The 71,141-nt window shown below is 40.1% G+C and overlaps 3 protein-coding genes across 6 annotated transcripts in view; 1 reads left to right on the forward strand and 2 right to left on the reverse strand.

Annotated features, from left to right (window-relative positions):
• Window positions 1-7,440, reverse strand: part of LIPI (lipase I) — a 16,209-nt gene extending 8,769 nt beyond the window's left edge. Inside the window, exons 1-5 of the mRNA XM_064643966.1 lie at window positions 7,248-7,440; window positions 3,874-4,250; window positions 2,175-2,283; window positions 1,398-1,499; window positions 277-366 (exon numbers count right to left, since the gene is read on the reverse strand). Of these exons, the coding sequence (XP_064500036.1) occupies window positions 277-366; window positions 1,398-1,499; window positions 2,175-2,283; window positions 3,874-4,250; window positions 7,248-7,296 (727 nt within the window). The 5' untranslated portion in view covers window positions 7,297-7,440. The remainder of the gene's footprint in view (window positions 1-276; window positions 367-1,397; window positions 1,500-2,174; window positions 2,284-3,873; window positions 4,251-7,247) is intronic.
• A 4,702-nt stretch (window positions 7,441-12,142) lies between these two features.
• On the forward strand, window positions 12,143-44,616 carry LOC135409010 (multidrug resistance-associated protein 1-like). Of its 2 annotated transcripts, XM_064643967.1 has the most exons (28): window positions 12,143-12,263; window positions 13,516-13,577; window positions 16,100-16,241; window positions 17,186-17,343; window positions 18,371-18,548; window positions 20,049-20,303; window positions 21,729-21,794; window positions 22,398-22,535; window positions 24,358-24,504; window positions 25,632-25,716; window positions 25,832-25,898; window positions 27,512-27,638; window positions 28,210-28,386; window positions 28,916-29,083; window positions 30,174-30,360; window positions 31,928-31,997; window positions 32,878-32,938; window positions 34,087-34,306; window positions 34,791-34,945; window positions 36,226-36,381; window positions 37,299-37,498; window positions 38,317-38,443; window positions 39,160-39,261; window positions 40,139-40,282; window positions 40,910-41,068; window positions 42,143-42,309; window positions 43,325-43,519; window positions 43,966-44,616. In XM_064643967.1, the coding sequence occupies exons 1-28, from the start codon at window positions 12,201-12,203 to the stop codon at window positions 44,075-44,077; spliced, it is 3,888 nt and encodes a 1,295-aa protein (XP_064500037.1). In that variant the 5' UTR covers window positions 12,143-12,200; the 3' UTR covers window positions 44,078-44,616. The 2 variants fall into 2 exon arrangements, with proteins under 2 accessions (XP_064500037.1, XP_064500038.1); XM_064643968.1 differs by lacking the exon at window positions 13,516-13,577 and having other exon boundaries at window positions 12,191-12,263.
• Window positions 44,617-46,642: 2,026 nt separating this feature from the next.
• HSPA13 (heat shock protein family A (Hsp70) member 13) lies at window positions 46,643-55,396 on the reverse strand. Of its 3 annotated transcripts, none has more exons than XM_064643969.1 (5): window positions 55,267-55,396; window positions 53,536-53,876; window positions 51,689-51,902; window positions 50,969-51,136; window positions 46,643-50,076 (listed from the first exon to the last, which is right to left on the reverse strand). In XM_064643969.1, exons 1-5 carry the CDS (start codon window positions 55,289-55,291, stop codon window positions 49,406-49,408), a joined length of 1,419 nt encoding a protein of 472 aa, XP_064500039.1. In that variant the 5' UTR covers window positions 55,292-55,396; the 3' UTR covers window positions 46,643-49,405. The 3 variants fall into 3 exon arrangements, with proteins under 3 accessions (XP_064500039.1, XP_064500042.1, XP_064500040.1); XM_064643972.1 differs by lacking the exon at window positions 55,267-55,396 and adding an exon at window positions 55,047-55,200; XM_064643970.1 differs by lacking the exon at window positions 55,267-55,396 and adding an exon at window positions 54,952-54,991.
• Window positions 55,397-71,141: the final 15,745 nt, after the last annotated feature.

The raw sequence follows: 71,141 nt of genomic DNA on the forward strand, positions 1-71,141 counted from the left end.
ACTACATACAGATTGTGTATATAATATAATAACACAATTCCACCATACCAATATTAAAGATATGGTGGAATATGTATGCCCATAGGAAGATTCATATTTCAAAAAACAATGTAAAATGTCTTTGTTATTTCTCATTTGCTGAGTTGGGATGAAAGGAAAGAGTACAATTGTTTCAGCTCCCCTATTCCCAATATGTGCAGTGTACATTCAATTCAATTTAACCTTTTTTGATCTGACCTCAAGCGCTTCTCGTTAATTAAACACATTTTTACTTACCACTGAAAACTGTTTTTGGACAACCAGGCTGATCCGTTCCTCCATTTGCGTAGAAATCAATGGTTCCTAAAGGTTTCTTGAAACCTAGTGCTAAAGTAAGAGCATCATGAATCAGAAAACCATAAACAGAATTATGAAGTCAATTAATTATCATAACATTCACTACAAAATAACATGGAGGTCTTAAAGAAAACTTTTGTGATTATACCATTCTTTATTTCTGTAAATCAAAGTCATATTATGAGTTAAATCTGAGGAGTCTTTTCTTTTTAAGAAAAATTATACATAAGAAAAATGCTATACACAAATGTATACAAATTTGTGTAAGATTCCTACTGCCACAAAAGAGAAAGAACAGAAGCAGCTATAGCTGAGACATTATTTACACAAAGAAATTTATGAAATTCATGTTCTCTCCAGCAACCAAAATTCTTTCACAATGAAATTTTCATTAGAGTAAGATTTTCCATTTTTGGCATATTGTACTCCAAAGTACACTAATATAAGCAGTATATCAGAGTAGAAAAATCTGTCTGTGTCCTGTAAAAGTAAGTAAGATTCCATGAGTAAGATTTAATTCAATCTGACCTACCTTTCTTTTTACCATACATTATCCTTATTCACGAAATCGAAACATTACAAAAATTGGTATTTTGCAGCTTCACATATAAATTTGTGTAGTAAAATGCTTAATTTTTAATATTATTAAAGAAACTGATGTGAAACTACGCAAATAATGCAACAAGTGTGGTAGGTTTGAAAGGTTTACTTACGGTTTTGAGGAAAAAATTAAACCAGATTAAAGCACGGATAAAGTAGACTTTACAATGTTCTTCATCTTAACCTTACAGTAACATGATTTAGAATTTTAAGCAGTGACTCTGTAGCATACTGACGTGATACAGCTGAGACTGGCTGTCTCAGAAGTGATTAATTCAGTGACAATCACGTGCTTACAGCCTCTGTGTTCACACACATTAGAACAGCAAAGGAATGTTACCGATAACACAAAATACACATCTGCAGCACTTTTTGGCTGTTATTGAAAAAGCTTATCCCTTCTCTTTTGCTTTCCTGCCTTTCCTCAAACTGAAAAAGGAAAGTTAAGACTGTGTCATTACCATCAGTATCTGAATGAATCACATCAACAAACTGTGCATCAGTACGATCCAGTCTCCCCTCTGGCGGCTCGTGAGTGAATGAAGGGCCCGCTGGATCAAGACCTAAATGAAAACAACACTAACATTATAAATTCTGGCCTCTGTTCCTGTACAGATATATAAAATACTAACATTTGAGCATTATTTATCAATGACTTAATTTTTCTGGTATGAAAACGAAAATAAAACCCAGCACAATTCTTCTCTTCAACTTGCTAAGCAAAGCAAAGGTTTCTATGATAAGACTGATCAACCCATATCTTAATTTGTCTCTCTTCCTAATTAGTTGTGCTCATCTCCCATTTTATCCAGATTAGTATAAGCCAACAGCATGAGGAATCAAATCAGGACAACTAATTTTGTCATTTTCCCCAGAAAATACCATACCTATTATGCACTTCATAAAAATGAAATGCACTATATAACTGCTCTCACCACCAGAATACAACTATTCAGAAACTCACATAGCATAGCATTTAAGTTAAGTGTCATTTAGATGCAGCACTCAATTTTCATTTGAGAGACTAAACAGGTTGGAAAATTTAACCTGTAATTTATGTCCTGAAGGCAGACTTCCACAATTTCTTGAACTTCTACCAGGGATACTTTTTTCCTCGTGTATGTTAATAAATAGTCAGTTCTAATTTGTCAATATTTCAGTGCTAGCATCTATGTGATTGGTAGCTATGGCAATATAAGGAACAATAGAATATGTGTATTGGGATTAAAAAAACTTACCTGTAATTCTCCCAAGTTTGCCATTATACTTCTGGCCAACAAAACCAGCCACATGAGCCCCAAGACTGACTCCAATCATATATATAGAGTCAAGAGAAGCTCCATGCATCTATCATGGGAAAAAAACACCAAAGCCACAATCACACACAGAGTTAACTGAAAAGAAATCAGTAGACTGCTTTAGTTTTCACTTTTTGTCACTACTCTCAGTTATATTTCTAACTTTCTAACAGTAAAAAAAAAGTGGAAATTACAAAGTTCTTTTCAGTATGCAATACTGTATTAGTTAAAGTGTAGTAATTGTGAAATTCTTTAACTAGTAAAATGTAAAAAGGAAGCTTGAGTCACATTTCTCCTGAAATGTCACACTAGTTAAAAGGGGAGCAGGGGAGGGAAGAGGAAGACATTTATCAGATTTAAGAAAGATGAACCAAAACTATGAACTAGGTAAAAAAACCTTCCCCTACTTTATCCTTCCAATAAAATAAATTACAAACATAATACCATTAACAAATACTTACGCCACACAGCTGCTGAATGATGGTGCCAAACACACACCTGCTGGGAAGCCTTAAAATGCCTGTTCTACAAACCAGGCAGTATTAAAAAAAAACAACAAACAAACCAAAACCTACTGAAGAATTCTGAAACAATATCATCAGACCTGTTGGAATCCCTGTTAAATGATGGGATGACACACAGCATCTGACATATTAATATGTCTCAAGATGAATTAAGAAAGGCCTCCCAATAGCTTGTAAGTGTGAAAGTCATGACGACTCGCACATGCTGTCATTGTTTTGCCTGGCAAATCTACAACCAGCAACTAACCAAATAGTTGTATCAAGAAGTTTGCAAAACACACCTTTTTAACCAACTCTGAATTGGATACTGTTCTTATAGTCCTTTTGTTTTTTTTAATTCCATATCAATAAATTTACTGACATAATTACAAATTGTTATCACTCTACCTAGCTCCAGAGGACAGATTCTGATAGGCTTTCTCTTCTTTCACCTCAGCCTTTCTCAAAATGTTAGGTTTGTTTACTCAAATTCCATATGAATCTTTTCTTATTGCACAGCAATGAAAATTTCTGAGAACGGCTGAGAAAAGAAGTGGTGAGAATGGAAGAAAGCAAGTGATAAACAGCACAAACAAGATGATAATGTTTTATTCATTTGATCAAGCAAAAAATCAAAAGCCCAGTTAAGACCACTGGCATCAACTATTGTTTTCAGCAACTCCCTCTAAAGTCAAAAGTTTATATAATTTTAGAATTAGTATTTCTACCTCTGTTAATGTTTTCTTTTTCATTTAAATGAAATTTAATTATATTAGATTAATAGTAACAAGATTAGTGCAAAGCCTTTGTAAAATTTGAATGCTGCATATTATTTGAATAGTTCTCCCTTCACCTCCCCACTGGTGCATCCACTCTCTCTAGAAGGCCTAAAATTTACAACTGGCTAAAGAAATCAGATGCACTCTCAGACACACTTCAATGAAAGAGAAATAAAAACTCAGGTGAAGTTAGAGATATGCAGTAATAACTGCATGTAAGTTCAGTAAATATTTCTATAAAGAAATGCCATTTGATATTGTTTACTGGATTTCTTTTTAGACATACTTTAAATATCCATTCTCACCTAAACTACTCTCTTGAAACTTATTCGGAATGGATGCAACGCTCTGCCTTACCAGCATCTGGTCAACATAGTTCTTCAGTATTTCTGCAACTTTTCTGCAGTTTTCAACTGCAGTCAGGTAATTCACAGTTGTAGCACCACGATTCCAATCAACTATAATGAGATTAATATCCTCTGAAGACAGTAAAAGCTCTTTCATGTCACCTAGCCATGCTGGAGGAGACCCGGTCGGTCTGAAGCCATGGATAACAAAGACAGTTTTCTTGGCTGTATTAAGGTACTCAGATGCAGTAACATTGTGCTCAATGAGTCTCTCAGAACAGTCTGGATTGTCCGTGGTGTATAGGAGCAGCTGCACTCGGAGTTCCGTTCCAGACAAAGCATTGCCTATATTAAGATCTGTAAATTCAGGACATTTTTTCTCCTCATCTGAAAAAGATGGAAATGTTATAGTCATTTGATGAGTTAGAACAGCTGAAATACCATCTCTTCACTTCTCTTTTCATATTTTTCTGCTGAAAGTGGAGAACTTCCATTTTCTTCACTCCGGATGTTTGGAATGAGGTGACAAAAAGTTCACTGGACAACAAGAAGCCACAGTTTAACTAATGACTCTGCAGATACCACTATGCTCCTCTCAACCCTTCAAATACAAAATTATTCTAATTAATCCTGAACAATATATTTTCTCCATATAGATACAAATTAGTAGTCAGTGTTGATAAGATCATTTACTTCACCATCAAATTTAGGTTCTCAGAATTTTTTCACAATGGGTGTGTTGTATAAACAGGAAGACTGGTGGGGTTATTTCTTCCTCTTTGGGCCAGAGTGGCAGAGCTGCCAACCTTTAGACCTTAATTGTTTGACCTATCAATAAGAAACAGCTGCCTGAAAACATGGGGATGAACCAGAACCCTTTACTAGTTTGGATCACTATAAGGGCACCATTACCAAGAAACAAGAAACAAGAAAACAAGAAACAAAGGATCTTGTTCCAAGTTTAGAAAAAATTAAGACTCTAAGGTCATAATGGCACAAGCCAAACTGCAGTATTTAGCATTTCTGTCTGTACTCAGATAGTTAGGATGTACAAGCTTAAGCTGTAGATCAGTCTACAAGCAGATGAAGATTTTCAAGAAAGTCTAAAAAGACTTAATGTTTCCCCTGTCTTGTGATCAACAACAAAAGTTAACCCTTTACAAATTATCCTTTGACTGCTGAGGTCACATTGTGTGGATAAACCAACTTCAGGTCTTGGCACAACATTGACTCCTGTCACAGTTCTTCTCTAAGGCCTCTTCATCTTCACTGTGGTGTCACCTGGTTTTTGGCCAAAGAAATTTGGGCCAATCTCTTGGCTTCGAGTGGGCTACTTTACTTTACACAAAGCTTTTGTCCATCCGATTCTTGATGGCACCTTTCCCAATTTTCTGTCATTAAAATACTCCTGAAACAAGTCAACTTTTTAAAAGCAAAAGTCAGAAGAGAAATAGTACCTACTCAGTTCCTTAAAAAATAATTTAAAAAGTAACCTGAATTTCTCAGAATTTTTGAGTCACAAGTTCTATCTCTTCTCCTTTTCCCAGCTCTTCTCCTTTTCCCAGCAAGCACGTAGCAGGCAGAACAAAATCCACCACATCTGAGAAGGACAGTGAGCCTACACCAGTCTATAAAGCCGTGGAGGGTAAGTGCAGGTGGCTTACAAGGTATCTGAAAAATGTGTTCAGTACTACACTAATACACTAATTTAGGGAACTAGACCAATCACCTCTAATGCCAAGCCATGTATCTACAATGACTAGATTGGTCACCTCTGGGCTGGAAGCCACAAAACCAGAGCAGACCTGAAGTTACAGAGTGTTAAAAATAGCCTCAAACTGCCTGCCTCAAATCAACCAAACGAAAGTTTCATGCCTATTATCACCTTATGACAATAAGTGCAATTATTAGGTGTGAGAAAAGGTGCAATTACTTATATTTCAAAATAAATATCACTGTTCTCCTCATTTAGACACTGAAAAATTTAGGTAACTTTTACTGAAATTACTGGACAGATTATTGACTAACTAGTGATACAGGAAGCCAATTAATTTCATTGCCTGAACTTATCCAAAAGATGTTTGGAAACTGAGAGCTGTTCAGCTGCAGTGGCCTTGAATTTCATGGACAAAATAATCAAGAAACTGGTAAAGTATCATACATGTGACATGATGTGAGATGTTAATACAATGTGTCACATTTGATCTCTAGTTTTCATATAATTATTTATGATAATAAAACTGAAATATAAATTCTGTCACTCTAATGTCATCTACAAAGCTAAAATAAAAACCAATCACCTGATTAGAGTTTTGCTACTTGGATTCAAAGGTAAAACATGAAACTGTTTCAATTTTGCCTAGTGTTGTCCTTAAATAAATGTTTAATCACTGATCCTTAGAATTTACCCCTTTGTATCTAATGCATAAAAGATTCATGCTAAAATATTGTTCTACATCCATTTAAATATTTTGATTCTTTTATCACTTGGTAGAAATAAAAATTACTTCTTCCAAAGCCAGTTAAATGACAGTGAGATAAACCAGACACAGTCTGGTCCACCGGAGTGAGAAATCTATCACAAGGAAATTATTTTAACTGACAAAACCTATTTACTAGCTGGCAAAAGTCACAGGGAAGAAATTTATTTACTTATGGTGGAGAAATGACAGAAGTTATTTGAAAAGTAAATAGAAAAAAAAGAAAAGATGGTATCTTTACTGTGGAATTAGATAAGTACTAGATTTACATATTTAGTACTTTGAATTTTTAGTGGGGAGTCATTGGGGAAGGCTTTTCAAACTCTTATTCCTGGAAGGAATACCCAGGTGCTCTTTGAGAACACTTGTTGGAGTAGTCACTGCATCTGTACAATCAGAACATCCACGCAGGCACTGGGCTGTCACACATGCAGTTTAAGTTAATAGATAATTTTAATATTCCTGCGTACTCTTGCAAGCAATTTAAGTATCTTCTGTGGTTGAAAAGGGGAAAATCTCAAGTGTCCACTCTCTTTTTTGTAACTAAATTTTGCTATTTAAAAGCATAACACATAACTTAAAAACCTGTTCACCTGTCAAACCAACAACAAACAATTAACTCACATTAGCATATTAAGACTATTTCTGCTTTGTACAAAGTGCACATACCTGACTGTGTCACTGGGCAAAGTACAGCCAGGCTTTGGCTTTGTTCTATTTACTTTAAAATGAAAACCTACTTCTCAGTTTCAAAGTGATAGAATTTTCTTTACTAATCTTCTGCTCCATTAAGCATAATTCGAAAGGTTTAGTCTTATTGTTTCAGCCAATTTAAATCAAGGAAGATTCATTTTTTTAAATGTTTTATTAAAGCCAAGATTGCAAATAAGCTAATGGTTCTTACCTGATTTCACCCAGTATATCAAACAGATGAAGAAACACAGTTTCAGCATGTGGAAATGGAGAAAAGCAATATGTAATATCCACAGACAAGTGGCAAATTGAGTGTTTCCTCACGCTAGATTTCTAAAACAACTGCATGACACTAATGAAGTGAAGAAAGTAAAGCTGTTGTCAAGCTTCTGCAATTCATGACTCCTCCTATTGAATGACTTCAGTAGGTAGGGTGGTTTCCTTAAGGGTTGTGACTGATTTTTAATCTATTTCCCTCTCTGGCTATCAGCAGATTTAAGCAATCAACATTATATATTACTGACATGCATGGAATTTAGGAAATAGAGTAACCAGTGGTGCATCACATTAGAGACCCACTGTGTCTCTTTTTTTAAGTGTGTCGCTGAACTGCAATCAGGGGCACTGAGATGGGCAAAAGGGACTTAGAACAAAAAGTCATTCTGGCAACAGAAACATTTTTTCATAAGAACTTGAAAATAATTCTGAGAACTGTATCTCCTTGGATTATTTTTGCGCAAAATTGTCTTCTGAGATTTTTCCACAGACTCATTCTCTAATCTAACTTCAGAGAAGGTCTGTGAAAGCCTCTCTGGAAGAGAGATGGAGTCCCACAGATCTCACCCAGACATTCATTTGCTGTGTGTTTTGGCTGTCATTTAACTTCAATCTCTCTGTATCCCAGCAATAAAACAGATGAATAAATATTTATTTTTGTGAAGCTCATTTATTTACAAATCAATTCCCTGGGTAAATACAAGGGGCCAGACTACAGTTTTTTGAAGTTTGTGGTGAGGCAAGAGGCAGATGAAGTCTGCATTATTCGTATGCAAAAGCTGGATGCTCTAATTATCTGGCTCTAATTATTTCCAGTGCAGGAGAAAGGAAAACATACCATAACCATTCAAATATGGGGCAAATACATCCTAGAAATGTGGGGGTATTTTTGCAAAGTGCCTCCTTCACAGTGCTTCTAAACACAGAGTCTGGATCCACTTCTTTTCCTTCCACAACAGTTAAGGGTGTGGGTGTGTATGTGTGTTTCATTACTTAATTTTGAGTGATCGGTCTCTCCAGCTGGCTTTATGAATCTGAGCAGCTCAGCAGAGCTGTGCTGCACAAGCCTCTGCAGTGCACAGCCTTTAGGGGGTTTCTTCAAGGGCTTTCCTGCTTTGAATGCAGCCACAAGGAGAAAAAGATGCAGTATATCTGCTGGTATGAAAATCCACTCAGCTCAACAAGTGATCTCTTATTAAAGTTTTGTTTTAATTTCTCAAATGCGTCACTTTATTTGGAGTAAAGTCCACCACTCCTGTAATTCATTTGTATTTCCTCTTTGTCTCAGATCTCTGGCACTTTGTCAAACTATTACTATAAAAGCACAGCCCTCCTGACACTATGTATCACTTAGAACAATATAGCTATTAAGTACTCAAAATGAAAAAAAAAAATAAAAAAAAATGAATAAAAACTTTATTTTATTACAGTCCAAGATTGCTATGACTTACAGGTAAGAGAATGGCCCCCAAAAGTTTTTGATAAAATAACAGCTAAAAACATTACTGTGTGGTTTTCAAGATTCAGATCGAATTCTTACACAAACCTTGATATGCTGATCTGTGGTCACATGCAAATAGTATTTCCCCTTCTAATCTTCTCTCTACACCCAAGGATTTCGTAGTCTTGGGAAATTCCACTCTCATTTCTCTTACGACTCAAGCCACTTCTACAGAAAAATTCTTCACTGACCACTAGCTTAGGAGAGCTGCTCCCTTTCAGGCAAGAGGAAATCATACCCATCTTTTGCAATGCAGTATGTTTAACTGTGAAAATAAGCTGTCTAAGGACTACAAACAGAAAAACTATGACGTGGTGGAGAAATGTAAAACTCATCATTTACTCTACACTGAGGCTTGCTATTCCTGTAAATTGATAATCCCTTTCTAAATAGACTCAACAAGTTGGTAACTAATCATCCATTAGAAAATATGGGCACCAAGGCAAAAGACACCATCTACACTTTGGAAAATAAATTATTTAATAATTATTTTTCACATTGTTGTCATCAGGAGGACTACTGAAAATGCACTCCTTTGTAAAATAACACTTAAAAATATATAATGAATGTTAAATGTGTCCATGTGCTTGAAACCTGTTTGTAACCCACTAGCATGCAGCCGTGGGTTGTAAGGCAGGTGTAACTTCAGCTTTAAGGAGAGAAATCACATTCCAGTAATTTTTAATTGTTGAGAAATGTACAACATCCAACACTGTACACGTGTATTTTATTAGTAACAATCATAATGGTTTACCATGTTGATGACTGAAACACTTCAGGGCTCTAAAGGTTTTGGAAGCATCTGCCACCCATCCGTACTCCAGCAGCTGCAGCACCGGCCTGCTCCCTAGGGTGGCACTGTGGGAAGCACAGTTTCCCAGCCCCGTTTTCACGTGGTTTTGTGGTTTTCTGCTAGTTCTCCACTGCTTGCTTTCAGTTTCACTTGGAGGAGAAGGAAATACCCCGTGGCACACACACTTCTTTCCCAGGGCTGTGTTTCTGTGTAATTCACGCTTCCTCTGCTAGGTCTGACAACAACAACATTTTCCTCCTGTCAGCAAGGGAAACCCTGAAATGTAAAATTGAATAGAGTGCCTTAAAATGTTGAAGTCCTCCCACAGGGCTCACACCCACTCACACATCGCTCTTTTCTGACCTATTTCTATATTTGGACTATGTATGTTGTGTGCATTTGGTACCCTACGGACTATAGGAATAAGCTGGCCACCTGCTGTGTTGTTCCAAGTTCAAACCTATAAAAACACTATACCTTATTGGAATGCCTTGCTCCACATTGACTTTAAAATTGGTTAAACCAGGTTTAAAAAACTTGCAGATATGCATGCCTTTGCACTAACTATAGGCACTGAAGTTAAATATGCTTATACAATACATAGATGAAGAAATGAAAGGAATGCCATGTTTGGTTCCATTCATCATGGCTGGGCTTCGCGAACGAAGATTTGGGAAAGGTCTCTACCCACGTTTGTCACAAGCACGCTGGTGGCTAAAAAGGCCAATATGAGACAGGCAGGTCTGATTGCAAAAGGCACAGCAGAAAGACTCCTTAGGTGGTATATTCTGCAAGGCACGATTCTTTCTGCATTGCCTTTTCTCCTCAAGGGTGATCCTGCGTGCTTTCTCAAAAGTATCAGCAGCGTTATAGATGGTGTGTCTCCAGGTCTCCCGGTTGGAGGCCAGAGTAGACCAGTTATGGTGATCAATATGGCCAAGGCTGAGATGTTGTTTCAGGGAGTCCTTGTATCTCCTCTTTGGGGCTCCTCTCATGCGGCAGCCGGTGGCAAGTTCACCATAAAGCAAGATCTTAGGGAGGCGGTGGTCCTTTATCCTGGAGACGTGTCCTGCCCAGTGCAGCTGTGTTCTCAGTAACATGGCCTCAATACTTGTGACTGCTGCTTGTTCTAGAACAGACGTGTTAGTCACATAATCTGACCAGTGGATGTTTAGGATTGTGCGGAGACAGCGCTGATGGAAGCGTTCTAGGAGATGCAGGTGGTGGCGGTAGATGACCCATGATTCAGATCCATATAAAAGTAGACAGCACTATGGCTCTGTAAACACTGATCTTTGTACTTTTCTTCAAGTGTTTATTACACCATACTCTTTTATGTAATAAAAGGCACTATATGCCTTTGCTAACCTGTTGTCTATGTCTCCGTCAATCTGACTCATCCAAGGAGATGAGTCTACCTTTGGTTACCTTACACAAGGAATAACTGGCAGTTTAATCCTAAATCAGATTATGTCTCTGTTCTAACTTTGCCATGAAAAAATTGTCTCCTTTTTCCAACTATGCCAGTTGTAATAAAATAGATCAGTTTTATTTGCAAACATTCTGTGCTATTTTATAGTTTGTCAGTCTTTTAATTGTATTAGCCTTAATGTATGAACAATTAAACTCTTCAGAACTTCCTCTTCACAGAGGTAACAACTCAAGTTTCTGTTTCTCTAGATGCACCTTTTTTAGCACAACAGCACACAGTACAGAGTCCATTGAGTCAACAATTTATTTATTATCAGATGACTCAACGAATGCCTTCCAATTTATCCTCTTCCTCGTATCAGAATCAAGTTGCAAATGTTAAGACTTCACAGATTCCCCCTGAATTGGCCCTTCCACATTCAAGTGAATGTGAAGTGCACCTGTTCAATGAAAGACCCTCTGAAAGAATGAGAAAATGGCTAAATTGTGACAATGACATTAGTACTGAAGATAACAAAAGGAGACAAAAAGAGGATGGCCAAAACCACAAGGAGTGCTAAGCCAAGAAAAAGACACACTAATACTGGATAACTGGATTCATCCTTTTTGTTTTCTATTTTTATTTGAGGGAAATGTTCATCTTTGAAAGTTTATTCAAAAAGGAATGTTAAAGGTTCATATTGTTTTCGAAATGTGTTATGCATAGAATCATAGAATATGCTGAGTTGGAAGGGACCCATCAGGATTATTAAGTCCAGCTCCTGGCCCTGTACAGGACAACAGAATCCCACCCTGTGCCTGAGAGCGTTGTCCAAACGCTCCTTTAACTCTGCCAGGCTTGGTGCTGTGACCACTTCCCTGGAGAGCCTGTTCCAGTGCTCAACCATCCTCTTGGCGCAGAACCTTTTCCTAGTATCCAGCCTAAACCTCCACTGACACAGCTCCATACCATTCCCTCGGGTGCTGTCAGAGGTCACCAGGGCCCAGTAAGGAGGGGTTTTATGCGTTCAATGACAAGGCGCTTGGGCTGGAATCCCGGCCGCGGGACTGGATGATGCTGATGCTGATGCCGAGCCAGCGGCAGCCACGCCCTCCCCGCTCTCTCCTTTTCTCCTCCGGCGGGTGGGGCTGCTGCTGTCAGATCCGGGGCGGCTGTGGGAGCTATGGCAGCCTCCCGAGGGAAGCGGGGCGTCTCCTACGAGCGGCTGAGCCCCACGGGCACGGAGGTGACGGGGCTGGCGCGGGGTCCAGGCGGGGAGGGGGGTCCAGGCGGGGAGGGGGTTCTCGGCGCTGCGGGGGACCCCGAGCGGCCACCGCCTCCCACGGCCGCTTCCAACCCGCTGGGATCTTGGGTGGGATTCCTGCCGGGGCTGTGCCCAGAAAACGCAGCTGATGCATCCCGGGGGGTGTGTCCTTTGGATGGAGCTCTGCCGCAGATAGGAACAGGCGCAGGATTTAAGCAGGGAATGCTTGTGACCAGGGCTTGCGCTGTGTAAACACTCCGTGCAAACCGAAAACAGCAGATTCGTGGTTATCGGAGGGGGACTCGTTGTCGCGTGCTTTTTTTTCCTCGGGTTATCGTGTAATCATTCGGCTTTTTACTGAAAGCACAAGAAGAATTTTTGTGGAAAGCGCCGGAGGAGCCCCGGGCAGCTCCCAGTTGTGTCGGTGGGCGTCCCACGGCACCTGCCCGAAAGGGCTGCACCTGCGTCCTTGGTCAGGAATTGTCTAAGGGGGTAATTGCCGAGGGACAGAATTTACTGCCTGGGTGTGCTGGAGTCATTCCTGGGTGTGGATAAACATTACTCAGGAAATACGGGAGAGTTCGTATTTGCTTGCCTTTGTTACACTTAATCTCCAGCTCACTATGAAATTGGCAGCAGTGCACAAGACTCATACTTTTCTCATTTATGGGTACGTTAGCAGTGAGTCATCTCTCAGGGTCTGAAAGGAGCCTGCTGTCCTTTAGGTTTTAGCAGTTGATAGCTATTAATAGCTGTGTTTTCAAATGGGGGAAAAAAAAACCCCACAGGATTTTAACTATCAAGATTTAGGGAAGGTTTGCTTGTTTCACACGTGGGATGGAACAACGTGTCAGGTTGGAAGAGACCCATAAGGATCATCAAGTTGGAAGGGACCCATAAGGATCATCAAGTCCAGCTCCTGTGCTTTACTGTTAGTGTGATGTTACTCTAAGATATGTATGAGATCAAGCTAAAGTGGTGGCTAATATCCTCTTACAGCCAGTTAATTTGTGTTAATTCGTGAGACTGTAGATGTCTTCATACCTTGTGTTAGAGTGTATTGGTGCAAGAAGGTGACAGGCAAAAAAAGTGTATGTACAGGCCTTATTATAGGTCGGAATTAAATATCTTCTGAAAACTATGTGTTTAGTAAAGAAATAAAAAAAACCCCAACTTTTTCTTCATTCTTTCAAGCATCATTGATACTTTTTCCCCATGTTCTTTTTTTAAACAGAAATACAACACTGAAGAGAATGCTTTTTTCTTCAGTAAATTAACATATTCCTGGTTTGGCAGGTGAGAATTTAATAAACTGCTTGTTGCTGTTTGTTGATGCTCAGACAACTGCAGACTGTGCCCTTACTTTCCACAATATCATTCTGTCTTGAGCCTGAGATTGCTGTTAGATTTTTGTACAAAAATCAAAGTTGACAACATGTAGAGGTCGTATTCAAATCTATATTGTTTATACATAGTAACAGTCATTTTATACATTATCTAATGTCATTATTTAAAACATATTTTGAAAACTAAGTGCATTGTTCTTGTCGTAACAGATAATACTTTTAGACAATGGGATATAAAAGGCTAGATTAAGCTATCCTTCTTTATTTGTTATCCTTTTTTATTTATTACCTGTCTGTGTAAAGTATGGCAGTATACAAATAAAATTTCCTTTTATACTCCATGTGGTGATACAACTATCTAGATCTCCAGAAACAAATATTCAGTAGTGCACGTAAGGTGTTTTCCAAGTAACTAGTTTCATGCTCATTTTCCTCCCTCTTTTATGGCAGGTTGCAAGTGATAACTGTAGCTCACCTGCTCACATAGAGTAGGAAGTCTCTCTGCTTCTTGGGAAATTTTCCACCAAAAAATAGGAACTGAAAGCTCAACTCTATCAAATCACACAGCTTCCTGTCACTTAATATTTTGAGTGTTATTTCAAACAATTTCATGTGTCACAATTTTGTGACTGTTACTAATTTTTAACATTTTTTTTTTCTTGGAAAATGACTTGAGTCAGACATACACACTTCAAAAATCTAAAAGTGGGAAAAAACATATTTCTTGCTTTATTCAACATTCGTAATTTTAAGGAAAAACTGAAAATTATATTTGCTGTTAATAAGATGAGACAAAACATCAGATTGTTTCAAGGATTCAGAGTATTCACTTGAACTCTGGCCTTGTTGAAGTTATAGGAGTTCACCTTTGTTTTTCACCAATTCTTACATGCTACAGCATAAATACAAATTTTCAGTTTTTCTAAGAAGTTGTGCAGCTTACTGAGTGCTTCTATATGACATTTATGTGTTCTTTATATTACAGTGTTTGCCCAAATTTTCAAGCTAGGCTGTCCTTTGTATATTTTAACCAATTTCACAATGTTTAAGAAAGGAAGAGAAGAAAAAAAAAAACTAAAAAAGGATTTTAGTTATTTAGCTATAAAGTATCTAGTTGCAGTTAAATTCATTAGGGAACATTAGATATGTTCCCTCTTAAACAGGATAAATTATGGCTCATATGTTCTCACCTTAAGTGCTTGCAATCAAAATGAGAAAGTCTCAAATTTATTGTCGCATAATAAACCTGTAATCCTATATTATGTTTCTTTAGAAATCAGGCAATCTGAAGGTTATGGTTTAGTAGGTCTGTTTATCCTCTGGCAGCAACGAGTTTTAGAATTGAGATGCATTATGCAGAATTCTTGAACAACAGTTCCCACTTGAGTACCAATCAGTCTGCTTCCCTCACCTGTCTCAAAAGCTGGTTCTTTTAGTGGGAGACTGTTAATTTTTGCCTTAATTTATCATGCTTAAGGCAAATTCACTTTGTATTAAGGTTACATCTTCAGTAGATGTTTGCGTGGCCCCTGGGGTTAGTGAGGTCCACCCCCACCACAATTTCTCAACCTCCAAAAAAGCATTTCTGAGTCTTGTTTTGTGTCCTGTGATAAGCACAGTAGCACACACAGTAGCCCCAAGGCCAGCACTGGCACTGAGGGGCACGGGAATGATGCACACTGGGAGGGCACACATGAGGAGATGGACACTGCTTGTGTTGCAGCCTTCAGAGAGGGAGATCCTCACCAGCTGGAAAGCGTGAGAGCTGCCACTGACATTCTTAAGACCACTTTTAGTTTTCATTGACACTTAAGTGATTAAGAGCACTTTGTTAAAACAAAATTTCAGCAGCTGAAGGTCTGCTGTAAGGAAACTTCCATTGTACTTGTGCTGAAACTCAGTAGTTTAATGTTGTTATCTTGCTTAAAGAGGAGTCACAGCAAGAGTCACCATCCCTGGAGGTATTCAAAAGATGTGTAGACGTGGCACTTAGAGATATCCTTTAATAGTAGACTTGGTGCTGTTAGGTTGACTGTGAAGATCATCTTAGGGTTTTTTCCAACCTAAAGGATCCTGGAATTCAGTGATGATGCACTCCTGTGATAGAAATGGCATTTCATTCCAGATCAAAATAGTAAGTGGAGAATGATACTACACATGTCTGCTTATGAAGTAGTGTATTTTTCTGTAAAGAAATACAGGATCAGAAATGTAGACAGATTCTGAGGTACAAAGGTTCAGATGTGACAATCTGCTTGGGTTCTCCTTAGTTCAGATGAATTTCAGTGTATTGAAGGTAACTGTAAATATGTTCCACTATTTAGCCTGTGGTTTTTATAGGATTACATAGAGTATTTTAATTATAGAGTTTATTTATATACACAAAATTATATAATTATCTTTTTGAATTATTAGTTCTGCTTGTTTTGTCTGTTGTATTTCAAGCTATCTAAATTAATTGCTTTCTTTCAGAGTGATATCTACAGGCTACAAGAAGCCATTGGAAAGGGAGGACCTGTTTGAAGTCAATGAAAGTGATTCCCCATACAGTGTGTGTCCTAAGTTTGAAAAGCAATGGAGAAAAGAAATCCAGAAGTCTACCACAGGATTAATGGTACCTATAATTCTGACAATAGGCAATATCTTTTTTCAAAGTTAAGGAGTCTGGAAGCTGGAGAAGATTTCAAAAATCTTGTTTATTGAACAGCCTACATTTTGTAGGGCACAGAGGCCCCTCAGTGTTGGGATCAGTGATCTCTAGTGTGGCTGTAGAATTTTCAAACCTACCTCTTAGAATGATATCCTGTTACATTTCAACATTTCAAGTGATGAGGAATCTACTGTGACTGGAATGTACAGTGACTTTTATTTGTTGATGAATTCCTGTATTATCAAACTGTCAACTCATTTCTCTCTGAACTTCTCTGTTTCCCTATGTCTTATCTTTGCATCTGTGTTTCAGATAGCAGAAGAGTCTATGAGCAGCTTGTTTATTTCTAGACACTGGCTTACAGAACACACAAACCAGGCCTCAGTTTTCTTTAATTTCAACAATATTGAGTTTTACAGATATTTACATTATTATGTAAATCCTTGACAGTTTCAGTCACAGTTACTATTTTGTTGTTGTAGTTCCAATGCAGTTCCAGTGTAGTTCCAAGCTCTGTAATGTTAGGAAGTTTATCCATGATGAGGACCTCACCTGTAAGTCCAGTAAGAGTGTGGCTTTTGCTTTTTTACTGATGAGTCCTGCAGAGTCTCATCTTACTGCATCTCATCAGTGCTTTTCTTAGCTATTTGTACATTTGCCCTTCTTTCCACTGATGATATAAATCCCCAAACCCTTTCTACTGGAGCATTCAAAAGTATTTGCCAATAAGGATAATTTTAAATTCAGAAACTGTTTTTATTATCTGAGTAATCTGAAAAAAAAAATCCTTTTATCATTATTATGGTGTTAGATGGACACTTTAATATTACATATTCTATATTGTAATGTGAGTGAAGTTCAAAAATATTTTTTCTCCTAATTCTGTATATGTTTTTGTAATCTTGCAGGCTTCTCACATCCAAAGAATGCTATTGAAGAAAACGAGTTTCCATAAACCGTCTTTGATTTTGCCATTATGGCAAACATTTAAATATTTATTCATTAATGCTGCACTTCTGAAAGTTGCAGCTGACGTTCTGGCTTTTATGAGTCCACAAATAATGAAGTGAGTTTTTCATGTGTTTTACTTTATTTTCAAAGAGCAACAGTAATAATAAAGTTAAAGGGTTACCAGTATCAAAACCAAACTAAGCAACAGCTTAGATGTGTAAAGATTTTATCTTCCCCCTCCATAATTACCTAAAAATGATTTAACGGGGGAAAGGTCAAAGCAATCAGAAATTTTATAGCTAAAGAAGAGACAAAACCAACAGAAGTTCCACAATATTGTATGTAAGTAGTTTGTATGCATAAGTAAAAAATCAAGGGACTAAAAGTATACCAAACCTTCCTGCTTTTTTGTCATTGTTTTTCCACCTCTACTTTTAAAAAAACTCAAATATATAAATATATAGAGAGCTTCAGCATTTCATGAAAACTGCAATTATTCTACTATCATATTGCTTGTACCATGAAGTTCCAGTGAGATTGGTACCAAGTGGTTTTTAGAAATTGTGCTTACCACAGAGGTGTTAAGAATTGTTCAGACACTTGGGTGTTTATAAAGAAAAGACTTAATGAACAGAATTATCATTAACCTTCAAACTATACCCTGAATCGGTGTAATCGTGAACAAAATGGTTGACTATAAAATCTGTTTGAAGATATCATGGTCGATGGTTATTTAAAATAATCTTTTAGTAACACAAAAATCGGAATTTTCCTCTAGAGTTTTTTTCTATCTCACTTTCATGTTTGGTAGTCGCAACCTTTCCAAGTACAAATATCTAATTATTTTTTCTTTTTTTTCTTTTATGAAATTATTTTCTTTTATTCTTTGTTTATACTCCATTTTCGGAGAAGTTAGCAATAGCACATGTCTAGATTTATATTTGAGAATTGCTTCTAAGCTAACAAATTGAAAAACACAGATAAAACCTGCCATTTTTATCATATTTTGTTGTGACCTTCCACCATATCTGAACCCAAAATAGCCTCAGTTAAACAAGTTGCCAGTATCTCAGTTTACTCTTTTTGTTGTTGGTTGTTGACTTAATGGGCAGAATTTAAAATTCATTTTCTTTCATTTTCAGAGCAATGATAATGGCCAGTGAAAGTCAGCCTGGCTCGTGTTGGAGGGGTTGTGGCTATGCCGTTGCCCTGTTTTTTGTAGTTCTCTCTCAAACTCTTCTCCGTCAGTTATACCAACGTAACAGCATATTTACTGCAGTCAAAATCAAGACTGCAGTTGTTGGCCTGATATACAAAAAGGTAATCATGTGTTCTTCTACCTCTCTTTCAAAACAAAACCTAAAACATACCCATAGTGTTCAAAGACAGTGTGCTTACCAGCCTGATCAAAACACAGGATGCGATACACTTGGTGACAGGATAACAGACTGAGGTTGTTTTTTGGTGGTTGTTTATTTATGATAATTTGGAATTTCAGCAGCATTTCTGTTGTAAGACTCTGATCCTGAAATTACATACTTTTTGTCAGCCACGTGTACAGACGTGATATTGGAGATAGATGTAGGAACTGCATTCTATTTTGGTTATGAGTTAATTTCCCAAATTTACTGAATGGCATGAGCAAACTGTTTAGGTTGGATGTCTGGGAAAAAGTAAAGGTATAAATGATCACGGTTCTTGCTGTATAGTAGCAGTGAATATGAGAAGGTGAACTTTGCCGCTCTGTCTCCTTTCGAGGTTACAATTTCCCCTGATTTTAGTGAAATTGCTTTTGAGTTGAATACCCGGTAGTTTCATTGGTTTTCAGATGTTTCCACCACTGTGGAAATCTATCTGTAGCTTAATCCACTGAGCATTAGCTGATTTAATAAGATACAGAGCGTTACCTACAAGAGATGCAAATGCAGAAGTAAAAGACTTTGTCTGATCTGCTAAACTTAAAAACGTTTATTGTGCTATTATTACGAAGGATTTGAGATAAGGCTGGTTTCTCAGGGCTGCACCTTTAGTTTGTTTTGTTATAAACATGGTACGTGGGTGTTTTTACTGCAGTATTTAACTATTAAGCATAAGTTAAGGAAGGAAATAACCAAAATCTGAACTAAATTACTGTCTTCGTTAATTTAAAATACAGTCTCTTTTTGGAGAATCAAACTGATTTTTTGACGTAGACTTCTCAGGTATTTTCTGAACCAGTACGCAGAATTTTACTGGTAACTTGCAAATGAGTTCAATAAAGGAGTTAATTCTCTCAAGTCACATGCCAAGGTGTGTCAGTGCATCAGGTCATGGGCAGGAGAATAGAGACTTCAGTTGGAGTAGGCGTATCTTCTGGGAAGTTTTCTCACAGAGTATAGATACAGCCTCTTCCTCTCTCTGAGTAGAGCTGATTAGTGAATGTCAGGTCAGGGCTGTATTTGACACATGGGGTGGATGGTGAAGTGAGCTGCTGCAGCACTGTCTTGTTGCCTGCAGGAGTTGGAGGTGAGACAGTGGAAAAATGTGAGGCATTAACAGGGAGTGAGAGCATGTGTGTGTGAGTTTATCTGGGTGTCAGTCCCGAGACACAGGGGACTTGTGGTATCTGCCTGCCACGCTGGAATGATACCTGTGCTTGCTGTGAAGCCTGTTGATGCTGGTGCCTGCACTGGGAGATTCTAAGCCAGGCCAAAGCTGAGGCTTTCTGAGCCCTCTTTTGGCTGTGGTGCTATAAAGAGTTGCAAGCCTGTTTCACCAAGTTCAGCTTTGCTCCAGTTATTGTCCTCTTAGCAATGTGACCTCTGTATTTTCCGGTTGCAGGGCTTAACTTTAGCAAATTCCTCACGACAAAACTATACAACTGGGCAAATTGTTAACCTGATGTCAGCAGATGCTCAGCAGCTCCTGGAGATGGCTGTCACCGTGAACCAGCTGTGGTCAGTACCTTTTCAGATCATCGTGGCTGTCGTCTTCCTCTGGAAGGAACTTGGCCCCTCAGTCCTGGCAGGTGTTGCACTGCTGCTTTTGGTTATACCTGTAAATGTGCACATTGCAGCCAAAGTAAGAAGGTTGAAGGTGAGATATTTGAATAAGCACCGTAATTAAGTTGTCATAAAACAGTATTAGAATAGTATTGGTACGTCTAAGCTAACCTGCAGACAAATAAACTGTGCCAAGCTGCAGCTCCTTTTCAGTGAGGGGGGCCAAGTGTAGCTGCAGGAGCCAAGCCATATGTTTGATAGCTAAACTGGTTGTAGGTTGGATACCTAAATTTTCATTATTCTGAAACAACACTTTTGTATTACTAAAAATCACTGTATGGCTCAATGTAGGAGACAGCTATGGTTTTTTTTAAATATTACATGAGCTAATTCCATTCAGTAAGGGATTTTGTAGGATTATGGCCCTCTTCAACTTTTATTATTCAGACTAAGCTGCTCAGTAAAAATTTAGCATGTTCTCCTGAGGTTATGGGAGTTCCCCTGGAGGTACTGTGTGTGTTCTGACTTCTTTTATGCTTCTCTGATGCTACAGATCTCTTGGCACTGTACTGCCTGTTACTATTACAATTTCTGTGAGCTCCACTGGAATAAATACTACAACCTTAAGTTTTGCATTGCTTTCAAGGCAATGAGTTGTCTTATTCTGCCTCTGATGGTATAACATGCAATGAAGACTGTCCCCATTAATTCTTTTTTAAGGCTGTGACAGTTTAGAGACATTGAAAAAAAAAAAACCCCTCTCACCTCTTTTGCAGGTGAGGTGCAGCAGCTGCATATGTACTTAGATCCCTACTGTGACATGAGAGAGAGAGGAAATACAAAGGACAATAAAATCATTCTGTCTCAAAGTTTTCAACTTGTTATTATGTATGAATAAGACTCCAAACAGTAAAGAGGCTGTTAATGAGTATTTTTGAAATGTCAGATGCAGAAGAGCCTGAGTGTAGCATAAGAATGAGAAGGATTTCTGGGTTTTTGTTTCTTTTAATAACAATGTATTAATCAGTAACAGAGGAAATTTTCTTCCTAATTCATGTATATATACATATATATGTATGCAGTGTTTTATATTCATATGATGTTTACATAGATATTCATGTGTGTGTGTGTATTTAGTGTTACACTATATTTTACACTATATTACTATTGAGTCTGTATTTACCTGCTTAACAATTTTGAAGATTAAAAAATATTACCATTCATGAACACCCTGAGAACTGCAAGCCTATTAAGATTTTAATTCAATGGAAAGAAAAATAAACTGGACAAGAATTGAAATGTGCATTTAAGCTATTTTAGGGTAAAATAGTTATTTTAATGTATTTAACCCCATCTAATTTTTTTTTACCATATCTATCTGAAACTGGTATAACTGCAGCGCTAATGTGTTTTTCAGCAAGGTAAAAATAGCATAAAAGTGTCTTCAGTGTACTGCATATTTTACTTTCCAAATGCATTTGTTTTTTCAAAAATGAAAACATTGCTGTCTTTTAACCAGAAAAGCCAAATGAAGTATTCAGATCAACAAGTCAAGCTACTAACTGAAATATTACATGGAATAAAGGTAATGACACAACTAATAAGGGGTTTGGTTTTTTTTTTTTTTAGTTAGGTTGTAAAGGTAGTAACTGGTTTTAAAAACTTAGGTTTTAGGAGTAATGTTTCAGATAACAATGGTAAAAGGTTAAAGAGAAAATGTTTTAACATAATGCGCTTAAAGGGTTTTTGGAAAATATTTACTGGTTTAATTTGATTTGAAAAACTCACTATCCATAATGCATTCATTTTAGTACCACATTTTTAATGAAAAAAATATGTTAATAGATGTCTTAAAATACTTAGCAGAGTGGGATTGTAGCATAGAAGAAAAGCACTTTTAAAAGTTGTCCTATTTTTGTTACTTATCCTGTTTTGAAACCAGCTCATCCTTTATGATACATAAGGGACACTTTGAAATCTGAAGAATTAAGAGTGACTAAAGTATATTTCCCATAAGAACAACCTAATTTAAAATTATGTCTGGTCCCGATTTTCTTTGTAAAACATTCACATTTTTCTCGTTTGTCATTGCTGAATATTTGAAAATGACACTTGGAGATTAGGTTAATTTTTGAAGCCTGGTCGCTGCTTTTTTGTTTTATTAAAGTATGTCTGTTTGATTGTCTAGATCCTGAAACTTTATGCATGGGAGCCTGCCTATCAAAGGAAGATCTTGAGCATTAGAGAACGTGAAATGGATGTTCTGAAGTCATCTGGATATCTGACAGCTTACTCCATGCTGACCTTGACATGTATTCCTTTTATGGTTGGTTTTATAAAAATATTAATTCGTACAGGACTGTTTCTCAAGTTCCCTGTTGCTTTAGTAGCTGACTGACCTACAAATGTTGCCTCCCAATACCTCAAAACATTAAATTTTCAACACAATATAATTGATTTCCAGGTTATGATAGTATGTATATGACTAGAGAAGAAGGAGAGAGATTATTAATTGACCAAGGTTTTAAAGATCTCCATTAGTAAGTCAGAAACCAAATCCAAATCTTCTGAATCTCTTGTCGCTGTTTTAATTGTACTGTTTCTGTTGCATAGAACTCAACTCTCTATGAGTTTTAAGGGAATGTATTTTCTGTATTTTTTAGCTGTCCCCTCTCAAACACTAAAACTCTTAATACATGAAAAAGAAAAAAAAAAAACAAACCCACAAAAATATGAACCAAATTCATCCTAGCCTTGTTTCAGTGGAATTCTATCAGGAGTGCATTCAGATCTTTGGATCCCTCTGTTAAACTCTATTGGAAAGTAAATGGAGACTTCAGGGCCTTGGGATGACTGATTAAGGGATCAGGAGCACAGTGTTCTCCTCTGTCCTTCCAGTTGCAGGGAATGATAAGGGAAGAAGCAGGATAAGCAAGCTCCAAGCATAGTGTCACCAGCAGAATTTTGGATTTTTGGATTGTGGTTTGATCTATCCAACAGCAGGCCTACTGGCAACAGATGGGGTGCACGTGTCTCAAAGCAGGGAAGGATCTTTGTACAGGAGTTAGAGGGGATCACTGAGAGGGCTTTAAACTAGATTTGAAAGGGAAAAGGGATAAAACCAGGCTCACTAGATAATCTCCACGGGAATGCTGTGGGTAACGGTGTCAAAGGCTTTGCTGAAAGAAGGAATTCCTAAAGGTGCAGGAACAGGACATCCTCATGTACTGAAAGATGAGCTGTAGAGAGGAGGCTGACCTGGCTGAACAGAGAGCTTTGGAAGAAGGCTCAGGCAACTTAGGAGGACTGGAAGGATGTCATGAGGTTGTGCAGGGAGAAAATAAGAAGGCCCAAGACCCGGCTAGAACTTATCTGTCTGCTGCTGTAAAAGACAATAAAAAGTGTTTCTATAAATAGATCAACAACAAAAGGAGGGCTATAGAGAATCTCCACCCTTTGTTGGATGGGAAAGAAACTTAGTGACAAAGACTGAGGAAAGACTTAGGTATATTTACTGTCTTCTTTTCCTCAGTCTTCAATAGTGTAAGACCAGTTGTGCTTCAGGTACCCAGGCCCCTGAGCTGGGATACAGGGACAGGAAGCAGAATGAAGCCCCCATAATCCAAGGGGAAATGGTCAGTAACCTGTTACATCACTTAGACACTCCCAGGTCTGTGGGGCTGGATGGGATCCACCCAAGGGTACTGAGGACTCTTGGAAGTGCTCAAATATGACACCCATTTAGAAGAAGGGTCGGAAGAAGGGTCTGGGGAGCTACAGGCCAGTCAGCCTGACCTTGGTGCTGTGGTAGGTCATGGAGTTGATCATCTTGAGTGCAGGGCAGCCAGGGGATTAGGCCAAGCCAGGACGGCACCCTGAGATGGGAAAGTTGTTTCATGTAGTTTAATGTGTGTCTGATTGGGTCAAACACAGCAGCCATGTTTTTAGTTCACTACAATTGTAGTATTTCTGCACTCAGAATTGCAGCTATGCATTAACTTCTGTGTGCAGCAGTTACAGAGTCCGTGTTTATACACGAGCAGAAATGGGATCTTCCAAATGAAAACAAAACCAGTATCTGTGTATATATTTTAGTTGTAATGTGATTTTGCTTCTTAATATATCGTTTTCGTATTTTTATTGAAAAGGTCTTACTGGCTACATTTGGAGTCTACTTTCATCTGGACAAAGAGAATGTTTTAACAGCAGCTAAAGTGTTTACATCTATTTCTTTATTCAACATTTTGCGACACCCTTTGTTGGAGTTACCCACTGTGATCTCTGCTGTGGCCCAGGTAAGTGCTATAAAAGGCTAATTTTGTATTCTCTCATGTTTCAGCCATTTCTAGGAGCGATGAAGTAACTTAAAATAATTGTTACATTTTATGGAGGTGAAACTGCACAGTATTTTTATAGAATGCAAAGCGTGAAGGCTGTTTAAAGGATGTCTCTCATTCTTTTAAGTACAATGAAAATTGGGTAGCACACCTAATCGTGACTGAGCTTTCTGTTTCTTGCTTTCCTTCCTTCAGTGGACTAGACTCAACTTCTGCTCCTACTCTCTCAACTTCTCTTCCTCATAGAAGATAAAATGTGAACAATTTGAGCTGCACTTGGTTAAATCACTGAGCCACTGTTGTATATTGGAGCCCTTGGTACCAAGTAGGGGAGACCCATTGTGGACTCTGCTATTCTGGTTTTGTCAAGTCACCACTGAAGAAAGTGGAGAAAAAAAGGAGTAGAGCTGCTGAGGATCCCATATCAGCAACCTTCAGGCCTAATGGTACACCAGTAGTGTTGCCACCTGAGTTGGGAACTTCTAGCTTTTAATACTCTGTTATTTATTATGGGTGTATCTCATGAGCTGCTCATGAATGTACTAGGTCACAGCTTGTACACAGCTCTGCCTTTTTAAGGGAGGGGACCACTGGGAGCAGTTACTCATCCTGATTTGATTTCATTTATGATTAGCCTTTTACTTTCCCAGTTGGTTAACTTCTAGTAGCTTAAAAATAAGCACAAGCCTAAGTTAATGTCACTTTGTCACAGCAGTGATGGACATCTCATGATGCACTCACAGTAAAATGTCTTTCTTCATTCTATGGAGAGACTTACTGTGCACTGTTTCTTAACAGAAAAAAAAAAAAAGCTAAACCACAGGTTTATGCAAACAAACTAATTGAGTCAGAGGAACTGGACATGCAAGAATTAAATGTATCTTCAAACACTGCCTTATTGATCACTTTAGATTCTTTAGTACTTTAAGGAAAATGTTTTTGAAATACCTAAACACCTTTTTTGTCTGTCATTAAATAAGATGAGGAGTCTGTCTTTCCATATAATCTAGAACTTTTAAAATATTATTTAAAAATATAGGGATCACAGACACATTATAAATATTGTATATATGTTCATTTTGTAGACCAGAGTTTCTCTGAGCCGTTTAGAGGATTTTCTGTTTGCTGAAGATCTTAACCCCGAGGATGTCAGTACAGACTACAGTGGAAGTAAGCAGTAGTTATTAATTGTCAATTGGTCATGATTTTATATGGAAGATTATTAAGAAACTCAGCTGAGGGGATGGATTAGCAAGTCTTTGCTCTATTTTCTTTGCTGCAACAGATCATGCTGTTGGTTTTACTGATGCTTCTTTCCGCTGGGAGAAAAATGGCCTGCCAATCTTGAAAAAGTAAGGTATTTTTTACTTATTTTTACGAGCTCCTTTGGCAGAATGTGGTGTCTGTAGAGATTTTGGTCAGGTTAAATGTATTCTGATTCAGATTAACTCATGATGTTATGTACCAAAAAGAACATAAATTATTGTTTTCAGAGTTTCCCACATGATCAGCGTGCTCTGGAAAGTCAGATCTGACCTAGTCTCTCTGATGCTCCCAGAGGAACCTCATGAAAGTGCATGTTCCCCAACACTGAACTGTATAACTTTTATGGGAAGCCCTTCCTCCCCTCCCCTCCCCTCCCCTCCCCTCCCCTCCCTTCCCCTCCCCTCCCCTCCCCTCCCCTTTCTTCCTTCTCCTCAGTTTCCACAAGGGAGATTTAACTGCAGCAAGTCTTTAGCTGTACCAATTTTCCCTGATTTGCATTTTGGGGAGCATTCATTAACTGGGAAGATGCCCTTTTGTTGGTGTAGCATTTTGTGTTGCCTACAGGTAAGCTAAGGTAGTTTATGCATCCTTGCATTGAATACTGATCTGAAAATTGGGCTGTGGCTTCCTTTGGAAAAAGCAAACAAGCAAAAAGTTTGCTTTTCTCAGAGTAGTCCCTCTTGCCTGAAAACACCCCTCATTTTTTTTGTCATTTCTTAACAAGGTATTTCTTAGGTGTAAATTCAGCTACGCCTAATGAACACATTGGAGGGTTAGTAAGGACCTGGCATAACCAAACCCTGGGGTGGAATGGATAACCTGTTTGATAAATACAGCTGTTTAATGTTACTAAAAGTTGATAAGCACAGCTGTTAAATGTTACTAAAAGTTGATAAGCACAGCTGTTAAATGTTACTAAGGAGCTGAAGAGGTTAAAACCCACACAGTCTAACCATCTCACCACATTGTCCGCCCTGTTCCTCTCAGGGTTGGGGCGTTGAGTGTCCACATCTCAGCCACCAAAGCCTTCAATATAGTGTCCAGTCATGATCTGCCTTCAGCATCATATACAGACTTCATTAAAGTCTGGGTGCCTGGGTACAGTCTTTCTCTACCTCATTTGTGTTTCCAGCTGTAGTCTGAAGGGACTATGCTTATTGTAGCATAAGGCCTTCAAATCAGAGCATACTTAGATCCAAATGGAGAGTATGGAGTACAGGTACTGCATCTTGTATGGTAAAGTTTATGGTTTTTTGACAGCAAAATACACTGATTCTGAAGGGCAGCTTTTATTCACCCAAACAGCTATTTTTTTTCCCTGAGAGGGATCACATACTGGCTACAGTAGATTCTCCATGAGAGGTCCAGCAGTTGATGGTCAGCATAAGGTGGAATGTGAACCACAGGCCTGAGAAGAATACAGTATGACCACTTACTGTTTAGTGATCCACTTACTCCCATTTGATTTAATTGTGACCAGATGAAAGCACAACCTCTGACTTGAGGCAAATAAATTTATCCTTAAAGTCATCAGTACAGTTCTCGAAACAGTACATAGTAAAAAGATGTGCAAACTGAAGTACTAATTTCTCATAGTTCTAAGGGTAATACAGTCTTTCTTTCTTACGATGGCTACAACCCATCCATGATGGAGTATTTACAGAGAGGATAACTAATTTTTCTTCCTCAATATTTCCAGCTTGAGTGTCAAGATTCCTGAAGGCTCTTTAGTTGCTGTTGTGGGACAGGTTGGATCTGGGAAGTCATCTTTTCTTTCTGCTGTTCTTGGAGAAATGGAGAAACTTGAAGGAACAGTTCAGAGAAGAGTAAGATTGTCTGTCTGTGTCCCCATGCCCTGCACACTCCTCAATGCCTAAATTAAGCAGAACTGATTAATAGATTTTCAGAGGGCATGTAGCTGAATGTAAAAAAATATTGCAGAGCATTTCCAGTTATGGTTCCTATCCCTTAATCTTAAATTTTAAAGCTGACGTGTTCCACAGCATGTTATATAAAAATACAAACAATCAAACTGTATTTTGATTTCTACTTAACACAGATGTATTTTGCTGCATATAAATATTACAATGGATGCCTGTTTGTCACTGTGGTCTTTCCCTGGAACACTTTACTCCACATATGTCCCAGCTCTTTCTGTTTTATTTGAAGTCATATGGGTTTTTATAATAATGATAGTTGAGCTGTCATACAGTAATATTCAACAGATTGCTTTTATTACCTGTCTTAATAAAAATTTTAACAGTTTAATAATGCTCAAGTTTTGGAAGGAATTTCTGGTTACTTTGAGGCAAAGCTAGAATTTCAAATTTATTTTTAAATGCTATTTTGTATGTTCACACAGCTCAAATAAAAAAAATTGTTTCCAATTCTTTTTAGGGTTCAGTGGCTTATGTTTCTCAGCAAGCTTGGATTCAAAATGACACTTTACAGGAAAATATTCTCTTTGGTGCAGATCTAAACAGGCCATACTACAATCTTGTTTTAGAGTCTTGTGCTTTACTGCCAGATTTGGAACAGTTACCGGATGGAGACCAAACAGAGATTGGAGAAAGGGTGAGAATTTGAGGTGTCAGAAATAATGCAGTAAGAGAAATTATGGCTTTATGGTTTTTATATATTATCTGTTGGATAATTAACAGTAATGACTAATCAGTACTCAGCCAAGTACATCTAGCCCATCTCCTTACTTAGCTAACTTACTTTGAACTTCTGTTGAAGCTCTGAACTCTTATTAATTTTTAAAATGGCTCTTTTCTAAACGGATGTTTGTGTCAGCCCTGTCCTGTTTGCTGGGGGTTTCCTCTATGCTGTAAAATGTCTGTATGACTAAATAAAAGTTACTGTTTAATTTTCCAAAGTACCTTGCATTTGCCCATTTTGGAGTGGGAATAATCAACAGAGCCCAAACTTTGCTCTAATTATTTGAAAATCCAAATGTTGCCTTTCTGTTTTCATATGTAGTATAAAATCTACTTTGCTTACCTGAGAAAAATAGAGAGATGAGACTGAGTATGATACACTGGTCTTCTTTAGTATTTCATATTTAAATGTGGATTATTTTGACTTTGCTTTCTTTTCTTAGGGTGTCAATATAAGTGGAGGGCAGAAGCAGAGAGTGAGCCTTGCTAGAGCTGCGTACAGCGATGCTGACTTGTATCTCCTGGATGACCCCCTGTCTGCTGTAGATGTACACGTTGGAAAACATCTTTTTGAGAAGCTAATTGGCCCTTCAGGTCTCCTAAAAAGCAAGGTAAAGTAGGATGGCTTCCTTTCTATCAACGGCTTTGTACAGCAAACATGGTAAAAGTACCAGTCCAATCTGCAAAAGTTCATCTCTTACTTGATATGTTGATGAAAATTATTCGGAATAAAAAGGCTGAATAAAAAGCAGAGCTAATTGTGCCAGTTTAAAGCCTATTGGGTAGACATAGCACAGACTGAAGAATGTGGGAATCTGAAAGACTCATATAATAGTTGCTCATCTCTTCTTTACTGGCAGTTTTTGAGGAGTGCCGTGGTGTGCACATGGAAGGCAGGGCAGAGCCCTTTGTGGTCACACATGATGCCTCACTGCAGCAAACAGGTTATAGCCAGTACAGGTTATAGAAAGAAAGGCTTCTTGTTGGACAAAGAAGTTCCTAGGGCAAGGTGGAATCTGAAGGAATAGATTCTCCCATTTGAAAACTGTTGATGTGGGAAGGTAAGATAGCTTGTAAAAATCTCTCCTCAGTGTTGTGTATTAGTACAGATTATTCCTGCTGGCTGCTGCCTGCAAAACACATATATTAACATGAAACACTTACTATTGTGTCTACATTTGTTGCTTCATAAATGTCCTTCACTTTACCTCTCTCCCTTCTCCCTTTTCTTAGTCTACCTGCTCGATGTATAAGTATTTATACATTGGTTGTAAGTCTTTGGCAGAGGCAAGAGCTCTAGTAATGGTAGGCTTCTAGGCAGATTTTAATATTGAGGCTATCATAACTACATGTAGTACATTAAAACCTGTAGTATCTAGGTGTTTTTTCTACAACCTAATCTAAACCATTCCTGAGCTGGGAACAGGTAAGAAACATTAAGGATTAGGAACCAGGTAAATACAAGTAATAGCAAATAGCAATAAGCTTGGAGTTTAACATTGCAATCGACAATTAAAAGAGTATTATAGTAAAGTAGTCAGTAAATAACAACAATAATAATAATGATAATAATAAAATAGACAAATAAATGGGCAAAATTACAGAAGAATGACATTATACCATTCCAGCAATCATAACTGAATGTCTGCTTTTAGTACATGTTTATATTTACATGCCAAAATGGAAAACATTGTGTTTCAGACTCGTATATTGGTGACCCATAATCTCACAGTCCTGCCTCACACTGATCTTATAATAGTAATGGAGGAGGGCAGAATAAGTCAAATGGGGACCTACCAAGAACTCATTTCAAAGAGAGCTAATTTTGTTGAGCTTGTTCAAAACTTCGGTGCAGAGCATACAAGTGAAGAGACAACCCCAATGAAAGGTGAGAGAATTTTTATACAGTGTTTGCTTAGTATTTTTACTTTTCATTGCAGCTTCTCAAAATATTCCTCCTGAAGAATTGCTGGAAAATATAGAGCGTTCCTGTCTATGTTTTCCTATAGAATTACAGTTTATAAATTGAAAAAAATTCTGACTTTAATGTCTTGAGACCAAATGTTATGATAAAGCCACCTTATGCAGCTAGTTTCAACTTTTCCATACTGTATTAGTCACTATGTAAAGTTCCGTGATTCTGCTAAGGATTCATCACCTAATAAGTAACATATGGACATTTCAAATTAATCTTGCAGTGTCAATGATTTTGTCCTGTTCTGTATTGGATAATTCCCATTTCCATCACCTTAGACTGCTGTAATCACAGAGCACAGCAGGAGGGGCAGGAGAATATGGTCCACTTGTAGGAGAAAAAAATTCATTGAACTTTTACTACTCTTATTAAATACTTCCAGCCAACAAGTAGACATGTAAATAAATACTGCATAAATAATACTGCATGTAAATAAATACTGCATAATCCCTTAAAAATGCATGCAGTCATTCACGTGGATTGGGACTCAGCTTACCTCTGTACCTGAGTTGTTCAATGTGTGCTCTTCATGGAGCTGTGGGAAAGAAGTAGGTACATTGACCATTCAGTCTGACCTGTTTACATAATGTACTTCAGGAGGAAATTAATGATGGTTCTTTAATTTTGAGAGAAGAAATCTATCCAAATGAACGAAAGAGTCCTAAGTGACTGCAGATGTTTATAATGCTGGTTTCCAGTTATCTTAGCAACTCTAAATTGAGCCTCTACTGACTCTGTACTGGAGCCAGTGCTCTGAAACATTTGCTGGGGTTTGATGGAGAGGAGTGGAAAGACAGAACAGCAGATTTGCAAAAGGCAGCAATGGGCAGTCTCGTGTTAGCTCTGTTGGGATGACAGTGTGAAGTAGCCCTGTAAGGAAATACCCACTATTCACAAAGGGTAATAAAGAGAGGGGAGGGGAAACAAAGTCATGAGGAAAAGAAACATCATGCACTGTGTTGTGATGCAAAATTGTACAGCAGAGGTACACTCAGCAGGAGGGCTGGATGTAGAGAACATCTTTGTCTTAACATCTGTTGAAGAAAATAATATCAAATATGAAAAAAAGAAGAAAAAAATCAGTTCCTGGAAGAAAAAAAAGTGTTTGACTCCTTTCAATAACACAAAAAAACCAGTAAGCTCAGCTTTCCAGCCATGATCAAAGAATTCTTTGAGATAAACACTAATGTTACTATTTGTAGGAATATTAATACTTTCACTAAGTAGGAATGGAATTCCAAGGATACTCTAGGCTCCTGGGGGGGATTTACCTGTTGTCACAGTTCTAGCATTTGGTCACAAATGTGTCTGTCGTGTGTAGTAACTGTCCCAATATTAGGTCAGTTTAGGGAGTTCCTAATTTAAAGTATTTCTATTCATCATTTTGTCCCCATTTTTTATTTCTCGCTTCTTGTACTGTTCCTGTCTGCTCATGGTATAATACTGAAAAGATTTCTCTTCTTTTTTTTTTCCATTGTAGTGAGTTCTTCAAAGGAAGAGGGCCAGGTGGGAAGGAAACTGCAACAAAAAGGGCTGCTGAAACATAAGGAGTAGGTATTAAAAAAAAAAAAATTAGCCATTGCTTTACTGATGCAATGCTAGAACAACCCTAAGTGCTGAAGGCTGTGACACCATGCTTCAACGTGTAAACATGGGTTAAGCCTGAATGCCCATTAGCAGTTCCTTGGATAGCGTGTGTCTGGTTTCCCTTTATACAAAAGAAATCCAGTGAATGTGCCACATGAGTTCAGGAGATCCAGTCCATGGGCTGCTTCACTGTGTGAACCAAAGTATGTTAGGCAGGAGTGAAGGGGGCTTTCAGAAGACCAGCTGAAGCCTCTGATGGGGATGCACCCACAATTCCCAGACAGCAATTTGACTTCTTAATATATATTATGTTGTTTATGCTCCTTTTTTTAAATGTTTATGTGTCTTTTTCCACCTTTAAGAAAACTCGTGGGCTCCCAAAGAGTTGAGTGACCTCTTGGATCACTGTGTAAAGCACAGTAGTGGTATATTTGCAGCGGTAGAGGATAGTGCAAAGACAAAGTAGAAGAGACTCAACCTAGAAGGTTAAGACGGTGTAGGTCACTTAAACTTAACCAGCCTGGTCCAGAAGTAGTAGAATCAGATGTGTCAAACAGTAAGAGAGACCCAAGTTGCCTCAGGAAAGGGTGGTCACACATCTTTAGCAGGGCAAACTCAGTCTTACCTACACATAATTATACTGGAATTTAAAAGGCCATACCTAGTCTTGTCTTCTGACCATAACATTGTTCTCACAACAAAACCAGAACAGCCCAGGAAAGTTGGTGTCTCCATAGGAAAAATTTATGTGATTTTATAGCATCCATTTTTGTTTGGGAATAAATGGATACGTTCTTTGCATGAGGACTCACAGGAAGATTTGAAAGTGTTTCTTGTTTGCAGCTCTTCCTTTGGTCAGCGGAAAGCACACACTAACAATAAAGAGGAAGTTGCTGCTGGTGGCGTAAGTATCACATTTGTCTTTATAAAAATGTCTTATTTTGCAACTGCAGTTTTTTGTTTCTTAGATCTCTTTACTGAATTTAAAATAAACCTTACATGTTTTCACCAAATTTTAAGCATATGGTCAGAGATTTTCTATTTTGATGATCTGCTGCTGGCTGTATTTTCATATTATGTCTAAGTTGACCCAGTTTTGCATATTTCAGAAAGAAGATGATTAAAAAAACCTTTTATTTCTGTTAGAAAAACGTTCTGTCTCTCTTTAGGAAATTTAAACAGCTACGTGCTGGAGCAGAGACTAGAAATTTTTCATGGTAACGTTGCAGTATTGTTTTATGTTAGAAGCACACTTTCTGCAGTCTCCATTAAAAAAATCTGCCAGTTGCAAGAAAGAGGGAAAAGACCAAGTGAAACACTACGGAGAAGGCCAGAGCTTCTTGTGAAGCTGTAGTTCTGTTGAGATAAGAACAGTGGAGTGGAGGGCTGAAGAATTTCTAACAAGATGGTAGAAATAGGCACGTGAAAAAAAATGAATTTACAGAAGAGACAGAAGAGTTTATGCCAACTGGAGCTCATTTCACTTCAGATCCTGTAATGAAATCCAAGAATCTGCTCCTACCAGCTCTACCTTTAAAGTGGCCTAGCTTACTTCGGCCCCGTTAGTCGTCATACACACCGAGAATGAGAACTTTCTCCTGCTGTCACTAATTTCCTTGGCTCCAGTAGCCCAGAGTGGTAGTTCTAAATTTTCTACTTCCATTGATGAACAGAGTAAAATTTGCTTCATACAGACTGTCAGGAATTGCACTTTTGGTTGCTTCATTTGTTGTTTTTTATTTTCTTTTTCTTTCTTTTTCTTGTATAATCTACATACATAAAAGTCTGACACTGGAAAGTATCTCAAGGAAGATTGCCTATGAGATCTATCATTAAAGAACAGAGTCTAATGGGAGACAAAAGCTTTTCACAGTACAATTTTATATAGCTAATTTATCAGATTTAATTCAGAAATTATTTAGATTTATTCCGAATTTAATGTATCCAATTCCCATGTGTATGATGATTTTATGAGTAATTTTTTTTCAAGGTGAAAGTTTTGTTTATGATTTTACGAGTACCTTCTCTTTTTCATGTATTCTTTTCTTTTAGATGAAAATGTCAGTTGTCTTGAAATACCTCCAAGCCTTCAGCTGGCGATGGATGTGGTTAACCATAGCTGCTTATATAGGCCAGAATGCACTAGGCATTGGACAAAGTATGTGGCTTAGCACCTGGATTGCAGAAACAGCACAAGTTAGTGATTTCACAGAATGGAAACAGTCACGAAACTATAAGCTTTCTATCTACGGGCTTCTGGGATTCATTCAAGGCAAGGATGAGCATTTATGACTCTTTTCTCACTGTTTGCCAAATTTGATCTGCCTGAATATGTGTCAGTAAAGAAACAGTGCTATTTGTTTCATGGTGTGCAACACAGTATAATAGTTAAACTTGGGGAGAGCAGGAGCCATATTACAGACATGTAGAAGAAAATGCAGTTTAATTTGATGATATGGCTGTGAATTCTTGGAACATGCATATGTAACCTAATGAAGCTATGTTGGCATCTCGTTGAGGTGGGGATTCAGTATGGATGTGAAGTGGTGTGCTAGCAGAAGAGACTTAACTGCAGGAAAGTCATGCTTAGGAAGTAGTAAGATGTATCAACAAAATGAAATATGTACATTTGTAAAACTGAGAGGAAGCGCAACTGTGGGATTAGTCACTGTGGTAGAAAACAGTGACAGGAACAAGCTCCATCCCTTTTCCCAACCCAGCCATTCATACTGTCTTTCAATTTATCCATTCCCAAGGCCTGCTCGTTTGCTGTGGTGCTTATGTGCTCACCAGGGGATCCCTGTCTGCTTCCCGGGCTATGCATGGTCAGCTGTTGGACAACGTGCTGCACCTTCCCCTGCAGCATTTTGTAACTAATCCAGTTGGTCGGATCATCAGCAGGTTCACAAAGGTAAAGGGAACACTCATGCAGAGTTTTCCATTTTATGAAAATGAAGCTTGAGTTGGCTTGGTTTTAATTCCATTTTAGCATTGTTAAAAAAAATAATTATATGAAAGAAAAGCACTGCAATATCTAGCAATGGGAAGCTGCTCCAGTGCATAAAACTTAAAGAACTGTCTCAAGCTATTTTCTTACAAAATCATCAAAACACATTATTGATAGAAGTTGTATAGACCCTATTCAAGATCATTAAGAGTTCATTCCTCAAAGACCATTCCTGCAGTGCAACTGGTTTATCAGACCTAAATCTGGTCTATTTTTAAAAGAAAACTGTATTTTTCTTCAATAATATCACAGAATCATAGAGTCAACCAGGTTGGAAAGGACCTCTGAGATCATCAAGCCCAATCCTTCATTTCTTTTTTTTTTTTTTTTTTTTTGAAATCCATTCAGTACTCCAGAAAAATCCAGTCCAGGCTTCCCCATTCCGTGCGCAGACGATCCGGAGCTGGCAAACAGAGGCGGGGCAGGGCGATTTGGGAAGCAGGAGCAGGCAAACGGGGAACAGTGTTTAAGCTAATGTCCATCTTGATAAGGATTTTTATTATTAAACTTTGTCATTACTTACCTTTGGGGTTGCACAAAGGGAAGGATGTCTCAGCTGCAAAAGTGCACAAGGGTAGATGTGCCTTTGACTTGGCATCAATTTGGTTTTTTCAAATGGTATCTTGCCTTGTGGCAAATGCAAATTGGATTTGAAAAATGACGTAGTGACCAAGTTTTGTAAAAGCAAAAAGCTATACTCTCTTTTTTGCTGAAAATAAGGAGTATATACTGAGTTCTGATTGTTGTGTATTATCCAGAGTATTGAAAAATCCTTCATTTTCATCCGAATAGGTGTGTGCATGTCAGAATAAGTATATTGTATGTCAGAATCTAATGTAATTGTCAAAACTAGTTAATACATTAAATTCATGTTCTCAGAGGCATATAGAAGTGAATGTTATTTTCACTTATAAGTGAATGTTATTTTCTACTTTTGTACATCTTTGGCTATAAGTGGAACCTTTATTGCACAAACAAGTGTTATTTACTACAGTTTTAATGCTTCCTACTCCCATCATAAGTAGATTGTTGCAATGCGTTACTAAGTAACTGCTGATGGTTATGTTCTCTAGAATAATACCAAGAGGTTGTGTAATACACTAAAAGATCAATTAATTTAGGTTTCTCAAAGTTTTTAGTGGAATTTACTCACAAAATCTTGATTTTTCTGTGCATTGTTACAGGACTTATCTGTCGTGGATGTCCGTTTCCATTTCTACTTGGGAACTTGGCTGAACTTTACCCTGGATGTTATTGGAACCGTTCTAGTTATCACATCTGCCTCACCACTATTCATAGTGGTAATTATTCCCCTGGGATACTTTTATCTTATTATCCAAGTAAGTGCATTGTTCTTAATAGGGATTTCTAGATGTGCATGGATGAAATGTCTAAAACAATCCAGCATACAGGCTTAAATAATTTTTTATTGTGGAAAAAAATACATATACAAATATATATGCGAAACACATCTGAAATTGTTTTCAGAAAAAAAATCTTCAGAGTTCTTGAAAGGAAATTTGGACACTTCCTGAGTATATCCTGTAATTCTTGGAAATTTACATCTTTCTCTTCATACTTCGCTTTTTTATGGGAAGATACAATATTGATAGAGATCTAAGCAAGAAATTTGCTGAAGTTACCTGAAGAAACGGAGTGTATGTTATAGTGAAAGTTAACAGCTGAAGGATAACCCTGAAACAGCAGCTGTACATAGAATGATGCCTAAACTACCTGTGCTGTTTTTTGTGCAGAGTTTCAGTTGTGGTACTGAGAAGCCAAAAATTAATGTTTCAGAAAGACTAATGGCTGCTTGCCTGTTTCTTAATAGTCAGAGTATGGTCTGGGATTAAAGATGTTAAAGACTCTTAAAATAAGAACATAGAGGAAGGAAAAGAGTGCCTGAATTCAGTGTCTGCTAAAGAGCTGAAATACAGACATCATTACATGGAAGAAATAAAGGCTGACTTTCATCTTAGAAAGAATTGGGACATTCTAATTTGGAAGGTACACTGAAGTTTTAGTTGGCTGTTACACACCCCTGGTGGTACAGCACATTTTGTATAGAATTTGGAAATAATGTTCTTTTATTTTAGCCTTACCAGTAATTTATATATGGCAGTTGGGTTTTACTTCTGTGTTGGTTTTGAACAGCTTTTTTTTCTGTGTAGACGCTTTCAACTTTTTCCCTGTTAAAAATTTACAGGAATTCCTTATGAGAATATTTAACTGGCTACTGTCTGTACTGTTTCATTAGCGATACTACATTGCGAGCTCACGACAAATTCGACGTCTGGTGGCAGCATCGCAGCCTCCAGTGATCTCCCACTTCAGTGAGACTCTTGTGGGGCGATCAACAATTCGAGCATTTGACCACCAAGAGAGATTCATTAGAAAAAACTATGATGTTGTGTATGAGAACTTAGTTTGCGTCTACAACAACCTCATCTCAAACAGGTACTTTGCAGCAGTTCTTCATCTGTGACTGAACCTTCTTCTGTAGAATTCCACAACAGTGTTCACCTGTAGTCAGAGTAGAGCCACTGAGAAGCAAGGACAAGAGCAATTTACCCACCACTCTTTGTAATGAATGCATAGTGTTTAAGCACTAGGATGATTTCTTCTTTATGTACCATAAAATAGTGGGTTTATATAGAAAATGTGCGTATGCTGTCTGGGATGAGAGTCTTTTAAAAAAGAAAAGAAAAAAGAAAAAAGTTTACCAATCGGTCATGAGCGTGGACTGTGCTACACTTCAACTAATAGTTCTTCTTGCAAGTTTATGAACAAATCAAATTTGCATTTCAGTAGTTCATGTGGAAGTACCCCAGTGTCTGTATCCACAGGCACCAGCTGGATGCTGAGAGTGGAATCTTGGGTTTAAGCAAACAAAGTCCATTTCCTCACCTTCCTTTGGGATTCAGTTCAGTTACAGGCAGAGATTAGCAAGGAGAAGATTTTCATGTCTGGTTTTCAGTCGTATGCTTGAATCTTTTTCAGGCAGGGAGAGCAGGAAAGCAGTGTGAGGAGTGAAGGGAGTGCTGGCCAGGAGTTGAGACACAGGACTTTTAGTTTTAGTGGTGCTACCAGTTCTAGATATGTCATATTCCCTCCCCAGTCCCTCTGTAAAATGGGAGTGATGGTACCTATCTCTTTGGGGCAGTGGGTAAATTGCTAATATAATGATCTCAGAGTCATTACATTAGAAATATCTTCACTGTGCTATAAAAATTCTGTAGGTAATTCTTTTTTTTCTTTGCCTTCATTTACTACAGCTGGCTAACTGTCAGGCTTGAGTTTTTGGGAAATTTGATGGTGTTCTTTGCTGCACTGTTTGTAGCACTGTCTGGAAATACAGTGAGTTCTTCTACAGTGGGTTTATTGATATCCTATGGTCTAAATGTAAGTAATAGAATAAACTTTTTGCTGTTACCACATTGCATATAAAAAGAGCAGTATACATACAGTGAAGTTGAGTAGGTGAATATACACGGTGGCATCAACAACACTAAATCCCCTGGGCAAAACAGTTTTCCTTTGAATTGCATTAATTCTGGGAAGCTTCCCATTAATTATTTTCCACTTCTGCATTTAGATGGAATAATAATAATTAAAACATATTTAAAAATAAATTAATCAACTAGGTATACTGTATTTTTAAGTATTTTGTTCAACCAAATAGGAAGCTTAGTCATGTACAACTATACTTCATATTTGATTTCTTGTTCACTTACTGAATGTTACGTAGGAACATTTACTTAGAATTCTGTTCACTAAAGTCATTTGCTTTGGCGTTGCCCTTGTAAAGGTAGTATGTGAGAACCACACTATAGGGTGTCTTGAAGTACGATAAACTTTATTGATAAGTTGCTAGTTAAATCTGAAGTATGATGTAGACAGAAAGTAAACATCCAATTTTCTTCAGTTTTGTGATGCTAAGGAGCCTAGCATTGTCTAAATTCTCACTGTGGTAAGTGCTTCAGAAACACAGCTGACATTACTAATGAATAGAAATACAAAAAAACCTATGGAGTCTGTTATCTGTCATGGCTTATCCACGTCATAGCCAGCTCACAAGAGTCGAATTTCTACATTCTCCAATGTAACTATTTCCCCAGGTAATTCAAATTCTAAATCTTTGGGTGCGTAGAGCGTGTGAAATCGAGACCAATGCAGTTTCAATTGAAAGAGTTTGTGAGTATGCAACAATGGATAAAGAGGTGAGCATTCTTCTTGAAATGCTGAGCCTTCATCTTGAATATTTAATTTCTGTGCATAGAAGATGACTAATTAGATTGACTTTAATATTGGTGAGTGGTAATAGCAGGTAATTGTTGTTAAATGCTGTCTGTTTTTTGTGTGGTTTTTTTCTTTTCATTGAGAATATGTAGTTCTTCATCACATTTATAGTCATAGCAGTTTTATTCCTACTTTGACCAGTAAATTTTTTGTCATCATTCGTAGCAGTAGATTTTGTAGTAGGACTGTAGCTGTGACTCACATGAACTCCCTGTGTTATGTGCAGCCAAGAGGAGCATTTGAGGAGGGGGAGAGAGGAAGAGAGGCCTGTCTGACCTTTAATTGGTACTCGCCTCATGGCTGGGGAGACATTTGTTTCAAATCAATTTGCCTTGGCTGTTGTGCTTTTCTGAAAGTAGTGTCCATGTCAAGCATGAAGGCAAACAAGACTGTCCCTTACTTCTTCATTCTCTTTTACCCTTCCCTCATGTTTATGGTTCTTTGTTCACATCTGTCTGTTTTCTCCTACTCCTGAAAACAAAATGTTTCTCATTGAATATGCATTTTAAAAATCTGGGAGATCAAGCATCAGATTCAGTTCAGTTCCTGTCAGCTGGTACCAGATACTAGACTACTAGCAGCTACCCAGTTAAACTGAATTTACTTTTTTAAATGAGTGTGTAAGATGTTGTTAAACAACCCCACATGCTTCTTCCCAGAGTTCATGAAAATAGGTTCTCCTTCCATTATATTGCATTAGAATTACCCTAGACATGCTGGGATTTTCAAAGATATGTGTATTTTATCTTGTAACATTTTTACTCTTGTATACTGAAATACCAATGGTTTTAATTCCAGGACCCATGGATAAAGTCTAAAAGACCACCGATGGGGTGGCCTGATAGAGGAATAATAGAGTTTGTTAACTACAAGGCTCATTACAGGAAGGATCTTGGTTTAGCCCTGAATGATGTCTCTTTTCAGACACAGAGTAAAGAGAAGGTACTGTATGTAATAAGAAATAAATCAGATGTATTAAATTCCGTTTCACAACTTTCTACTTCAAAAAGATTTCAGATAAGGAGACTCCACTACTAGATGCAGCAAGATGATGTTGAACAGGGAAGATATTAAATGGAGAAGAGAGTAAAGACAAGGCAAAAGCGAAAAGGAAAAGTATTTTGTAGGAATATGTAGAAATTATTATCCTTGTATGAAAGTGAGATAAAATTTTATGGATTTGGCAGTTTGAAGGAAGAAGATCCAAATTTGAATTTAAACTTCTTGTACCCTGTGCTGAATGTTTATGCAGAGAAATACATTGCCAGGTTAGTGCTAATCAACTTTGGGCTTGGGATCAAGGAGCATCAAACGAGACCTAGTTTAGAGTCTTTGGTTTGAGCTGAGGAGTGCAGGAAAAAAAAGGGAGAGGAAATGAAAAGTATTCCCACTGAACCAGGCATAGGCTTTTACAGCTCAGAGTCACAGAATCACAGAATCAGCTCCTGAGGGGGAACTGGATTGAGAGCTGTGAAACTGAATTCACTGTATCAGATAACTCACTATATCATTTTTCATCTGGAATATGCAGCATAGAAAGTTACACTGTCATAAAACTTTCTGTTTCAGGTTGGAATTGTTGGAAGAACAGGAGCTGGTAAATCAACACTCACAAATTGCTTGTTTAGAGTTCTGGAGGGATGTGAAGGCAAAATAATTATCGATGGAATTGACATATCAACTATTGGACTCCATGACCTGCGTGGAAATCTTAACATTATTCCACAGGTGAGATGTGCTTTAGGGATAACTATTACTCTTTTTCGACTAACACAAAACATTCAGTTTTTGGGAGAAATTATATCCTCAAAGTCCACAGGCTGCCTGGAGACAAAGGCTTAAAACTGCAATAGAATTTTGGCAATTATCTGGAAGAAGCTTCAAAACAGGGAGACCACTGTATGTCATGACATTAGGTTTTGGTATACCATGCTTAGTTTAGCAGTCTAGCTAGCATAACTCATGTTCTCCAGAGTCTTTATATGTATAGCTACATAGAGGGTTTCCAAAGTTCCACTTGAGGGCAAAAATATTTTAAAATACCTCCAATTATGTCTGAAGAATGTCAGGAATATATTTTGAAATTAATCTGCTATAGTCTGCTTTGTAAAGCTGTCCCTGCTTACTCCATAACAGGACAGAAAGCTCAAGATTAGTTCAAATGTCATTAGGATTGTGTTCATACTTGCAAGCTGATTTACACTGAAATGCTCTAGTATAAAGTAAAACCTATAACACAAATTTAATGATCATCTGGAGACTTTTTGCACTTTCCCTGAATGCCACTCATGCAAACATTTTTGTGCATGGGTGATGCTAACATCACTTACGTTAAATTTATCTGACATTTTTCAAAGAAGGGTTTGGGGTTTTTTCTTAACTTTTTTTGAGCTTTAACCCCAGTAATATTTCCTGTGTGTCTCAAACCAGATTTAACTTAGAATCTTAGCCTTCCAATTTTACTTACCAGTGCCCATGGACATAGTCTCCAGTGCTTCAGAAACTTAGCAATAGTAATAACTGATGTCTTGTGGCTGTTGCCACGTGCTGGGCAGGTCTGTGGTCAGCCATAGAACCGGAGCACAGTGAATGCACAAGGAATCTCTTGCCCTTTACATTTTACCCTAAAAAAGAATTCATCTCACAGAGACACCACATTATTTTTGTGCTTCCATTCACCGACTTCAGACTGTTAAAATTTCTAAGATTATTTGTCCCAGTTCCCTCTGTTATATAAGGATTTATGGCAGACTGTTTTAGGGTTGTGTTGGAATTATGCACTCACATTCTGCTGTTATTTAGGACCCCATCTTGTTTTCTGGGACACTGCAGTCAAATCTGGATCCACTTGGAAAACACTCTGATCTTGAACTGTGGGAGGTGCTGGAACTGTGTGACTTAAAGGATTTTGTCTGGTCACTGCCAAAGAAGCTCCTTCATGAGATTTCAGAAGGTGGTGAAAATCTCAGGTACATAATCAAGAAAGTGCCATTGCAGTTATTTTCCAGTACTGTAAAACTATGTGTTCCTTCCAGAGGGTTTACTTCAGAAAGTATCGGGATAAAAGTGACATTTCTGTCATTCTAAGTGGAATTATTTTGATTGTGTGAGTTTCTTTGAGGTGCCCAACTGGTCACAACTGTATAGTCCTATGGTATATGGGAAGCCAAGGAAGTAGACTAGTTTCAGCTCAAGTATATAAGGAAGTGTAAAGAAGGGGGGTGTGGTGTTGGAATTCATGTAGCACCTAATTAGATTTGGGCAGAAAAGTACTCATTAATTTAAATTAAAAAAAAAAAAAATCAAACCAGGGGAAAAAAAAACAAAACACCAAACGCCAAACCAACAAAACCAAAAGCCACCAAACTCCAAAGAGCTTATTCCTTTGCTTTATTTGCATAGGCAAAGAAACTCAGTTTTTCCTTGTAAAATGCTATGCAAGGAGGGTGACACTTGAAATAAAAGAACTCTAAACTCAAGGAGACACATACTAAAGCTTTCAGCAGCAAAGGGGCAGGTCTTCAATGTTGAGTGTACTGAATATCAACCTGAGTGTACTGAATATCAACCTGAATTTTTTTTGACAGATCACTTGCAGGAGGATGGTTCTAGGAGGCACATAGCACAGCTGACATACAGGAGTATCCAAACTTTTACACTGAACATTATTAAGAAGGGTTTGGGCATTCAATTTGGCTTACTCAGAGTGCCCAGTATAATGTGAATATAGAAACTGAAGACAAGACTAGGTTTACACTACAAAGTTCAGCCACAGGTGTGGAAGAGTCCCACCTTAACTACAATTGATATGCTGAGCAAGAGGAAATAAAACTTTCAAAACAAGGTGAACATGTTTCACTGTTCTTTTCAGGAAGTGTTGTTACGAAAGACAGTACAGATAAGCTTCATAGTAATCCCAGCTTTACCTTGTTCTCCCCTTCCTCTTTGTGCCTGACCCGCCCTTCTCAAATATATTTTTAACAGTGTTGGGCAGAGACAGCTGCTCTGTCTGGCCCGTGCTTTGCTGCGAAAGACAAAGATCCTGGTCCTGGATGAGGCAACAGCTTCTGTTGACTTGGAAACGGACAACTTTGTGCAGTCCACCATCAAAAGAGAGTTTCACAACTGCACAGTATTAACTATAGCCCACAGGTTACATACAGTCATGGATTCAGAGAGGTAAGTTTTCACTTACTGAGGTTTACCCTCCCAACACTTCTAACCTTGATGTCTTTGTACCTTTGTAATCCAAGATACCAAAAAAGACGTGAGCATCAATTTTAATTAAATATTGGTAACCTGTGTTCTGCTTCCCCCTTCTAATTACAGAATTAATTTACTAATTTTCCTGCTAAGGGAAATTAGCTACTAGTAAGACCACTTAATTCTCTAGAGTGAATGGACTGTACTGTAGCATTTTTACCAATTAAGCAAAAATGCCTTTTTCAAAAGGTTTTTTTTAACATATTAGTTCCTAGATTTAGAAGCCAGTGAATTAACTACTGCAATTATATTTCTTCTAAATAAGCCTTCCCATTACCCAGAGATATCTGTATTAGGACTGAAAAATACGGTCGAAAATCTGATTTTTCTTCTCCTGTTATCTTTCTGGTTTTGCATTGTAGGGTGCTTGTTCTGGATGCAGGAAGGATTCTAGAATATGATACACCACAGAATTTGTTGCAACAAAAAAGTGCCTTTTCTGAAATGGTTGCAGAGGCTGGGATAAGAAGATAAAGAAAACTAATGAATGAATTCTTAAGGAACACTCAAGGGATCTCTGGCATTCCCCATATATAGATGCAATATTTTATATTCCTTATAAAATACCTTACTTAAGAGCTTACTCAAGAGCTTCTGGCAGCACTGATGTTTACTACAGCTGCAACCTGTTTATATTGATCAGATTTCCTAAAATAACTTTCAGATTTTATACAAATAACTTCTTTTGATCACGTTGGCACTGGAACAGCATAATGAAGCAGTAATTTTCATGGCATATGTTAACTGTTGCACTAATAAAGACTGATTGAAAAATAAATCTTGCTGTTCACAGGTTGGTCTTAATTAAAAAACAGTACTTAATTAGGCTGCTCTGTCATTATGCTCATTTAGTTAATACATTCTTCTTATGATTACGCATTCAGGAAAAACAAAACTGCTTGTTGTGTGGACATACAGACAGATGTCACTTGGGGCTGATTTTTAAGACATGTATATGTGCATGTATACTTAGGTAGTTCTTGAGACAATAAATGTGCCTTTTGACCTTGTGATTTCTGAATAACTGAAAACCATACATCTTATGTATCTAATTGTGCATTACAAAATCCCATTGTGAAAGAATCCCAGAAAAATACAGTCAGGTGCAGCTGCCTTTTTGCTAGTAAATTTTAAAGTAAACTTCAATACTAATTACAGCAGCAGGACAGGTTATATACATTTACTGAAAGTGCCAGTCAAATGTGCATGTGCTTTTTACTACAGTTCCTGAAGCTCTTCCAATTTAATACCAACTCAACCAGTGTAATCAACCTTCACTTAGTTTTTTAAGATCAGATCCCCATCAACTGCTTTTAAAAAAAAAACAAACAAGGTACCTGAATACAGTTCCAGGCTACAGCCCTGTTATATTAGTTTAATATTGACATCTGGTTTATCTCAAGTATGATCTTAATGTCTTACCCAATAGCAAGCAAAACATTTGCTGTTTTAGAAGGGTGGTGGAGACTCTCTGAAGAGAGGTCCTCAAAGATGTGATTCTGCTGCAGTGAAGGTGAATGATTTCTCTCTCCTTTCCTGAAGGTAAAAACGCAAGCCTATCCTCGTACATTACAAGGTACTGTCCAGTTTAACTGGCTGCAAAACACAACTCAACATACTTTCACTCCCAGAAAACTATTAGAAGCATATAATGGTTTTTGACTAGGAACAACCCAGCCCAAGTAACTATTATGTTCTGAAAGTCCTGGAGAGGCAGGTGTTAGAAAATATTTCTCAAGAAACAGAAAAATGTTCTGCTTTTCTTCTCTTTTCCTCTTTTTTCTCCCAAATGAGGCCAGCAGTACCTTCTCAACTGAGCAGAACGTTTTCATGCCCACATTTGCCTTCCCTGCAACATTCACAGTGCCCCAGACAGGCTCTTCTGTGGCTCTGCTTCCCCCAACCTTGTCCCCATCCCTTCCCTGCCTTTTCATGCTGCCCCTCCAAACCTGTCCTTACCTGAAGTGTTGCAGAGGCACTGGAAAGGACTGAAGTGAGTGCCATTCCATAAGTGATTAATAAGCTTTAGGCATAAGGCTAGGAGAGGTAGACTTCAGTACCTCAGAGACCAATCCCTTTTGCAAGGTCCAGAGAAAATAATCTGAGGACTGGCATTGGTGCATGGTAATCTTTACTTTCTTTATTTAGTATTATTTGTGGGAAGGAGGGTTTTCTGTGCTTACTGACAGGCTGACATAGCCTTTCAGCTTCAGCCTCCCTTCAGACCACAGCTGGGAGAGCTGCAGACTGAACAATTTCAAAGTCTGAGTGAAAAGAAAATGCAGTCCTAGTGTCAGCAAAGCCAAATAGACATTCCTTCTCTTTCAGCAAGCTGTACCCCTCACATTTAACTTTGTAAAAGGAGGTTCACCAGAGGCAGAAGCAGCATATGCTCCTGCTGTTCCCATGCAGCAATGGCTTACCAAAATAAATCACCTAACAGACTTAGGTAGGCAGGGAAGGGCAGTTTTGCATTAAGCACATCACCCAGGGTTTGCAGCCTCTCCTCGCCTCACACAGCCGATGTCAGAGGCACTCTAAGAAACAAAGAAGGACCACTTGGCTGAGTTCAGTATTAATTCAGGTTTTGTAGTACCCAACCCACCAAACCACCACAGCACCAGCCACCTCCCTTGCCAGTACAAAGCCATGTAGCCCTGCAGGCCAGCTCAGTGCACACCTCGCCCCTTCTGCCCTTTCTCCTCCAAACAGGAATTCCCCTAAGCCTCCCAGGTCCCAGTCTTGTCCTGAGGGACCACTCATAGGCACCCACCATGTGAGAAAGGCTCTGTCCCACAGGGCCACCACCTGCTCAGAGTCCTGAGAAGGTGCTTGGGCCTGTTGGGCCTGGGCAGGTGACCTTCACTTAGCTGGAGAGCCTGAGAGGGACCCAACTGTTCATCCACTTGAGGATGAACTCCTCAGCTCCTTGAGGAGCTACTCTTGGACTCCTTTTCCATCCAGATACCTTGGGATAGGGAAATGAAGGGTGGGACAGCAAAAGGACCAGAGCAGGTCTGTGAGAAGTGAGAATGAGGCTCAGAAGGGATAGAAATTGCTTTTATTAAAAACATTCTAAAATGTTATTTATAAAATGCATTTCATCCTCTGCACTGAGAAACAATTCAGGAACATACAACTGTTGAGGTCTCTTAATGCTTTCAGAATTTCAACTCACAAAACAGGCTTAAGCTATAGAAACTTGTTACACATTTAACACCACAGGCAACTGTAGATTTGAAGGATTTTAGAAAGATTTCTGCCTTCAAATATCAATTTGTTTAAAGAGAGACTTTTGATAAGCAGTCCATGTGCATACCTGAAAATATCCACTTAGTACAGCAGACTCATCTTTCAAATTCAATGGTTTGTGTCAAAATACAGTATTAAGATACAAAATAAATAATTTGCAGAATTCAAAAAAGTTATTTAATAAATAGGGATGCATTGTGAGATACCCAATGTACAGTAATTTCTCCACTAAAAAACCCAACCTGTATAGAAATTTGAATAAATACCCTTTTGTGAATTTTTTTACAAGTAAACAACTCACCCTTCCCTTCCAATTCCCAGATTAACACTGAAGGAGATTTAACTCCTCCAGAGTGAAGGAGTATGTGAAACAAACAAAAGTACTTCATTTATTTGCCTCGAGAGTTTACTAGTTTAAAGTCACTCCCACACTCCTTGGGACAACTTGTCCCAAAACTGCAAAAAGCTTTTAATCATTTAACTTACTGTGATGTGGTTCTGTTTTTACACAGGTCTGCTTGTTTTACACAGTGCATTAAAGACATGAAGACTAAAGCCCTACTGTAACTCCAGTAGGTTTTGAGATGAATTCACAGCACAGCAGAAGCAAAGGTCACAATGATTCCAAAGACGTTGGAATGTATGTTGAACACATTTATATCTGCAAAGCAAAGGCCCCAAACAGCAGCTGAGGACTGTACCGATTGGCATTCATCCATGGTTTCCCTGGAAAGGCACTTCTTTCACTGCAGGAGTTTTAGCTACTGGAAGTTCCATATGGACTTAGGTGGGGTCACTTTCAAAGAGGCACAAAGGGAAAAAGAATCCTCAAATAAAAAAAAAAAAAACACTGGCCTTCAACTCAGGGAAATGAGACAGATGTTAGCAGTATTTCGGGAATCCTCTGTCAAGTTAAACAATGTTGATGGAATGCTGTGTGCAGCTATGATTCAATTTAAGAGGTTTTTAATTGGATTACTTCAAAGATACGTTTAGACAAGAGCTACGCAAACAGCTGAGTCAGCCCAACTGATTTATGGCACTGCCATAAATCAGGTCTACTGCCAAGAGAGTAATAAGCCTATTTTAATATAGTCATAGGTTAAAACAATAAATCTAAGCCCCACATTAACTTTTGGCAAGGTTTAATACAAACAAAATTATTCTGGAGAAGACAAGAAAATGCTTAGAACCACCTGTTACTAGAACTTACCTGGTGAAGACTGGGCTGATGGGTGTTGAAGCCAGTCTTGGCTGAATGACATGTTTTTATCACAGAAATTTCTACACAGATAAAAGAATTCAACTGGCCTTTAAGTATTGCTTTATTCCTCCAAAGAGAGTAGAACTGTCACCGATTAGGGTTTTTTTTCAGATCAGTAATTTTTTTCTCCTCATGCATTTTCAAGATAGCTGGATAGCAAACTATGTGTCTAAAACAGAGTCTTAAGAAATGCCACCTCAAACCCCAAGGTACACACACTGTTTTCTTCCCAATAGGATGGCTACAACCTCTGTTCAGTTTAGAGTGAGGACATTACAAAACTTAATCCAGAGATATGAGCTAAAAAGTATGAAGGAGTTGGGTCAATTTTCATTTACTAGGATTACAGGAACTAGACTTCATCCAGGCCATGGATGAAGACCCACACTTCTATCCCACACTTTCTCTCTGAGGACAGGATGGCTTGGGGTCCATCAGGGGAAAGACATCACACACTTGCAGATGAACAACAGTGACATCTGTATGGGTCGAATTCAAGGGTAGACAGACAAGTGTGGCTTTAAGATACATAAAATTACTGCAGTTTTAAAACAAGGCAAGGGAGGTATGAATATCTCTGTGGAGAAGATCAGTGGTAGAACAGCAGCACCTGTGTGTTAACCATCACAGCCAGATCAGGAATTAAGGCCTTGGAGACACATCAAGTAACTATGTTGGCAAGAGCTACATTTTCAATAAGGTTTCCCGAAACATGAGACAATTCTCCATAGAGCCTCAGCAATACCATTGTGCTGTTATGAACAGCAGAAGAATCAAGTGAATGCCTAAGTCTCATTCAAGCTGCAACATGCCTTTTAGAAAGGTGCTTAAATGCTCAAATGGCTCAATCTAATAAATAAATGTAAGCTGAGCATTGCCAGTGCTCTGTGCGTTAACACTGCTTCACAGTTAAAGTAAATATATTGGACCTGGGAATACCTACAGTACCACATTACCTCAAACCTTTGGTCACAGTCCCTTTATATTTTAAACACACACCGCTCCAGGATTTGCTAATAAAATTTAGCAAGAAAATGTGGGTGTGTCATCACTAGCATTTTCATCCAATAGCCAATCTCCAAGTAAATACAGCACACCTCAGAACTCGTTTGTACCTTTAAAGTAACATCAAGCTTTAACACAGGTAGGTGTCCAGTAACACCTCACTGGAACAGATAAAAATGAAATAGAATACAGCTAAGATTAGGCTCCACTGCCAGTCAGATGAGTGTGCACTTCAGAGCACACTTTTGGAGAGCTGGAATGCAATTGGGAAGAGTTTCTTTTCAGTTAAAATTAGTCTTCCGTAAATTCTTATTAGGGATTTCTACAGCACTGACTTGAAGAGGCCAGGACCCTGCAACAATTCCTGCTTGGATGGCTACACCTGTCACAACTGCCAGGTCAGGATCTACAGAGGTGTTGGGTTCCTTCCCAAAGAAGTCCCGAATAACTTTACGTATTTGGGGAATCCGTGTGGAGCCACCGACTAACACAATTTCATCCACTTCTCCTTTGTCTACGTGGCCATCCTGCAACACTTGCTCAATGGGCACAAGAATCTTCTCAAAAAGGTCTTCATTTAACCTCTCAAACAGCTTCCGAGAGATTTCCATTTCAAACACAACTTCAACAAAGCCTTTCTCTGCTTCGGAAGTGTCTCCAAGGCTGCTCAGGTCTCTTGTTTTTTGTGAAGGCTCACCTTTTAGCGCACTGTTTGGTTTTACCTGACTTTTTGAAAGTTCTTTGGTAAGCCTGTTTTCTGGCAGAGTCAACACCACACTTAGCGTAGCTGCCTCATGAACAGTCAGATTTAATTTAACTGCTTCCACAGCCTGCCTGAGGCGGTGAATCTCTTCCTTTCGGGTTGGCAGAGAACCGTATGTTTGACGGAGGCGATCATACAAATACAGCATCAACTTCTGATTGAAATCCTGTCCTCCAAGTTTGTTGTTACCTGAAAGATCAGAACAGAAGGCATCAGACACATCACTTTCAAAGCAGCATGTATCTTCTTTACTGGGAGGTGGTGCTCAAGGATCAGAACAATCATGCAAGCACAAGAGCTCACAGAGCTGTGAAAACAGACAAAATTGTTGTCCCCTGAAGAACAAATGATGTATAATAATTTCCATTGTTTTGTTTTGACTGAGAACAGGAATTTACTCAGTGGACCTCTGTCTAAATAAATTGGAATGAAGCTGATGAATCTTCCTTGCTGTTCCACTCTTACAGCAGCTCACATCAAAACTTGCTCATCAAGGTTGGCACTGCACCTCAGACCTGTCTGCACCCAAGTCATCTGAAAGGCACTCGTGCACTCACTACAGTCTGACTAAATATTGCTGCCACTTGCCTCTGTGCCGAGTGATGAATCATCCTGGCACACAGGAATCACAAAACTTACTTCTGGGCATGGGCATTCCCAAAACCCGCTCCACTGAGCTGGCACCAAACACAAAGCCGGGATGCTTTTCAGCCCCGGTCAATGATTTGCCAAGTATTCCCAGTTTGGAAAAAAGTAACAGGAAGATTTGTAACAACCCTAGCCCTGCAAAAGCCCAGCCAAAGTAACTGTAACATGCACCAGCACTTTACTAGCGGGCACAAAAGTTGACAGCCATGGATAAAATGAAACCACGACTTACCCCTTGAGTCAGCCAAAACCTGCGACTCTGTGATCTTACTCACTGAAACCAGTCACAAACCTAATTCTGCATGAAAAGCAGCAGAGAATGCATTGGGAGAACATTTTGTGACACAACTGGTAGGTTTTAAAAGCTCCTCCAATGGCAACTTCATATGCGCCTTTCCTCGCACTCCTTCAGAAACAAAAGCATTTTTCTCACCTGCCATGGCTCGTGTGTAGAACATCCCTCCCATCTTGTTCAACAGAGACACATCCAAAGTTCCTCCGCCCAAATCCACCACCAGAACATTAAACACATCAACTTTGTGGAGTCCATAAGCCATAGCTGCAGCTGTGGGCTCACTGATTACTCGCAAAACCCTCAGCCCTGCAAAGAGCAGAAACAAGAAGCAACAGTCAGGTACACTTCAGAAAACTGCAGTTCTCACATCAGAATGACATTTGCCATTACTTTGTTTTTTTTTTAAACCAGATTCACTTTAAGTAAAATGTCAGATCTAAGGGAAGTAGTTTTCTGAGGGGTAATACCCAATGAACTCCTTTCCTTAGTTAATCCTAAAGTAGCACTGCTTCAGCATCAGGGCAAAGTCATGAACCACCATTTGCCCAAATACATTTCTTCTGGACAAACCTTGCTAAGGAGCCTTAACTTCATAATTCTGTTTCTGTTATTGTCCAAGGGTGCTCTATACAGTCTCCCTATTTGGAGATTACCAAAAACTCTATTTTCCCCAAAGCAAAACTTCCTTCTTCCAGTCACCTATGTCTGCATTATCCAGTTGCACCTACTGGGATTTGGAGACTGAATCCATTCTAAGCTTCTCTATCACTGATTCACTGTTTCTGTATCCTCCCCAAAGACCTTGCTGTTAGTGAAATAGACCTGAAGGTTTCCTAGAGAAACACTGGAATACATCACCTGCAAGGTTAGCTGCCTTAATGGTAGCATTCCGTTGCCTTTCATCAAACTCTGCTGGCACAGACATGACTGCCTTGGAAATGGGCATGCCAAGGTTGGCTTCTGCCATTCTCTTCAGTTTCAGCAGCAGCTGGGAGCCAATCTGCTCTGGAGTGACGTGAAAGGTTCCATTAGCTGTCACGGAAAATTCAGCTGATCCATTGTTGTTGAAAATCTAGAAGGATAAAGCAACAAAAGCCACAGGTGAGAAGTCATTTTCCCACCCTGCTCCCACCATGTTTTATCTGCACACAGTGTCTTTAATCTGCAAAAATACAAATGTGCTTTTGCCACTGCCTAGATCACATTAATTTCTTGGAGAATTATAGAAACCCACTTAAGGGGTCCAAGTATATCCAAACAAGTGACACCCACTGAACCCCAGTAAGACACATCAAAAGAAGTTAAGACCAAGCAACTGTGTAATCCATTTCAACACCACAAAGACAGAAGTGATGCTTTTTAATCATTAGGTTACCCCACTGATAAAGCTTCCCACCACTTCTTCTTTTTGAAAGGAAGCAAACAGCTTGGTACTGGAACAGCTTCTCTTAACAAGTAAAGAATTCAGAAACTATTTGCAGTTCCTGAAAATTGGTCTGTTTTCAGCAAATTCTGCACGATGTTCAATTAATGTAATACTTTTTTTTAGTAAAAAGCAGCTTTCAAGACATGCTGCTGGTCAAGTAAGCACTAGAAAAGTGGTAGACGAAAAAAATGCACTGGGGCAGAGATGTGACTTTTAAACTTTTATTTGATCTTTTTTTTAGAATTTCAGGGGAGAAGTGAAGTTTCAGCAAAGTACAGTTAGCATTTCAAGTTGAAATTTATCCTTCCAGAGAAGGGGCTGGAAGATTACCCAGACACACATTTCCTCATAGGAAAAAACAGGGTTTTATGGAAAAATCACTGTCAGCTCTTGTGCAGAGGTACATGACTTCCACAACCATTTCCTTCCCCTCTCTGGATACCTCTCATGGTTTTCAGGCAGATTTAGCCAAATGACTCAAGGTCCGACAAGCTGATCACCCGTACAAATTTCAAGTGTCACAGAATCACAGAATGGCCTGGGTTGGAAGGGACCTTAAAGCTCATCTCATTCCAACCCCCTGAAAATGGGCAGGGACACCTTCCACTAGACCAGGTTGCTCAGAGCTCCATCCAACCTGGCCTTGAACACTTCCAGGGATGGGACAGCCACACCTTCTCTGGGCAACCTGTTCCAGTGCCTCACCACCCTCACAAAAAAGAATTTATTCCTAATATCTCATCTAAACCTGCTCTTTTCCATTTTGAAGTCATTCTCCCCTGTCCTGTCACTACGTGCCCTTGTAAATAGTCTCTCTCTACCTTCCTTGAAGGCTCCCTTCAGCTACTGGAAGACCACAATTTGGTCACCCCAAAGCTTTCTCTTTTCCAGACTGAACAATCCCAATTCTCTCAGCCTTTCCTCATAGCAGAGGGGCTTCAAACCTCTCATCAACTTGGTGCCTCCTCTGGACTCGCTCCAACAGGTCCATGTCCTTCCTGTGCTGGGGACCCAGAGCTGGAGGCAGCACTGCAGGTGGGGTCTCAGCAGAGCAGAGCAGAGCAGAGGGGCAGAATCCCCTCCCTCCCCTGCTGCCCACACTGCTTTGGATGCAGCCCAGGACACGGGGGGTTTCTGGGCTCCCAGTGCACATGGCTGGGTCATGTCCAGCCTCTCACCCACCAGCACCCCCAAGTCCTTCTCAGCAGGACTGCTCATCCCCCAGCCTGGACTGTGTCCTACAGCTTCCTGCCTGGAAGGAACTGAAGATGCTGCTTACCTTAAAGGGATACCTGCTGCTTTCATTTTTCAGTTCTTCCAAAGTGAAGATTTTCCCAATGAATCTCTTGGCATCATATATGGTGTTCTGAGGGTTGGCATCAGCCAGTTCCAGGGCATCATATCCCACATACACCCCTCTGTCCGTGAAGGAGACCACACTTGGGATGCTTTTGTGCCCGTTCTCATCTGCAATGACCTTCACCTCTCCTATTCCAGGCAGGAAGACACCGACGGAGCAGTAAGTGGTGCCGAGGTCGATCCCAAGGACTCTGGGGGTGGGCATGGGCAAGTACTGCTGTGCCAGGTAGCTGGCCAACAGGAGAGCCAGAACAGCAGAGCCTGAAACACAGAGTGGTGAAAAACAGGGTTGGAGGATCTACTGCTGCAAAGCTGTCAGTCAGTGCAAATGGCACGGTGTCACACTCTGCACCTCCTGCAGTTTTATTTCACACACTGGAGCCTGTTCAGCTCCCTAATTAGATTTTAATTTCTTCAAAGGTCACCAGCAAATTCAGGTCTCTTAATTGAACAGAGAGTGGCTGTCAAAAATCTCAGCCATTAAATACTAAACTGATGAAAAAAAGAAAGCCCAAGAGAGATGGCAAACCCAAAAATATCACCACACTGTAATAATTCCTTTTCTCTCTTACTTCAATAACACAGGCTAATTCATACTTTGGGGGGAGTGCCTTTGAATGACCCCAAAAGGACACAGAATTAATGGGGCTGCACGAAATCCCAGTGAAACAACAAACTCCCAATTCAAACACCTCCTCCAGCTTCACTGAAGTCTGAAAATAAGGAGATACAAACCCCTGCTGACTCATTGTGTTTCAGCCAGAGCTCCCAAAAAGCATCTTTTCTATGCCTTTAAATCAAGGGTTAGACTTAAGTGCAGAGTAGTTTGCTGTTTGACTAGTTTTGCCTTTAATTTTATTTATAATCATCAGGTACAACAGGAAACCCAAAAGTCAAGCATAAAGTAATGCCTCAGGGGAAGGGGAAAATAAAAAGCACCAACAAAGTCTGGAGAAGAAATTTAAATAGGTTAAATCTCAAAACGTGGCTGAGCACCTTTTTCCCAGCAGGGAAGAGCTGTCACAGCTGTGCTTCAAACAGATCGGTCAGAAAGTCCTAGTTTGGTCTGGGCTGTTAATTTCTTAGCCACGCACCACTGAGGGCTCTGGCTGAAATAGAATCCCAGAACGGGTCGGGCTGGAAGGGACCACAGTGGGTCACCTGGTCCAACCTCCCTGCTCAGCAGGGTCATCCCAGAGCACACGGTGATCTGTTCCCGTGCTCGGGTGGACCTTCCCGTGCATCAGTTTCTCCCGTTGCCTCTTGTCCTATCGCTCGGCATCACCGAGCAGAGCCTGGTCCTTCCCCTGACACCTCCCTGCAGACACTGACAGACCTTGGAGAGGTCCCCTCTCAGCCATCTCTTCTCCAGGCTGAACAGAGACAGCTCCCTCAGTCCTTCCTCCTAGGAGAGATGCTCCAGTCCCTTACTCATCTTTGTCCCCTCCGCTGGATCCGCTCCAGGAGCCCTGTGTCCCTCCCGTAATGAGGAGCCCAGAACTGGACGCAACGGAACGCACCGAGCACAGGAAACTCGCACCACCCTGGAGAGACAGCCCGGGGCAATACCGCCGGCAAAGAGACGCGAGAGCCCCAGCGAATCCCCCCACGAAAGCCCCCTGAACGCGTCCCAGCCGCGCCGCCGCCTCACCCAGTACCGCCATCTGCCCCGCCATGACTGCCGGCAGCTGCTGACGACTCCTTCCGGCCCGCGCGGGGCACGCTGGGATCGGTAGTACACGCGCCCCGCCAGCCCTTTTCACGCCGTTCTACTACGGGGCGAGGGAACCACAACTCCCAGCACACATCGCGGCGCCGCCGGTTCCGGCGGGTACCTGCCAATAGGCGTCCATTAGGAGGGGAGGGGCGGGCGGCGGGAGAGGCAGTGCATGCGCATCTCCTGGCGGGGCGGTCGCTGTGGCTGCTGGGAGTGGTAGTTCTTCCCTCGGCGCCTCGTTGCGCTCGCGCCCTCCGGCCGGCGAGCGGCGGCAGAGACCGCGGGTGTGGCGGTGCCGAGTGAAGGCAGCAGCCCGTTAATAAACACAGCCAAAAGAGTTGTTGTTATATTCCTGACTGAAAAGGGGAGATTTGCTCAGACACTTTGTGTCTGATCAGTCTGTGAGTGCGCCAGGCAAGACGAGGCCCTTTGCCCGACCAGTCCGTCCCACCTTCTTCACTGGATCAGCGGCGCTGCCACTGAATTACCAAGGGTCACACGCCAAACAGAGAGACCCCATCCGGGTCTCCACACCTTTACCCACTGCCAGCGCCGTTGTAGGACTCACGTTAACAGTGTACGCAATAACTCTGTTAATGTGATTATGACAGGTTAAGGTTCGAGCACTGCCGGTGACAGTATCTGACTGCAAAAACGTATTCAAGACAATATACTAATTCAAGGCAATATACAGACAAGCCACCCTAATAAAATCCCTAATAAAAATTAGCATGAGATAATCATTCTGCGCACACAGAGCACAGTTCTTGCCCAATAGGTGTCCCTATGAGGTAGAAGAGAGGTTCAGCTCGCCGACTGATCCCAGAAGTTGTGATGCAGTCTTCCCTAACTTCTCCCCATTCTTAACTTACTTTTATACTATTTCTTTACGTTTAGGTGGAGGTTGAGTGACTTTAGCCACGCATACTCAGTCAGAAGTGATTGTACATTGGGGATGGATATCTCAGTACCTGAGATACCCTTGTGATGGGGACGTGTCCAAGGAGAGGGATTTTGTCACAGTTGCTGACATCTTCCTTTATTTCCCTTGGTTTTCAGCTGCTGTGCAGCTGATCAGCTAGAAAGTTCCCTCCTTTGCAAGGGTTTTGACAGAGCCTGGCTGCGGTGTCTCCACTCCACTCCACCCTTGGTTCGTATTGCATGTGGGAGGTCGGGTGTGCTGACTGCACTCCAGCCAGGGAGTAGCAAACATATTTTCCCTTATGGTTTCCAAATCATTATCTTCTTAGCCCCAGTCATGTTCCCACACTGACATTCCTATTTCAGAGCTCAGGCCAGGTGGGCATCTGCCATGTCAGTTCAGGGGCAGTCACTGGGTCTGGCTGCTGCACACTGGGGGTGATGTGGAAAAGCACCGGGTGCTGTGTCTGTGGACAAGGAAACCTCTGCTCCGGGACCCGACCTTTACTCCCAGTGCCTGTCTTGGGACATGGGAAGGGGCTTTTAATCCAACATGTTAAGCAGTGGCAGAGCACTTGTGTTTCATCTGCTCCTGTTGCCAATGTAGGGACTCTCTAAATGAGGACAAGAGTCAGGTTTAGAAAGGAGACATTGTTTGCTCTCTATTGTGGTCAAGGTGGATGTTTTCACATATCAAGCAGACTGATTCTCAAAACTTGATATATATAGATTTTAGTAAACAAAGAAATCAGAAGTCATTGGCTACAAGTTACTAGTTCTCTTATTAATTAGTATTGTACCTGCTATTGGTTAAATTATTCTCTTGTTTCCTATGCTAATTAGTCCACATGCAATGGTTCAACAGTGAGACAGCCATGGCAGTTTTTACCTCTCTGTGTCAATGGTGAGGGGAGATTTCCTTCTTGCCCACCTGACATTTAGACACGTAAGGAGAATGCAGGTGAAACCTGCTCCTCAAATGCATCCTGGAGGAGCAGAAGTGGTAATCACTCCAAGAAATACAATGTCAAGTACAATGTAGGTTCTCTTCTTGTCCGCTGTCTCTCTCCTACGCTCTGCTCTCATAAGCAGTAAAGGATTTGCAGGCTCTTCCAGATGAGGTTTCTCTTTCAGGCAGAAATTAATTTAATGTAGCTTAATATAGATGCTTTCTATTAGAAAATATTCGTAAATGAATAGCTGTTAGCAAATAGTATAGTGGGAGAAAAGTTAGACTAAGTTCCATTGCAGTTACCATCTTTAGCACCTCTGTTTCTCCTGAGTGATGGAAAGACACATAACCCAAAAGTAATTCCCAGGAGCTTACTTCTCAAAAGCTTCTTCTATGTGCAAAAGAGTGGCACCATTTTAACTTAAAAGGGTAAAAGGTATGCATCCTTCACTTATGGTTAACACAGTTACAGTGATGTGCTTCATTCTCAACATGAGAAGGTGGTAAGGGAAGAGGAGGTTAAGCCATTCAACCTCCTTAATGACTCATGATCTGACTGTTTTCTAATTACATAGGTAACTAATTTCTCTTCCATATGTAAGAGCTGGATACTTTAATCATGTTTCTTGAAGTTGGGACCATTGTAATTGTGCTCATTCTCAAGTGGGGGAAAACATATTGTTTACAGTATTTCTTCACTCATATAACTCATGAGCAGGCACTTTGTTTTTTGTGCAAGTCTCTGTGGTGATCAGAAAAAAAGTTTAGTATAAACAGAACATACAATCAAACTGGATTTTGCTCATAATTTTGATATTTAATAGCAAGCTTTTTTAATACATAGGGGCCATCTGAAATATCACGCGGTAGAGTGCAGATATGTAGGGATGTTTCTAAAAAAATACTAATACAAAGCCTCATTTCAGAGATTTCTTCCTTTTCTGAAGCTTAGGCTAGGCTTTGGGTTTTGTCCTTGAGGTTAAACCTCTGAAAGACGTCGGGATCACTTGATCCCAACTGAAGGACAGAACTCAAATGCCCTTTCCTATATAGTTTCCATTCTGTTTCTCCAGAGCAAAGCTGCTTAATGAATTCAGCTTATCAGTCAAGGCCTCCCCACCTGACTGACTCCCTGGAGGCCTGGCTGTTCCCTGCAGGATTACACAGCACGGGCCACCTGCCTGGGAGTCAAATCAAGGAGAGCAGCTCAACAGGCTTTCTGCCCTGCAGCAGAAACTTCTACAGAATCCACTGACTCCCCTGCATCTGTTTTGGGCTTTTGTGTAGTTTGAAGGCTCAATCCACTCTGTAGTACATACTCTGTAGTCCCTTGAAGGCAACATTTGGTCTTCAGTACCTATGCTTAGGTGAATTCCAGAAGTGTCTAATTTTTTTTTCCCCACATCTTCTCCATGGCCTGTTAGGACCTGCTCATGGATGCTCCTGGACTCTGCACAGAGATGCCAGACTTCTCTTGCATCCGCACAGTTGGCAGAACTAATCCTAGTGAGTTTGTCGTTGTGTTCTTGGGCATTACCACAGAGTCTTCTGCATCAGCTTCTTTTACCCACCCTCACAGAGCTCTCATTCATGAGAGCAAGACCTGTTTCTATTTTCCTCTGTTATCTGAGGGAGTGCTACACCCACCCTGGCTTGTTCAGGAGCAGAAGGGAACATTCAGCGCTTCTGGAGGAAATGGCTTGATTTTGTCTGGAATAATTGAATATTCATTCGTCAGTAGAAGGAGAGGCATATTTGACTGGGAGGGGAAAGCTCTGGATAGCCCCCACCCCACAGATTGCCTCATGGGGAAAGCATAAATGTGGTTAAGGGCAGACACTGGAAGGCTGGTCTTTTTTATCTTTTTTCCTGAAACAGTGTGCCTTATCCTCTTCCCTGTAACAGCAGGCAAGGCACATACGACCATGTTGAGCATCCTCGCCTGAGGGTGGGCAGTGCAAGTTCAGACCCGTAAAAATGCTTTGAAAAAGCCAATCTCTGTGATGAAGCTGAGTGATGGTGAGAGAGGTGCTGCAGTGAAGCTGGCTGATAGTCTGAGCAGCCTCTGCTGCGTGCTGGCTTGGATACCTGGGCTGTGCCAGCTGTGCCACATCCACTGGCCCTTGGCCACCACCCACCGGGCCCTCAACACTCGCCTGCCACTGGATTGAGTGTAATGGGGGCGTGGAGCTGACGCCCTCAGAGGGTCTCAGCAAAATGCTTGTTTATCCTTCTTAGTGCATCTGTTCACTCTGGTAGTAAGCTGTTTATAACATTTCAAACGGTTTTCAGGGATTAATTTCCTTCAAGGGGCTGTTCTTTTCCCCTGGTGCTTTGATAGGTGGAGGTAAACATGTTTTTGTCTGCAAGTAGCTTGAGGGAGAGAGCTGTTCTTACAATGTAAGAGCAGAGGCTGGTTTTAAAACGGTCTCCCATCAGATGTGAACTGGTATCTGCAGGAAAAATCCTGCTACACTGGGGAGTATTGCTCAAACCGCAGACCTGTGATGTGCTAAACACAGTTCAAGCGTTCGGTGTGCGTGGAATCAAATACAGCTTGTTTTCATTTTGTAGGATGCTTTGCATCAGCAGTATCCTCACACTTGGAGGAAAGGGAATTGAGTTTGCAAAACATCCTCTTTCCTGCTGTTATACAAAACTGGACTTCCTCTTTCTAGGGTTTACTCAGTGAGTGCTTTCTGCACTGTCTCAGTCATCTTAAAGCCACTGTCTAAAACTGAAACACGGGTTGCTGGGATATGGTCAAAGCACAGTGTGATCCCAGCAACCCAGTATGATCAAACTATGCTTTTCCACTGCAAAGAAGGAAGGGAGAGAAGGATTTGGATCCACTTTGGAGGTGGAGAGTGGAGTCAAGGTCTCTCTGAGAAGGGAGGTGATTGGTGCTAGGAATTTAGAAGATACCTAAACCTGAAACCTCATTTTCAGTTTTTAACTTAGGTAATAGTAGGTTCTTAGCTTTAGTGCAATCACATTGTCAAAATTAAAGAGCTCACTGATAGTTCCTTTCCCTAATTAAAACATTGATCTTCCTCTGCTGGATACGGTTGGGAAAGGGAAGGATTTCAGCAGTGCCCAGCCTTCCTCTGACAGACAGTTCAATGTCAGGCAGCTGGAAGAGGAATATAACCTTCAATTTAGATGCAAAAGTTTCCATTTAAATTCCAGCATGTAGCCTAAAGATTTCTAGCTCCCGTTGAGTGGCTGACTGGCCATCGCTGGGCAGGTGTGCACTGAATTCTTCATTAGCCAGAGACCCACTCCCCAACTGGAGGCAGCAGGAGCAACTTGGGACTGTTCCTGGGATCTGCAGCCCCAGATCGAGGAGTAAGAGGAGTGTGAGGAGCTCCCAGCAGATGTCTCTGCCATGCAGCAATGCTTCTCCAGAATGCTTTAAATGTATGACAGATACCTGCAGATTCATATAAAGCATATTAACCTTTTGCAATAGTTATCCAAAGTCTTGTAAAGGCGTAAGTCATGAAAATGGTGCCTCATTTTTTCATTACAGTTTATTTAATTGCTTTAACATACCCATTTCACCGAACCTTCGTGAAATAATTTTGAGGTTAACAACGAAATTATTATTTCCCCTTTCATGAATACAGTTGCAGTGATACCAGTATGATGGAACCCAATAGATGTCCAGGAAAAGCAGTCTGGAAGAGAAATGAGATTTTCACAGGTGTCTCTGCCACCTCTCTACTTGAATTTCAGTTGGTTTGCATGCTGATACAGATTTCTGTGGTGTGAATAGTAATAGTAATAATAATAGTAATAGTAATAACCCAGAACTTTTACTGAAGAGACAAAACATTTTGGCACTTGCTAGCCTAGCAACTGAGATTTTCTCCTCCTGCTTCACCATAGTGAGGTGAGTAGGTGTTGCAAGGCTGAATGGCAGCCATGAGATTGGCTGAATTCTCCCCAGCCTGGGTTAGTGGGGCTGGATCGTGTCTTGGCTTGGATTCGTGCTGATGTCTGGAACACATCATCTACCTTCTGCTCAGCTCTGGTGTCCTCTGTTGAATCGGGGAGAATGCTTCTGTGGGGGGTGACAGGAAAACTGATTGCTCGTACAACTGTTTGCAGCACCTCGTTGTACAAGGTGCTGCAGAGTGCAAGCTATAGCTCAAGGAGGATGGGATGGCTGGGAGTCTCATCATCTGCACAAATCATGACAGTGATAATGATAATGAACAAGAGTCCCAGCAGCCTCCCAAGAGGCCGTTTTCTCATTCACGTTGTTGCTGTGCATATGAAATCCATACAGATGTCAGTCAGGCTTGTCAATTTTGTCTATTATAAATGACAACAAAAGGATAAACAGAAGAATGCACTCAAATGTAGCTTCCTTAGCAGCAAGCTCCTCAGGAAAAGGAGAAGAGGTTTTGTGATATGTGTGGATAGAGAAAAGTCCTGCTTTTCTCTTTTTGTGGAGTACGGAGGATGAAGTATCAGAGTATGTATTTTACATTTGTCCTTTTCCTGAAGGTGTCACCTACAGTACTTCAGTGGGTTTGTGCACTGGATAAGAACTTTTTGGGCCTTTACAGTGAATCTTTTGACTGGCACAGAAGAGCTATTTCAGTTATCACTTTGAAGTAGTGTTAGGGTACTTCAGGAGCATCTATGCTATGCCTACTTTCCTTGTCTCTGGCCCAAATTATTTCTGACCCAAGTATACAGGAGAAATAATAGTTTAGAGCACGTATTCGTCTTTACACAGTGTGAAGCAGAGGAACACAGAACATCAGTGACTCCAGAATAGATAACAAGCCTGGATGGCCAATACAGTTTGAAGCAAGATGTCTCAAGCACCATTTCAGAGAGCTCACAACAACATCAGCCTTCTTCCATTATTTTATGGAAAGGAATCTGTATTGAGGAGGAGCAGCAAAGATCTGATGGGATAGAAGTGTCCTTATTTATAACTGCTGTTTGGTCAAAGTGCTGGTGGCATTTGCAAATGATCTTTAGTGTACGTATCTGTCCTGCAGGAACCAGAGTTGCCATTATTGTATAAATAGCCAGCATACTTCATTTTAATGGATATGTAGTTCAAATGCAATGAAGACATGAGCAAGCTCATCCAGCATTATACAAACTCAGTTTAATTTCTGAGTGCAGTATGTGAAACCAACAGCACTTGACAGCACATCCCACCATGATTCTTTCATACTCTAGTCAGGAGTAGAAATGTTGAAAACACAGAAGAAGAAAACTATGTCATCATCAGCCTAAGTCAAGGTCCTTAGTGTTGCTTTGTACCTTCCCAGAACCTCTGGTCAATTGGCATCCACTTCGCATTAGTTGTTGCCTGTGCCAAGGCTTGCAACGTACCTGGAGGGCTCTTAAACCTATTTCTGACAATATTGATGGAATCATTCCGACATTAGTCAGATTACCCTTACAAGACAAGCAAAGATATTAGCCACAGAATGTCTTCTTTTCTCAGCATCACTCCTCCGTGCACTGTCGTGTGAGTAGCAAGTGTCTGTTTTGCCTGGAGACAAGTTTGTTGGAAGCAGATACTGTAAAGTTAGAGCCATTCCAGAAGAAGTATGCACTGCTAGAGAAGATGATCCATCCACAGAAGCATAAATTAGTCTTTCTGTGCAATCACAATAAAATAAAAGTCCCATGCCAGCTTTCTCTCTCTTTCTTGAATGATTGTGCTGTGTGTAGGTCTGCTGGATTGTATCAATACTTTTGTGCAGCAGATAATTCATTGCCATGCTTTTGGCTCAGTCCTGCTGCTCAGCTATGCAAGTGCTTGAAAAATCAGCTATTGCTTATGCACAGCCCAGCACAGTTGTAGACTTTACAAGATATGTGAAATCTGCGCGCCAGCAGATTTGTGGGCACTGAGCCCTTAAGCTTCAGAATATTTTTACCAAATACAAAATACTGATAAAAATGCAACAGTATGTTTATGTCGTGGTTCTAAGAAACATTTCTGACTGTGTGCAAACAGTCTCATTGGGCAGGACTGCTTTTTTTTCCTTCTTCTTTTCATAGCACGTGGCACAAAGGGCGCCGGTGCTGTCGGCATGCTGAGGTGCTCCCACAGTGCCCATAATTGCAATTAAACCTCAGTGTGAGGGAGGGATTTCACAGTCTCAGAAAGACATGGTAGAAGTACATTAATTTCTGCTGAATTTTTGGGACAGAGAGTGCATCTCTTCATATGTTCTGGAGAAGCCCCAAATGCTTCCCATCCCAGTATAACAGCTCTTTTCTTGCTGTCAGTCAGGCCCAAAGTGAGCAGAGCTGACAGATGTCAATTCTTTCAGATTTCCCCTTTCCCAAGGACCTTGACAGCGTCAGCTGCTGGAACAACAAACTTACTCCTTTTTTTTTTTCCCCATACCTGTTTACTCTCACTGTAGCTGTCCCCTCTATCACAAGGAGATGAAGATTCAGTTCGTATCATGCAGCATCAATACTTTACCCTCACTTTGTTGAGAAGGATCCAAGGAACAATATAACATACTACCTGTCCTTCTCTGTCTGCCGTTTACTGCAGTAACCCTCCTCCAGGCTTTCACTTCAGAAGCAGTTGGGTATGACAGAAGAACTGTAGGATAGATACAGGTGCCACACATCTACAAAACCTGCAATATCCATATCAGCAAATTAAAACAAAACCAAATCATAAATAAGGGTTTTTCAATTTTAGTGTTAATGAATAATCCAAATTTAAATATATCTGTGTCAGCATCCTTGTTGCTATCACATTAATTTAAAGCAAAACAATTTTTGGATATCATGCAGTGTATGGACACAGTTACTAATCTGCAGTTTTTTGAAGCTGGATTACACATTCTGGCTCAATATGTGGAAAATATGGGATATCCGGAGAGTTCCAAGGGGTATGTGATTGGGAGCCAAATACTTTAATCTGTTTGGTAATTTGATTTTGTACAGTAGATCTCCCATAAAATAACATTGAGTTGACTGTTATCTGCAGTCACTGAGAGCTAGTAATTTACTGCCATTATGTTTCTTCTTTCTGATTTCTGTGTGTGGTTGAGAATTCTATGGATAAGCCTCTTTCTATGTGACTTTTTTATATTTTAATTTTGAATTGCGTGGCCCTAAAATCTGACCGGACAGACAAGTAAAGCCTTTTTTTTTTTTTTTTATGTTTATTAGACAAAAAACTTTACTAACCTTTCCCCAGTTCTCAGAATTCATCTTTTTTTTTTTTGTGCAGATTGATAGATTTTAGCTCAAATGTGTGATAAAGAGTAGCAGAGCTCTTCCTGTAAAAGGCATTTCTATGAAAAATGCAGTTTAGTTTGCAGCCTGCGATAATGAGATAATTCATGGAGGGCCTGTCAGGAAAATCAGCTTGCCATCTCTGTGCCATTTTTAAACAATGTGTATTATCTATCTTTTTTTCCCCTCCACTTTTGACAGAAACAAGAAGCTTTCTCTATCCTATACTGAAGGATGGCAATGGAAACGGGGGGACAAAAAGCACTTTTCTTTTCATACACAAACATTGCGACTGACTTGAAGGAAGTGATTACTGTTGGGAAACAGATCGACATCTCTACTCCTCCAGCTGGTGACCTCCATCCAGCTGGGTGCTTTGTAGCCTCCCTTGCACCCATGCTGTGTGGCATCACTGGCTTTTCCAGCTCGTGGAGCATCAACGGAGCCCTACACATGGGATGTGGTGAACCACGTGTCCCTCTGGGGGAGTGCACAGTCCAGTAATTCCATCTGGGAGCACAGTCTTTCAGCAGTTAACCAAAAAGTCCATTCCAAGCCCATCTATGCAACAATATTTAGTGCTAAACAAAATTGAGAAAATCAGGACTGGGGAGGAGACTGTTCACGATGAAAGAAAAAGCCTGTGTTTGTTGGATAGTGCTTCAAGCAGCCGAACTGGTTGGTTCAGCCTGCTCTCACCACTGTTATGCATTTTGAATGTCTATTTTCCAACTTTTATTTTTCAATACAGAATAAATGGTTCGTCTGCAATTTCATTTAAGTTATTCTATGTGACTATAACATTCTGCTTGTCTATCTGAGCAGGCTCTGGATGGCAAAATGGATAGAGGATCTCAGTAGTTACAGAAGGAAAAGCCATATTAGACTGGAGTCCATCATCCTATAAGGGCATGATATAACACTGTGCCAGAGGCAATATCTGATATTAAACTGACATAATACAGAAGTGTTTTACACTATCTTAAATTATAATGAGAGAGAGCAGCCCGGGAGTGGATTTCTTGTCGGTGCAGTAGCCGGGTTACCTTATGAGCAAGAGGTGATGCATAGACTATGACAAGGAACAGACTGCTGGGTTAGTTCAGGCAGTTAAACCTTCTCCAGCATCAGCCCTGCACATTTGGGACTGTAAAGTCCTGGGCAACGTGCTGTTACACTGCTGGTGCATGCTGCGATCCCGTCAGCCCTGGCCAGCCGAGTGGAGGGGCCTGCTTCAGTCCTTGGGTCTTGAGACAAAATCCATCAAAGCCGAGTGGGGTTTTTTTGCCCGTTGTTTTGGAGCAGGGCGATGGCCGGCTCCGCACAGCCCCGGAGGAAGGACTCGGTGCCGCGGTAGGTGGCACTCTGTCCCCAGGCAGCCCCGCTCCCCCGCGGGACGCGCTGGGCAGCTGGAGGTGGCGGGTTTGTGCTCAGCATCTGAAAGCAGCCCTGGTGTCTTGCTGGGAGGATGAAAAATCCCATGGCATGTTTGCGGAAGAAGAGAGATGAACTTTTTGGCATCCTGGCTCGTCCCAAAATTAAGTGGATCTATTCCACTTAATTTCTCCCACATTTTAATTGGCTCAGATGTAACTGGTGCCTTGCTTCTCCCAGACTGAAGCAGGCTTTGGAATAGCACTTTAAACATACATTCTCCCACCCCCCAAATGTGAAGTAAACCAGCATTTAACAGTGCTTGTTAATTTGTACTGCACATTAATGCAGTTGTGGAAACTGACACAGTACAAAAATCCTCTCTCATAACTATTTTCTGCAGATCTTTTTTTTTAGTAGAATATGAAATCATGAAATAGAAATGCTTTTATATTCTGCTGCTAGAGATCTTACTGAGAGACAAGGAATATCTTCAGTGCTGTGCTTTAAACTCTCACAACAGTTTTTTTTCTCTCAAAACACTTGTAACAAAAATACATTGCACCAGGTGCCCTGGTTTCATTTCTGCATGCTCTCTTCTCAGAGGTTTCACATAACTCAGAAATGGAAAGTCAAACTACGCAGCGTGAATTTGCTGCTGATGGGCATATACACAGGGGTAGACTAATAAAAATACAGCATTTCTTCTCAATACAGTGTACATTTCCAGTGCTGAGTAAATACTAAATACAATGGCTGAAAGACCCTGTTACTAAGGCAACCGACTCCCATGTTATCTTTAAATATATATACATAATCCTTCTGCTGCTTGAAAAGAAAAATTCTTGTCAAGATTTGGTGAACTGAATTCTTGATGAGATCTGTCTTACAAAAGGCCAAATATTGTGGTGGTTAGTTTATTTCAGGACTGAAAATTAACTCAGCAGCAACACTCCAGCATAGAGGGTATCTGAAAGCCCAGAACTTCATGGCAGACCCAAAACATCCTTGGGACAATCTGGTTTCATGGCATGTGGCCTGCACAGTACATATATTCAGTGGACCTTGGACTGGACAAGTTTGCAGCTTCTTACACCTCACCATGCTTTCAGCGAAGTACTACAGGTATTAATGAGGTCTATGTTCAGGGTTTAGGAGTTACCTTTTAAAAGAAAGAATATTTAAATAACTCCAGCTTAGTGCCTCATCCCAGCAGCTCGGGACACTAAATGAAGTTATCTATGAAGGCGTTAATCAGCCCCACGTTTCTGAAGAGCAGGTATAAAAGGGGTCACAGAATAAGCTTGAGGAGAAAGGTGAGACTTTCTCCTCCAAGTGAAGTCTTAACCCCAGTTTGTCTGTCACAGATGTAAGTTGTGAGGCAACTCATCTTCTCTGTTAGGTCAGAACTGGAGAAATTCACCTATGTGGCACAGAGATCTCTCACTGCTTTGCTTTGCTTTTTTTTTTTGACACTGAGAGGAGGGTCTGTCCCTTCTCTCATATCATGTAATAAGGTTAGGAGGTCCTTATCCGTGTCCCTCAGCTGGGTTGCTCTCTCTCCATGGCTTGAGTCCAAGTACTTTCAGCTCTTTTTGACATCTCAAAAGTGACACCATCCTGTTCCCATTTTTAGAAAATACCAGGGATATGCTGAGGTTGAGAAAAATCCTTGCTCCTAAATAAGCTGTTCTGGATGAAACTTTTCTTGTCTCATTTCTTTCCCAGTCTTTTCAGAGGTTTCCCTAGTGTGGTCGTGAAGGCGGTGCTTGTAATTAGGGAGACTCATCGTTCCAAGCACAATTGACACAGTCCTTTTGTCAGTTATCCCCCAATAGGGATAATAGTATTTTATCCTTAAATCCAAAGGTTAAATGCGTTTTAACCAAAGTGCCTAAACCCGATGCTTAACTGCTATGTAAATGAGGTCTGCCCCATACAGTCTTCTTCCTGGCTCACCAGCAGATGCTTGAGGAATGCACCCTCCCCTTGGAGGCCTCCGTCCATCTGGAGTTCCCAAGCAGCCCTTAGGCTTCTCTTCTCCCTTTTCATCAACAATAAGCTCCTTGCTCTCAAAACCTTCAGGGAATGTGGATTATGCAGGCATGGAAATGGGATTTTTAGTAACAAGTGGCCAAATGTTCAGACATCTCCTCTAAAGACATTTGTGCTTCTGGTGAAAAAAAGAGTCTGATCCCAATAAGGAATCTATTTCTAAATTAATAATAATTTTTAAACCCCCTTAAGTCTGAGATGCATTAAAATACAAGGTGACATTTGAATATGTACTGTGGGTCAGACTCTGATGCTCTAGGGCACACTGAGTACTGTTTTACTTGCAAGTAGTTCCATTAATTTCAGTGACCCAGTTATGGAGTAAGACACCGCTCAGCAAGAGAAAAGATGTTTAAAATCTGCCCACAATATTTGATGATAATTTGATTTCTGTACTGCCTTCCAGACCCAGTCACCCCGTTCTGCTTTCACCACAGTGCAGCATCTCTTTCATAGATGCTGACATCTCTAGACGGCTGTCAGCCTTTGTGATGAAGAATATTACAATAACATTGCAGCTGTGTCAATGAAGCATTCATGAAGATGGTATTTTTTGAGTGATTCTTGTAAAATTCCATGGATTTTTCTCTTTTAAGTTGATATTCAGGTTTCTGAAACTATGGTAACTTCTGCGTATTTGCATATTGTAGGCTGTGCAGCCACAAATGGAGGTAATTGATTTTCTCCCCAAAGTAATTTGGTGCTCTTCACTTCAGAGATCATCCTTTGGATTATCGACTCCCTATTATTAGTCATTTGCAAAATTATTGCTATGGCTGTGAGGTTCATAGCCCTGCCAGACTTTTTGCTTCTTTTCCTCAGGGTCTTCTTCCTGACCAGGAAGGTTTTAATCCTCTTGTATTTGGGGGGGGGGGGGGTGGAAATCCAGCTAGCTGTGCTGGCACCTTCTTCCATAAGGCTGACATTTCAAATCAGTTCTTTATCAGCACATGCTTCTTGCTTGCCTTTACGATAGCCTCAAAAAATGTTACAAAGAGCTTGGTCAGTGATGATAACCTCTCCAGAGCACTGACCTACAGCAAGGAGAGGAGTGTTTCCCAATGACTACAGTATAGTAGCAAATAAGTAGTTTGTGCTTGCACTTGACTACACTGTCAGCCTTTTCAGTGTTTCACAGTTGGACTAACACCCTGCTCATGATAGCACTGCCCCATATTTGTTCTGTTTCAAATAAATTTATAACTTCAGCATAAACCCTCGCTCTAGGCTGAGTCGTACATTAACATTAATTGTCTTATTTAGCCCAAAATTTTCAAAATTATCAGAATAGCTTTTGAAGATTCAGAGTAGACCTAGTGTGGGAGCCTTTTTGGTTTGGGTTGGATATTCTTTTAATGACAAAAAGTGAAATTGATGTTTTAGAAAAATTTCACCGAACGTCTTGATAGTTATTAGACTTCCAATGGTTGCTTGTACTGATTTTCAGAGCATTTAGAACTTCACAGAAATGGTAGCGGTAATCTAAATTTAAGGTCCTATTTGAGTTTCAGATACGGGTATTTCTGTTTGTACTCTATTTTCATAGAAAGAAAGTAGCATTTCTCAGGCTCTGCAGTGTTCTAAAACTGCAGATAGCAGTAGGAGTGATTTAGTGCTTCAATCACCATTTGCAATTCCCTGCTTGTGCCTTTGTTGTTTTCTGGCTTGCAGTTAAGGTAACCACTGAGTAGAAAGGACCTGGTTTTAGTTGTGCAGTTGTATCTGAACTAGGCATAGGGGTGAAATGATGAAGCTGTCACAGTAGCATCCGTGTCAGTAACACAGTTGGCCATCCGTGGCACTTCCAAATTATTCTTTTGGTTGTAAGTCATGCTTCCTGCCTCCTCAAGTGAGCTTCCTGCCTCCACCCTCCTCTGGGAAAACTAATGTAAAACCAGAACCCCAAAATTTATATAAGGTTTTACTGACGTCCCAGTCATGACTTCCTTAGTGTTGGAGAAACACTGATGTGGAGGCATGGTGTTTTGGGACAGAACATGGAATAAAAGTAAGGGCTACTTATCAGTGACTACTGATAGCATTTCTTTTGTTGCATAGTGTTAATTTCAGCGGTATTCATATACATGTGTGTATACACAAACCCTTCATTTTCTGCTGAATTGGTAGCTTTCTGTTTATTAGGAGCCCTTGTTGTCTGCCTTTGAGGGGCTCAGGAACATCTCTGTGCAATGAAGAAGGGCTCTGTATCTCCTTAGTCTTAGCCTAGCTCTGATAGATGGCACTTTCATCTCAGCCACATATTTCTCTGGTAAAGGTGATTCTGCAAACTTTAGAGTAAACTTGTTCCATTGCCTAAGTTTTCCAATAGTTATAACATTTACCTAATATTTAATCTAAATTCCCCCTTGCTGCATCTTAAACCCATTACTTCTTGTTCTGTCCTTGTTCTCTAATGAGAATAATTGGTCTACGTCCTCTCCATAACAGCCCTTTGCATATTTGTAGACAGTAATGCTTCCCCTCAGTCCTCTTTCCTCCAGACTGAGCAGCCCCTGCTCTCGTAACCTTTTCTCAGAGGTCTTATTTACTAACTCTTAAATCATTTTTGTTGCTCTCCTCTGAACTCTCTCCAATTTCTCTGTCTGTTTTAAAATGCAGTGCCCCAAAATGAATGCCATTCTCCGAATGAGGCCTAGCCAGTGCTAAGTAGAGCAGAATAATTATCTTGCTTGTTTAACATGAGGTATTCCTCAGCACGGCTCTCGCCTCGTCTGCCAGAGCTCGGTCCCCTGGCCTCTTCGTCCATTTGTTATCCTTTGTAACCCTGCAGAAAACAGGAGCTTTCTAATGCAACGTTTTTAGGGCAATACCAAATAAATTAACTCCTGATGTCTTAATTGCTCCCCTTGCCAGATGGGAGGCACTTCCGGCATGGCGGAGCAAGAGGCGGCTGAGCTGTGGGGTCTGGGGGAGCTCCGGGAGGCTCTGAGGTCCCTCAGCCCACCCACAGGTGCTCCTTGGCACAAGTCACTGGTCTCCAGCCTTGCCCTCCCCTTCCCCACGCCTGCCCAAGGCCTGTGACCTCCCACACCTCCCCTCACACGTGTCCCACCTGCCCACGGTGTCCCCCACAGCCGAGATTCTTTCCCCATGTGCTGGTAATGAAGGGAGACCAGTGTGGCCATGACCTGTGGATGCTCCCAGCCCCCAGGAGGCGTTTCTTGCTGAAGTGGTTCCAGCTTGACTGTCCCCTTCAGGCAGGCACGAGGCTGGAAGTGCCACTGCTGTCTCCCCACATGTC

Source organism: Pseudopipra pipra, chromosome 2, assembly GCF_036250125.1.
Source record: "Pseudopipra pipra isolate bDixPip1 chromosome 2, bDixPip1.hap1, whole genome shotgun sequence".
Taxonomy (NCBI): Eukaryota; Metazoa; Chordata; class Aves; order Passeriformes; family Pipridae; genus Pseudopipra; species Pseudopipra pipra.

What these genes read in the sequence shown, in the direction of transcription:
- HSPA13 (XM_064643969.1), bottom strand. Translation starts at nt 55,291, where the DNA reads ATGGCGGGGCAGATGGCGGTACTGG. An exon ending in GCAGCAGGTATCCCTTTAAG is followed by an intron (nt 51,903 to 53,535) that starts GTAAGCAGCATC and finishes TTATCCTTCTAG; the next exon opens with ATTTTCAACAACAATGGATC. An exon ending in CTACACACGAGCCATGGCAG is followed by an intron (nt 50,077 to 50,968) that starts GTGAGAAAAATG and finishes CTGATCTTTCAG; the next exon opens with GTAACAACAAACTTGGAGGA.
- LOC135409010 (XM_064643967.1), top strand. Translation starts at nt 12,201, where the DNA reads ATGGCAGCCTCCCGAGGGAAGCGGGGCGTCTCCTACGAGCGGCTGAGC. An exon ending in AGGAAGTTGCTGCTGGTGGC is followed by an intron (nt 32,939 to 34,086) that starts GTAAGTATCACA and finishes CTTTTCTTTTAG; the next exon opens with ATGAAAATGTCAGTTGTCTT. An exon ending in GCTTCTGGGATTCATTCAAG is followed by an intron (nt 34,307 to 34,790) that starts GCAAGGATGAGC and finishes TCCATTCCCAAG; the next exon opens with GCCTGCTCGTTTGCTGTGGT.